The sequence below is a fragment of the Ochotona curzoniae genome, unplaced genomic scaffold (assembly GCF_017591425.1).
Source record: "Ochotona curzoniae isolate NIBS_2020 unplaced genomic scaffold, NIBS_Ocur_1.0 contig_3190, whole genome shotgun sequence".
NCBI lineage: Eukaryota > Metazoa > Chordata > Mammalia > Lagomorpha > Ochotonidae > Ochotona > Ochotona curzoniae.
This window is the reverse complement of record NW_024465751.1, coordinates 614,797-686,885: the sequence shown is the minus strand read 5'-3', so window position 1 is coordinate 686,885 and position 72,089 is coordinate 614,797. Positions and strand designations below refer to the sequence as shown.

General features: G+C 43.6%; 1 long non-coding RNA gene across 2 annotated transcripts; it reads right to left on the bottom strand.

Annotated features, from left to right (window-relative positions):
- Positions 1-29,313: 29,313 nt before the first annotated feature.
- On the bottom strand, positions 29,314-54,739 carry LOC121155845. 2 transcript variants are annotated; one of them, XR_005883748.1, is made up of 3 exons: positions 54,678-54,739; positions 33,402-33,544; positions 29,314-29,399 (listed from the first exon to the last, which is right to left on the bottom strand). It is a non-coding gene; the product is annotated as an uncharacterized LOC121155845 (long non-coding RNA). The 2 variants fall into 2 exon arrangements; XR_005883747.1 differs by lacking the exon at positions 54,678-54,739 and having other exon boundaries at positions 33,402-34,243.
- Positions 54,740-72,089: the final 17,350 nt, after the last annotated feature.

The following is a 72,089-nucleotide window of genomic DNA, read 5'->3' as shown; positions in this document are numbered from 1 at the left end:
AAAGGGAAAGAGGGAGGAGGAGGGAGGGGGAGATTGATCCAAATTACTCTGACATCAGGGGAAAACCTGCTCATGTTTTCTGGAAGAAGATGGGTTACAAGTTTCCTTTAGATTTCTAAACCTTGTTTCTTTCTGTGCTGAGGACCACACATATCACTGGGTATACGGAGGGATGCTTTAGGGCAGGTGTGGTGCTGTTAACATGCTAATCCTGGACCTGCAAGCTCTGATTCCACTCTGCTTACAGCCTAAGAAAGCAGCTAAAGATGGCCCAAAGCTTTGGGATCTGCACTCACATGGGGGGCCAGGAAGAAGTTCCTGGTTTGGGATTAGCTCAGCTCACTGTTGTGGCTATTTGGGGAGTGAACCAGCAGAGGAAAGACCTCTGTTTTTCTTTCTCTCAAAACAAACAAAAAACTGCATTTCAAATAAAAATAAATAAATCTTCAAAGAAAAAGTAAGGAGTGGTTTATTCACTTGCATGTGTCCCCCAGACCCACTGTGGACTCCTTCAGATGTGGAGTGGCGGCTGCAAGACTCAGTTAACTGCAGCAGGGCATAGGTGGAGACCCGAGTGCTAAGCACTTCCCGCCTTAGAAGGGTAAGTGGTCTCAAAATAAGGAACAAATGTGACACTAGAGAGGGACATCATCTCCCGTCCTTAGATGTGTCATCAGAAATCCTGGGTTTACTGAAAACCCCATTGCTATTAATTAGCTTTGTGACTTTGGATAAGTCACAAACCTAACTTGATTTTAATTTCTCCTTTGTAAAGTGAGGATGAAATAAGAGGTTGCAAATTTCTTTTGAACTCTTAAATAGCTATTCAGATGTAAATTATCACCTTTTAACAACATCAGTCAAGGTACTGGATGGATTGGTGAAAGGAGGGAGAGGGGGATGCAGGTTTGCTCATCTTCTCCAAAGGGGAATTAACAGAGCTAACTGAAAGGGAAGAAATTAACACCTTAGGGCATGTTCCCCTGCTTCATGTATTTACCTCAGCTAACTTGGGTTTCTTTAATAAGAAAGGCATAGCTACATACAGAAGTCTTGCAGTTGCTGATTCACACCCTACAGTGCCACAGGAAAAAGGGATCAGACCAAAGCTAGGAGTCAGAGCTCCTCCACAGTCTAAGTGGGGGCAGAGGCCCAAACACTTAGGCTGTCTTCCACTGCTTTCTTAGGCAGACCAGCAGCGAGCTGTATAGGAAGCAGAGGAGGCAGCTCCCAAATCAGCACCCACGTGGGGTGTGCAAGTGTTGCAGGGGGTGGCTTTACTCGCTATTAACACAACAGGTTTCTTACCACATGGTCACTGAACACAGTAACATACAGGAAACAGTCCAGGCACAAGGCAGATGCATCTGACTTTAAGCCTAGCTGTATTACCTGCTATGTGGGTGGGAAAGGAGCCCAATTTCACCAAGACTGTGTATTATCTGTAGAACAGAGATGGACTGGGGCCGGTGTGGTAACCTAGCAGCTGGGGTCCTCTCCTTGCACCCACCCAGATCCAATATGGGCGCCAGTTCTAATCCCGGTGGCTCCGCTTCCCATCCAGCTCCCTGCCTGTGGCCTGGGAAAGCAGTAGAAGATGGCCCAAGGCCTTGGGATCCTGCACCCATATGAGAGACCCGGAAGAAGCTTCTGGCTCCTGGTTTGGGATTGGCGCAGCTCTGGCCATTGCAGCTGCTTGGCAAGTGAACCAGCTGATGGAAGATCCTTCTCCTTTTCCTTCTCTCTCTAGATCTGACTTTCCAATAAAAATAAATAAATCTTAGAAAAAAATTAAAAACAAAAATCAGAGATGGACTTTCAGGGTAACTGTGAGTGTTCCCCGTGAATCTCATATCGAAACCACTCTCGGTGTTTTGCATACAGCAGATGTTCAACAAACCATTCCCTTCTTTCACAGAGGGCACTGCTATTCTTAGGAACTTCATTTTCCCAACTTTTTCAGTTCACCAACAATGGAATGGCACATGGGAAGGGAAAACTTAGGGAGCAAATAGGAAAGTTTTGCTGTGCAGTAATTCCCTGACAGCAGTAATGTGCCCATCAATCAGGCTGTAAGGAAAGGAAGTGAGAACAGCACACGAATGTAACCTTGAAAGCAGTGTGCTGTACGTCACACAGCACGGCTCTCAGGTCATCTCATCCCTCCACCTTGTGGAGGTGCAAATGTAAAACTCTCTTCCGCCTAAGAATTTGGTTTGATGTTTAAAAAGAAAGAAGGCAAAGCAGGGAACTGAAACAGGTACTGCTGGCCTTCCTGTCCACTTCCAGCCCCAGGAAAAACCACTGAGCAGCAGCCTTGGAAACCAGCTTCGGTCTATCTTCCCAGCTGAGTTGTCATTTGTAAGCCTTTAAAAATTAACTACTAAAATCATTTCCATTAGCCTTTTGTTTGACTTTCATGCAATCATTCTTTTGCTGCGTACCAAGCATGAAACCGCCAGCATTAGCCATAAATATGAGGCAGTAGGTAAGCAGGGAAGCTATGACTCATGCTGGCCTGTTCCCTGGGCCTAACCTGGTGATGACTGCATTCTTGGAAGGGTGTCAGGTATCCTCTGAATTCAGACAAATCCCAAAGCAGTCATCCACACGAGAATTCTCTTCTTTGCAAAATATTAAGTGGGACGTCTCATGTACTGGGTGTGTTTGCTTCTCCATCTGTCTGTGTGTATATCTACCCACTATTACTGATGACCGACCATATACCTGATGCTGGATTCAGAAAGTCAAGAATGTGTCCCGGGGCCTGATGCGATGGCTTAATGGCTGAATCCTCACCTTGCAAGCACCAGAATCCCATATGGGTGCCTGTTCATGTCCTGGCTGTTCCACTTCCCATCCAGCTCCCTACTTGTGGCCTGGGAAAGCACTGGAGGATGATCCAAAGCCTTGGGACCCTGCATTTGTGTGGAAGACTTAGAAGAAGCTCCTGGCTTCAGATCAGCTCAGCTCAAGCTGTTGCGGTGATTAAGGGAGTGAACCAGCAAATAAAAATGTTTCTATCTTTTCTTCTCTCTGTAAGTCTGATCTGCCTTTCCAATAAAAATAAAAATAAAAATAAAATGTATTCCCAAATCCCACAGTTACAGTGTAGAAATCAGCCAAACACGCAAAGTGTCCTAGTAAGTTTCATGGAGAAGACAGAGGAGTGTGATGAGTGCCCAGAAGTAAGGCTATCAGCAGAGATGTCTGGAAAGCGGCCTGAGACCCAGGACAGTTAAAGTGTCACGTCTGAGACAGAGTGACAAGAGAATGGCTTCCATCTGCCAGGATGGAGCTGCAGTGCTGAAAGGCACTGGGTGGTTAAACAGGGCACTTTGCGGAGCTAATTGGATGACCAACGGCTACAGCCTACTTTGGCTGATGTCAGAGATGAGTGTAAGAAAGTGAGGGCTGTTTTTTTTTTTAAGATTTAAAAATTTTTATTACAAAGTCAAATATACAGAGAGGAAGAGAGCCAGAGAGGAAGATCTTCCTTCCATCCGCTGATTCATTCCCCAAGGGACTGCAACAGCCAGTGCTGTGTCAATCCGTACCGAGGAGCCAGGAATCTCCTCCAGGTCTCCCACGTGGGTGCAGGGTCTCAAGGCCTTGGGCCATCCTTGAATGCTTTCCCAGGCCACAGGCAGGGAGCTGGATGGGAAGTGGAGCTGCTGGGATTAGAACTGTCACCCATATTGGATCTGGGTGGGTGCAAGGCAAGAACTTTCGCTGCTAGTCCACCGCGTCAGGCCTGAAAGTAAGTTTCAGTTGGAGGCCTTCAACTGTATTTTCAATGCTAGAAGGCTAGCTGAAGAGGCAGCTCAGGAGATGAATTCCCAGCACATGCCTTGGATGTTGGTGGTTTAAAGTTGGCAGACACTGATTGTATTTATTGATGGAGTGCAGTGTGCCATCAGTGTGTTTCTAAGATGCGTACTAATCCGATTGTGGTCACTGGCATAAATAGTACCTCAGGCATATTTCTTTGTGTTGGAAACAATTCAAAATCCTACTCACCAATCTGAAATATTTAGTTCACTGTTGTCCACTATATTTAATCCACGGTGTTATAGAATATTAGAGGTTTATCTCTTCTATCCAACTGCACACTGTGCCCGTTAATGAGGATTTCCTTTTAAAGAACAGGTTCACAAGTGTTTAAAAGCTACTGGCCTACTGGAGGATCAGGGTAGATGTGGGATGGACTAGGCTACGTCTCAACCCCTACTGAGCCATGTGTAAGCCATATGTGGGTATGGACGAGCCGTGGCTGGGCTGAAACATCCAACAGTAAGGACCAGTTTGGGTTGAAGGCCAGTCAGGAAAAGCCACTGTTCCTGCTAAGACAGGAGGTGAACTGAGTAGGGCTGGCTCATGGACCCACTGGTATGCGTAAGATCTGGCACTGGGAGAGGTTCTGATGGAGGAGCCTGGGCAACTCCTCTGGCAGGACACAGACCTGACAGGTAAGCACAAGAAACATGATAGGAAACAGTCCAGAACAGGCCATGGAAAGTCACCCACTGGCATATATCTGGCATGGATCAGGGAGAGACCAGGCTGAATCTGTTCACATCATCCGCTGGCAAATCCAGGCACTAGAACAGTGTGGGTCAAGCTGAGTCCAGTTGCAACAAAAACTAGTTCACAATACGGAATGCCAAAGTGAGGTTGCCTGTACCGGATGTAACCACAGCACCCAACCAGCAAGCGTGAGAACAAGGAAGGGAGAGGGCAGAGCCGGCAGGGGAATAAGGGAGGGTTCCTTTGCTGGACAGTTATTCCCCCTGGAGAGCGTGGGCTGGAATGGGGGCAGACCAGACTAAGCAGGGCTACAACACTTGTACGCCACATGTGGACTAGATCAGGGAAAAGCCAGGCTGGGCTGATTATTGCTACTGGTGCAAACAAAATTAGAGTGGGTGAGGGTTGTTTGGGCTTAGCCATAGCATCAGCTGGCAGAAGCTGTCACAGGGGGCTAGTTCTGTCAAGTCAAACTAGAGAACTACCTAGAGAGTGCATAATCTGGGAGTAGGAGAAGGCTGGGAGGGAGATAATGGGCTCCTCCCTCTTGGGGTGGAATGGGGTGTGGGACAGACTGGACTGCTGCTACACATAATGGCAAACCAGGGTAGGGGGCGGTCCTGGTGGGGGTTATCGTGGGTCACTCCAACTAGGCTACAGCCCCCACTGGTTTATGCGAGGGCCGAGAATATGCTGGGCAGAACCAGGCTGGACTGCAACACCCATTGGTTCCAGTGGAAGTCGGGAGTGAAAACAGAACCAACCCAGCAATTGCAACCACCAGCTGATCAGGGCCATGGACTGTGCCGGGCCCTGTACCTGCTAGTACATACAAGAATCTGGTCTGAGAACACCTCAGATAAAGTTTCTTTGATCTCCCCAATCAAAATGCTGGACTCAGAACCCTAACCAAGAAAAGAGAGAAGACAGAACAGGTCAACCAACCATCTCAGCTATATCTTGGCAGTGAAATACGGGGCAAACAGAGACTCTGTGATGGACTATGTCAATCAGTGGATTTTTCAAGGACCTCACAGTGCCTGGAGTGGCAAGATTGGCAGTGATTCATAACTGTTGAAATACCAAACCACTTGAGCAAGAACCTCAGAGCATGCCCTACATCCGGGACCTGGGGAGGGTGGGAAATTGGGTGGGCCTTCTCCCTTAATACCCCCCTTTTAAACATGAAGAAACAATATGGAAATAATAGTCTTACCCACTTTCCTATATTCCTTGAACCTTTTTACCCTAATTAACTATGTAAAGATTGTCCAAAATATATTTAAAAAAAAAAAATTACTGGCCTAGACAAGAGTCTGTGCCAGGCTGAGTAGTTGAACATAATCCTCAGATCAGTGTTTCACAAACTAAGAGAGACTGCCTTTTGTTGTTTTTTTAGCCTCATTCCCCACGGCACAGTGGGGCTCAAAACGAAGAGGATGGGGAACACGGAAAAACAGCAGCAACTCAGATCACGAAAACATCCCATGCTCTTGAGTAAAAAACTGCAAGAAACAAAATCTGGCCACTGAGTATAAAATGTTCCAAAATTGCAGGAGACATCTTGAGGATTCAGAAAATACACTCACTTGGCAGAATGGGCCATCATTTATAGGTTTCCCCCTTCTCCATGCTGGCTCAGGAGCTCCTGGTCAAGGGCCCTGAGGTCTCGTCCCGGGAACAGATGGCTGCAAGGGGCAGCAAGCCAGCGAGGCCGAATCGTCTGCCAAGAGGCACACACTGGGTCGGCCAGGCAGGCATCTGTAAATGGCAGCTACTGCTGTCAGCAACATCCCCCTTGACGTTCCGGCTGTCCACTGGGCTTCTGAGAGCGCACCTCTTGTTGGAGCAGTCTGAGTAACGGCTCTGTCCACGTGCAGGCGTTCATGCTCCTTACCATTCAATTCTTGGATCTGCTTTGCTTATACTTGAGGATACAGGCTCAAATACTATCTGGGGATCCGTTAGATTTTTCAGTTCTTCAATTCTTCCAAGTCCCCAGCTTTCACACAAGAAATTACAGTGACTTCTCAGGCAAATGTGGGGACAACAATGAACAGATGTAACGTTCGGCTTCCCTCCATGTCACGCAGCAAGTACCCAATAAATGCTGAACTTGAAAAAGGTACAAACTCAGTGTTACTCTTCACTCATTCCTCACTGAACCTGATATGAGCTACTTAAACAACTAAAAAACATTAGTTACTTTTTCCTTATTTATAGCCGACAGAGCTCACCTCTAGTCTCATGAAACTAGAGCTATTTTTTCCCTTCACAGCTATAATTAGCCTTCTTCAGTGTCATCACGGTCAGGGTAATGGTAATACTTTTTATAACACTCATTTACATAGCATTTTAGCATTTCTTTTCTTGGATGTTGTGTCAACTGATTTTCCTAGTAATTGCAGAACGTAGGGAACAAAAATATTATTGACTTTATATACCAGAGACCTGAATTCAGTTTAGGGTAGTTACTAGTATCTAATATAACGAGTATTCGGAGTACTTAATTTATAAAACCATTTTTCATATCTTTTCTTAGCTGATTATTACTTAAGATGTTAATATTAAAGTTAATATCTTTAAACTCTTCCAGATATCAGTGAACAATGAACTAGGGCTGATCTCATGACCGTTACAAAGAACGCCTGCAAATGAGAGAATCAGGTGTATTGTCTCTATCGTGGACCTGGGATGCACTTGATGACTGCGCTCCAGCCGAATGAACCTGAGTGTGCAAGGACTCACTACTGCACAACAGACAACTGTAGGACCCTGTATTTCTCCTTCCCTACTCATGCAATCCCTCAGTATTCTCAATTCACACATTTCCAACACTGAAAGAGAATGTACGTCTCTAAAACATACGGGAGTCTTTTTATCTTTATTTTATGATCCAAGAATCAACTTTTCAGTGCCCACAGTTTAAGATAACTAGTTGTTGGCAATACACGGGGGCCCCACAGGACTGACCTTAGGTTCCGAGTCTTCACGTATCTTATGCAACCCAAGGCCTCCAATGAACAAAGGTCCTTGCATCAGACAACATGCTTGGGGGTGATATTAGCAGCAGAATGGGGGACAATGCTTTTTTGGAAATACTCCAGCCCTTTCGTGTTCACCTCAAAACCATCCTCAATAACTGGGTTGGGCAATGGATTTGAACTTGGACACTAGAGCTAAGGTCATCAGGTGACTTTTCTTTCTTATTTCAAACACTGGTATAAGGAAAATCTTTGGGAGCCAGTGTTGTGGTTTAGTGGGTAAAGCTGTTGCCTGTGACATCAACACCTCATATGGGAACTGGTGGATTTCCCAGCTATTCTGTGTCTGATCCAGTTCCCTGCTAATGGACTAGGAAAAGCAGTGGAATGGTTTGGGACCTTGCCACTCACATGGGAGACTCAGATGAAACGCCAGAATCCTGCCTTTGGCAAGGCCCAGCGCTGGTTGTTAGGGGCCTCTGGGGAATGAACCAGGAGACAGAGTTCTCAAAAGAATAAACATGAGTGGTCAACACAGTCTAAGGAAAAATGCTCAGCATCTCTAGCCATCAGAGAAATGCAAATCACTCCAGTCAGGATGGCTAAAATCCATGACAGAGTAACAGATGCCAATGAGGATCCCGAGAAAGAGGAATAACTATACTTGGCTGATGGGAATGTAAGCCAGTGTAGTCACTGTGCAAACACAGAATGGTTTCTTTAAGAACCAGAAACAGATCTGACATGTGATCCAGCAATCCCACTCCTGGGGACGCCCAGAACATGAACACATTATATCAGATATACCTGCCTCACTGTGTTTACAGCAGCACTGCTTGTAACAGCCAAAATATGCAATCAGCCAGGATATCGTCAGATGAACCAATACAGAAAATGTTGTGCACATGTACACTGGAGTATTATTCAGCTGTGAAAAAGAATGAAATTCTGCCATTTACAGTATGATAGATACAACTGGAGGACATCATGTTGAATAAGCCGGACACAGAAAGATAAGCAAATGTTCCTCCTTGTAAGTAGGAGCTAATTTTCTAATTTATTTATAAATCACAAAAAAGAAAATACCTGTGTCAGTATTGCTGCAAACAGTTTGTCAAATTTTGTCATAAACACCAGTGGCTAAGAAAGGCATGCTGCTACAGTTTTGGTGATCTGTGCTTGAGAAGTGTATTAGCAGTGAACTGGCCATCTCCTCACTGTGATTACTGAGCACAGTGCTTGTTAATATCCCCTGCTGAACTGCAGTCTTAACTTGTACTCTTTATTTGGTGGAGCATTAGACCTTTGATTATAAAAAAGGAAGAATGGAAGAGAGGAATGCTATATTCTCAGAATTACACCTATGAACAAGAATCTGTTCTCTTTGTAGTAATATCACATCAACATAAAAAACAAAAATAGGAAATACATATTACATACTTTTGATGAAAAGTCTATAATGCTAATCATTAGAACCCCCAATGTATTTAGACATAGCGCTATAAAAATCTATTAAGGAAAACTAAATTTTATCTAGAAATCTCAACACAAAAATATTTTTAAATTTTATTTTTATTGAAAGGTAGACTTATAGAAAGATCTTTCATCTGCTGGTTCACCCTCAAATGTTGCAACAGCCAAAGTTGAGCTGATAGGTGCAGGGGCCTAAGACTTTGGGCTGTCTTCCACTGCTTTCCACAAGCAGAGAGCTGGATGGGAAGTGGAGCAGCAGGATGAGAACCAGTGCCCATGTGGGATGCAGGCACTTACAGCTGGTGTCTGGCTCCTGACTTCCAATTGGCTCAAGTGGGGCAGTGAACCAATGGATGACAGATCTGTCTCTCCTCCTCTTTAAATTTGTATTTGCAATTAAAACAAATCTTTAAAAACATTTTGTGTTAAGAGCTCTAGATAAATTTTGTTTCCCTACTAGGCTCACTAGCAGTGGGATGGACTGGAAATGCAGCAACCGGGACTTAAACCAGCAGCCATATGGGATGCCAGTGCCACAGGCAGCAGCTTTTCACTTAGACACCACAGCACTGTCCCCGCAAAACTTAATACCCTTATAGTGGAATCTGTTAAGAGCTACAATAGGTTTCATTTACAATAGAAACATCAATATTCTTCCTGTTTTCGGAAAAGGCAATTTGGATTCCTGTCTGCCTGTTCAATGTGCCTCCGAGTGTTGAGTACTGTGGTATTGTTGAATCCTAACCATGGTAGAGTTTCAGTGTCAATGACACTCGGGACTGCTTTCGTAAGCAACATGTGACTTCAGTGTTATGAAAGTGATGAGAAAAGGTCTGGACGCTTCTCCACACCTGCCAATCCTTAGCATTAGCTCTTACCTAGTTTCACGGATCTGCTGTTTGCCTGACCTCAAATGCGCCAGAACACTTTGATGTGGCCTTCAGTTCTGCTTCACGTATTGCCCTTCCCCTCCCCTTGATTACTGCTAGCACATACATTCTAAGTACCTTACAAGTCTGTTGCTTGACTTTTAATATTTAGTGTTTTTCACTGCACTTGTTTCTAAATTCAATACTGTCAGATTTATCAATGTTTTATTCATGGCTCATACTTCGTCACACTCAACAACTCTTTCCTTACATTAAATTTTCCTGTATCCTAAAATATTTAAGATCTTCCTCCCCACCTATGCCTTAAATCCACCAAATTTTTAGTATATGGTGTAAGAAGGATAGGTATTTATTTTTTTCCTGTAGGAATACACAATTACCCTAATCTACTTATTGAATAATTCATTTCCCCACTCACGCATATTTCTGCACTGCAGATTGGTATGTCTACCCTCATACTGGCACAGCTTGTCTCACCATCATGCTTTGCAATTCAACTCTCGAGTTACCTCTCTCCCATCAACTCTCCCTTAAACAATCATCATGATTGTCTTTCCAAATTAATGTTGGGTGTATTAAATTCCATGGACATTTCTATTGGTGGTATGATGGCAACTTCAGCAAATTTAGTTATACTGGGGGAACAATGTTCAATCTATTAATTTTCTGAATATCAATGTGGAACATTATGTAGCTTACCTTTGTAAAATTCTTGTATTTTTGTTGGACATTATCTCCCTTATAGTCACACAGTGAGTAATATTCATTTAAATATTTTGCTTTCAAATAGAATAAAAAAAATAAACATTTCTGATTCTTGCATGTTGGTCTTGTATTAAAAACCATCAGGGCCGAAACCTCCGCGGCTAGGCTGCAGAGGCCGCTGGACGGGACGGCTGCCTCATGCCCACTACATATGAGCCGCAGCTGCATCCATGCGGCGTGCGGCCACAGGACGCCCAGCACGCCATTAGGCACTAGGCTTTGCCTGCTGGCCGCCCGGCCAGGGAGCTCTGGGATTTTCGTTGTTAGATATGATGGTTAGATAGCTTCTAGCTGAATCTACATTGTTTCGGGGACGTAAATTAATCCTAAAGATTCCCAAGGACAGTAAATTTTCCTCAGATAAACCTGTGATTAATACTGTCCCAACCCATGTGTTTTGATCAATTTTAAAACCTTTTACACTTTCAAAACCTTGTGCTAATCAGAAATGGGGTGCAGAGCAAAGAAATCTTCCATAGCCTTAGAAAGTGTGAGGAAGACATATAGTGTAAGCTACCAGGAAAATGAAAGGTAACTCATTGGTAACAGATTCGAAACATTAGGCAAGAGTTAAACTACAAAGACATACAGGGGGAAGCAAGAGCGATCCTGACAACCTACTAACAGGAGGACACATGCACAGAGCAGGACCCCAGAGTGCAGCAGGAGGACAGGAAGAGGCCTGCATCCCACACCTGGAGACTCTAGGATCCCCACCAAGGATTATCAGCACAGGCACCAAGGACTGCATCCCAACTGCCAAAGAGACCATGGGGAACTGGAATGCTTTCGGAGCCCGCAAACTCAGAGGGCATCCCTCCCGACCTGGATCTACTACACGGGATGAAAGAAGCCCGAAATCTTCCTCGTGGGATCCAAGGACGTTGGAACAACAGCCAGGAACCCAGAGCGGTCCTCGGAATCAAAAGAACAGTAAACTCCTTCAGGACTAAGGAGAGCTTTCTCTTGTCCTTACTTAGTTCCAATGTTGGGTTTCCACCCTCTCTCCACAGCCCCCTCCAAACACACACACACACACACACACACACACACACACACACACACACACACACACACAAATTAGAATAAACAGAGAAAAACAAGGAAAGCTTGGTCAGCATGGACTCACACATACTTTGCTAGGCAGGACACAGAGCAAGTACTCCTCACCAAGGTACCAAAGATTTCTCTGCACACCCCTCCTATAACGGTTATGCACCTCAATTGTGGAAATGTCAATGTTGGGGCTTTTGATTGATTGGGTTTTTACTCTGTTGGCTCTACCTTCAGACCAGAGAAGGTCTCTCCAAAAAGCTTATCTGGGAAATAAGATGAGGGTCTCTACGCTTGGTATATGCTTGCAATGAAGGAATCTCAACTTAACTTGAACTGTGGTCATGCAACACGGTGGAGGAATCCACCATGGGGAGAGGGTTATGGGAGGAGTGGTGGGAATCCCAGTACCTATAAAACTGTGTCACATTAAAATAAATAAATAAATGAATAAATTTGAAAAGCAAAACAAACAAACCCATCAGGGCCTACCGCTGTAGCCTAGCCTAGTCCTCACCTTGCACATGCTAGGATCCCATATGGGCACTGTTATGTCCTGGCGGCCCTGTTTCCCATCCAGCTCCCTGCTTGTGGCCTGCAAAAGCAGCTGAGGACAGCCCTAAGCTTGGAACCCCGCACTTGCGTGAAGACCCAGAAGTAACTCCTGGCTGTTGGCTTTGGATCAGCTCAGCTCTGGTCACTGCGGCCACTTGGTAGTGAATCAGTGGACAGAAAATCTTCTGGTCTCTACTCCTCTCTGTACATCTGACTTTACAATAAAAATAAATGGATCTTAAACAAAAACACCAACTTAGCTTCTTTGTACTTTCCTTTGGATTTTAAAATATTATCATACCAATGAACTGTTTCCTTTCCCTTTCAGTTTTTGTAACTATTTATTTCTGCTACTGTTAATATTTGCAAAGAGCTCCAGCGCAAAATGTAACAGGTGCACAAAAACCATTTCTGCCATATTGCTAACTTTTAAGGAACATTTTCACAGATGTGTCATTCGTTTGTGAGAACTGTTTCTGATGAATTGTTAAATTTGGAAGTTCCTGCCTATTAATCTATTAGGATGTTTTAATTGCTAGTTAGTTAAAATCATCAATGTGACTGTTGCATGCCATCCCAACCCCCATTCATATTTACTGAGTGGTAATATGGCTTTTGCTTGTTTTTGTTAATATAGCAAACTACAGGAAGATTTCCTAGAGTAAGCCATCCTTTATTTCATGAATGAATCTTACTTAGCTGTAATGAATGTGGGAATCTGAAATGTGAAGAGACTTCTCAACCACATTCACACGTCTGCCCTACACATTTTTCTCCCATCACACTTACCAAGTTGAGCTCTCCTTTTACCCTGTTCCTAGAGCAATATAGAAAGTAGTTGTTCCTTGAACGGTTTGAGAGTCCACACTAAAAACCATATGGGTCTGCTAACTAGCTGGAGTAGATTTTAAAAAATTATTTGAGGGCCCGGCGTGGTGGCGCAAGTGGTTATAAAGTCCTCACCTTGCATGCCCGGGATCCCATATGGGCGCCAGTTCTATCCCGGCAGCCCTGCTTCCCTTCCAGCTCCCTGCCTGTGGCCCGGGAAAGCAGTTGATGACGGCCCAAAGCTTTGGGAACCTGCACCCGTGTGGGAGACCCGGAAGAGGCTCCTGGCTTCGGATTGGCATAGCATCGGCCATTGTGGTCATTTGGGGAGTGAATCATCGGATGGAAGATCTTCCTCTCTGTCTCTCCTCTCTGTATATCCACCTTTCCAATAAAAAAAATAATAAAAATAAATCTTTAAAAAAAAAAATATTTGAGGGGCCGGAATGGCACAGTGCTGGCACACAATAAGAGCACTGTTCGAGTCCTGGCTGCGCTACTTCCACTCCGGCACCCTGTTAATGACTTGAGAAAGGGGCAGGAAATGGGCTCAAGTCCTTGGGCCTCCGTGCCCACGTGGGAAACCTAGAAAGAGCTCCTAGCTCCCAGCTTCAGATCGGCCCAGCTCTGGCCATTTCACCCAACAGAATACATATATATACGCATTATCTCCTTCCAGTAGGAATTGGTTGAGATCAATCCTAATCGATCAAGGTGTGAACCTCTAGTCTTGCTTCTTAATCCTTCTTGTAATACTATGGTCAGTTTTTAATTCAGTTACTGCTTGCTTAATGTATCTCTTACCATGCATGTGTTTAACTTGTGTATACTTACATCGTATTTTTCAGCCTGTAATTTCTACTTTGACACAAGTAATGAATTTCACAATTCATGTGTTTGGATTTGTCTTGCGACTTTAAATTTGGCCCATTTCATGCTTCTCTTTTGCTCCTACCTACTTGTGTCTGCATTGTTACATATACAAGCTATTATTACTCTTCTGGTACGTCACTTACATTATAACATGCACCCTTGACTTTACAGCACAATAAAAGTAGTAATTTTACCACGAACATGAACCTCATTTACCTCCTTCTGGTCTGTTATTGTATGGCGCATTTTAACTCCAGATATTTTAAACCAAAATTTAACAGTATTCATTCATGAAATTATGTATTTACATTACTCAGTTATCTTTTTTTTGTTTTGCTTTTGCTAGAGTTCCTTTTGACATGTTTCTGTGAACAAAGTCTCACGTTGCTCTGAAAAGTTTCCGCTGTCACAGCTGGAGAGTAACTCTTGGCCTTTGCCCCTTCCTCTTACCTCGAGTGTGGGCACACGGCAGGAGCTGCATGGTGACAACCAACAAGAGCAAAGTCCCCTGCCAGCTGACCTTGTCGTCTCTGAACCAGACGCCCTACGCCCACACAGTAGAATCCTAACAGCGCACGCCACTGTCACCCTGGTTCCTCTTGGGGGAAGATGTCACTCCTGCTATGGATCTGATCAATTCTGTAAACAGCTTAACTTCCACAGAGGATGCTTATAATCCATGTTCAAGTATTCCAGCATACTGTGTGCTATGTAAATCATATGAAAGCGTCACTTAAGTCCTACTAGTATTCTGACAAAGAATGAGCAGCCCAATATTTTTTTAAAAAAGATTAATATTTATTGCAAAGTCTGATATACAGAGAGGAGAGACAGAGAGGAAGATCTTCCATCCAATGAGTCACTCCCCAAGTGGCCGCAATGGCCAGAGCTGAGCCAATCCAAAGCCAGGAGCCAGAGCTTCTTCAGGGTTTCCCATGTGGGTGCAGGGTCCCAAGGCTTGGAACCATCCTCAGCTGCTTTCCCAGGTCACAAGCAGGGAGCTGGATGGGAAGAGGGGCTACCAGAACATGAACTGGCACCCATACAAGATCTTGGCAGATGCAAGGCGAGGCTTTAGCCACTAGGCTACTGCGCCAGACCCACCAATGTTCTAATCACAGAACCTAAGTTCCCGTGAAAATCATCCTAGGTACTGTTTCCATCCTGATCAACAGTGCTTATCCTACACTGTCAGGAACCTTTATTGGTGAAACAAATGTTTTGCAACCAGAATGAACTGTGAATTTTACAAATGGGCCTCTAGAAAAAGTACTGCTTTTCTGATTGGCCAACAGTAATGCCCCTCATATTTGCAAGAACAGGCCAGGAAAACCCAGCTGCATCTGAATCCCTTACCCTTTAGCACAATGACCATGTCCAGCCAAACCATAGGTTTTGTTATGAATAACAGAATATTGCTTTTTGGATTAAGTTTTCAGGCAAGGCAGAATTTCAATGGTAATGGCAACTTTGTTGAGCCTGTAAAACTTGCTCTATGGCTAACAATACAACTTGCTACTGGACCCCAACCTCCATGGCTACATCAGCTTAGGTCAGTCCCCAAGTGCCTTTCCCTCTGATAGTCTCTCTAAATTCAGCTAGGCAGGTACATTTCATCTTCCATATACTTACTTTAATCTTGTCACTTTTAGTAATGCTTTTTAGCTTATTCTGTTGCCAAAAATGTTATTCAAATGTGTCTGCTACATACCCCAGTCAACTCCTTTCCCTGATGACATCAGAAACCTCAAGAAGATACTACTGTCTGACTCAATGTTTTATTAAAGGCAACCCTTGCACCTGGATGGATATTCTGATACGAACCCTAAGTTTCTAAGTTAAACATCATGGGTACTCTGACAGTAAAACTGAATTTCAGTTGTTTCTCAGGAAAATCATGCTTTCTACTCCAAGGCTTACATTCAGTGTGGTAGCTTCCTGCACTGTTACACAGAATTTGGCTTACCCCTTTTTTGTGACTGCAGCATCTTTGGAGTTTTGGCTTTGTGTAGGCCTCAGTCCCCTGCCCCTCCCTGTACTGTCAGGACAATCTCCTGCCTAGTAAAGAGTACGGAAGGGAGAAGTTACAAGTGGGGGATTTGAGAGGCTGCTGAAAAATATGGTAACTGGAAATTACTCTATACCAAATTTTCTTTTTTTTAAAGATTTATTTTTATTATTTTTTTATTGGAAAGGCGGATATACAGAGAGGAGAGACAGAGAGGAAGATCTTCCTTCCGATGATTCACTCCCCAAGTGAGCGCAACGGGCCGATACTATGCCGATCCGAAGCCAGGAGCCTCTTCCGGGTCTCCCACGCGGGTGCAGGGTCCCAAAGCTTTGGGCTGTCCTCGACTGCTTTCCCAGGCCACAGGCAGGGAGCTGGAAGGGAAGCGGGGCTGCCGGGATTAGAACCGGCGCCCATGTGGGATCCCGGGCGTGCAAGGCGAGGACCTTTAACCACTTGCGCCACCGCGCCGGGCCCTATACCAAATTTTCATAGGAAGGCAGGTTATGTGCCATAACCACCAAATTAAAAGCTAGTTTAAACCAATTTTATTTGTATCAAGAGTATGCTTATGCTTTCACCTTTCATAGGAAACTGCAACCAATGAATTCTTAGGTGGTTCCACTGCTGAGGTAGAGACATGCATTCTTACGCTCACAAATTATTATTCTTGGTCACGTTTGCCTTCTCCATTTGATCTGCTACCTTTCTCTAAAACAATAGCAAGATGGAAGTTTATCTGGTCAACATCTGACATTTTCGTTTTTGGTATTTTGTATCTAACCAAGGGTATCAACTAATTTATTTACGCAAGTATTCTGGCAGTAAGCAACTGTTTACACAACAAACTACGGGGAATAGTATTAATGAAGTTAACTTTCCAAGAAAGAGTCCACTACTTACCAGACACAGTGCTACAACTGCATTAATGCTATGCAATGTTAATCACAATTCATGATTTGGTAACAAACTTCAATTAGGGAGAAGGGATTATAGCTTAATAGACCCTAATAGTTACCACACAATTTCTAACTACAGCACTTTTATTCATATTTAGTAAATAGTTTTCTGGGTCTGGTAGTCATTCTAATATATATATTCTAATATATATATATATATATATTAGAAAGGCATGTTTACAGAGAAGAGAAAGATCTTCCATCTGCTGCTTCACTCCACAAGAGGCAGTAACGGCTGCAGCTGAGCTGACCCAAAGTCAGGAGCCAGGAGCTTCTTCCAAGTCTCCCATGCAGGTGCAGAGTCCCAAGGCTTTGAGCTGTCCTCTGCTGTCCCAGGTCACAAGCAGGGAGCTGGATGGGAAGTGGAGCAGTTGGATACAAGCGAACTGTTGTCCACATGAGATCCTGGTGCATGTAAGGTGAGGATTTAGCCACCAAGTAATTGCACTGTGCCCTCTACTATATTTTTATGAGCTAAAAATGGTAAAGAAAAATGAAAACTGATCTAGTCCCCAATTTAGAAAGTGATATTTTGCATATCCTTTTCAGATACGTGTATTATTTCTGAGTATGTGTAAAGTAGCAAACTATTCATAGACTCTGAGGCTAATTTAAAAAAAAAGTGGTGAGGGGATCTGTTTAATATTCACAGTATCTTGGAGGACACTGACATTTGCCTCCGCATTGGATTTTTCCATCAGGGATAACTGTCATTCAGAAGTTACTGACTTTTTCACTAATTACAATGGTAATTTTAAATGATATATATATTTTTTTTATTATTTTTTCATTGGAAAGGCTGATATACAGAGAGGAGAGACAGAGAGGAAGATCTTCTGTCCGATGATTCACTCCCCAAGTGAGCGCAACGGGCCGCTACTATGCCGATCCGAAGCCAGGAGCCTCTTCTGGGTCTCCCACGTGGGTGCAGGGTCCCAAAGCTTTGGGCTGTCCTCGACTGCTTTCCCGGGCCACAGGCAGGGAGCTGGAAGGGAAGCGGGGCTGCCGGGATTAGAACCGGCACCCATATGCGATCCTGGGCGTGCAAGGTGAGGACCTTTAACCACTTGCGCCACCGTGCCGGGCCCTACAATGGTAATTTTTAAAATTAATGGTTTGAGAACATGATCAGATATTTTTCACAGTATTTGTATTTGCTCCCAGGTTATATAGTCCATGGTAGCAGTGGGATGAATTCCAATTAAAAAGGTTTCTGCTCCTTCAGTACATATACATCATGTCAGAACTTGGGAAGATAACTCATCTCTACCTTCAGGTGGCTCATAATCTAGGACAGGAAGTACTCAGAGAGATAATAATGAATTCAGCAATAATGACAGGAACTTAACATTAGCAAGTACAAGATGTATACTTGTGGCACAAAGAGTATGAGCTTTATCTAGGAGATCTAAGACAAAGACTAGGAATCCAGGGGCTAGCACCGTGGCGCAGAACCAGAGCAGCTGTCTGCAACACTAGATGCTCCTGCATGGACAACAGTTCCTGTCCTGGCTTTTCCACTTCTGATCCAGTTGCCTGTTAGTGGCCTTGGAAAAGGAGGGAAGGATGGGCCAAGCTCGTGGGCACCTGTCACCCAGGTGGGAGAAGGAGGGAGCTCTTGGCTGTAGCCTGCTCAGCTGTAGACACTGCGGACATCTGGGGAATGAAATAGCAAATAAAAGATCTGTCTCCCTAACACTTTTAAACAAATAAATATTAAAAACAAAAAAATAAAGACTAGGCATCTGAACTAAGTTTGAGGAATGGGAAATCTCCTGAGTGTTTGGCACATTCAGGTAGTGATGCGTCCAGACTATGTAATCAAATCTTTATTTTGATTTAAGATAACTCCATTTAAAAAATTAATCTAGGTATTTTAACCTAGAATTCCCTCTGCTAAACATTGTGCTCTACTGACATACATAACAAAATAAATAACTGATGGGAGCACAGAGGAAGAGCTTAGGTGACTATGACACTCATTTACATATAAGGAATATGAGGTTGGAATGCTTAAGGAATCAGCACAAGGTCATAATACAGTGTTATCTCATATGTTCTATTTAGGGCCCACTGTATTCTTGCTGCTGTCTTAGAAAGGTCAGTCTCCTTGTTTTTGCCTTTAACTCCTTCAAATGATCCATTAGCATTGGGATAAAGTCACTAGCTAATATTTAAAACAACATATTTATTTACTATAAATTTCAGTGTTGTGTAAGCAATGGCATGAAGACATTCAGAAACAAACCAGACAAGTTCGTCAACTTTTATGATCACTGCTTTTTGCCTACTCACCTGTTCTACATAGAACTAAATACACAGCATTAATCCAAATGCCAGCGCCTCCAACACAACAGGCTTGCCTAATGGAACCTGCTGTGGTTACCCAGGGCACAACCTCTAACCCTACTTTGTCATCTACTTCTCTTGCTGTTGCAGAGCATCTGCATAGCCAATATTAAGGATGTTAGACACTTCTGTTTATCTTTTTTGATGGTAGTCCTTTTGGGATCTTCTACTTGCTTTGCTGGAGACACACTTAATTACTGTTTTCCACAAACCAAACAATACTTATTTATCTTGTTTGCTTAGTTTGAAGTTGAAGATCTAAATACTTCTGTGGGAAAAAAACTTAATCTCCTTAGGGTCATATAAAAACTATCATAATACATTCAGTTTATAGTACATTCTTTTTCTTAAAGATTCAATATGGATGACTTAAGATTGATTAAAATATGTGTTGTTATATGAATGGAGGGGGGCAATTAAGGGAGCACATGTGAGTTTCAGAGAAAAAGAAGTGGTAGAAAAGGAAACCCCTTGTCAGCAGCAACGCACAAAGCCCTGCGCATAGCTCTCCTCATTCTCTAAGCACATGACGTAATTGTTTTCTTTACCACAAAACTAATATGGGAAGTGGAACAACTTGTTCAAGGTCACACAGACACCAAGTGATAGAGCCAGATTAGACTGAGGTCTACAGAATTCCCAGAAGTATGACACTGTGCAATACATTTCTTCTTCATCTGTCTCCTGGCATAAAGCTTCTAAAACACTTGGAATCTCTGGATTCCGTCTTTCATGTGATGAGCAAATGGCCAAAGGCTGGAGGCCCCAGATGGCTTCAGGACAGAGGATGGTCAGCAGAAAGACCAAGGCGGGATGAGAGCTGGAACTTAGAGCCCCATTCCCCATGAGCGGAGAGGGAGCAAAACAGATGCTAAAGATTGAGGTAACTGCCAATGGCGGACATTGTCACCAATCCGTACTACACAATGAAGGCTCCGTAACATTCCCAAAGGGTTCAGATGAAACTTCCAGACAGTGGCTATACAGAGGCTCCTGGCCCGGGCTGGGCAGGTGCATAGCTGCAGCGCATGGAGGCTCCACACCCTTTCCTCTATGCATCTCTTCCATCCAGTTGTCAAGGTGATCGGACTATTTTTATATCCTTTATAATAAATGCCTAAAACGTAAGTCTTTCCACAAATTTGGGGAGCTGCTCTAGGAACCAAACCTGAAGAGGGATCATTGAAACCCTGACTTGCAGCTGGCAGGTTAGAAACACAGCCCACAACTGGTGCTGGCCAATGGGTCTGAATCTCCAGTGTTGGAATAGTACCAGAATTATACTGAAGGACAAGCTTGTGCCCACTGCAATCACTGCAGAAAAATTGACCATTGGTGAGAGAAATTCCTATGCAATTTTGTTAAAAAGAGATACGTTAAGTGTGTGAGAAAACGAAACAGCGTCTTTTCCTTATACTTTAATAATGTTTCTACCATTGCACTGAACTGCCTCCCCAGGCACTATTATACAGCAGACAATGAGAAAGGATCTCATTTTTATTTATTTTCAAAAGTTTTAAACACACACACACACACACACACACAGAGGGGGAAGGGTTGGGGAAGAAGGAGAGAAAGAAGGGTGGAGAGAGAGAGTAAGAAGGGGCAGGCCTAAGCTGAAAGCCTGCAGTCCCAAACCCAAACATGTCTCCTGGAGGGACAGCAGGGAAGTAAGTAATCAAGCCATGTCTGCTGCCTTACAGGGTGTACCTGTCAAGGAGCTGGAGTCAGAAACAGAGCTAGGACTGCCACCTGCAACTCTCACCCCAAGGGACACCATACATACTGACCGACATCCCATCAGAATCACTCAACTCAGCACCGTGGCACAGAGGGTAAAACCCCTGCTTGCAACAGCAGGTCCCATGTTCTGAGTGCTGGTGTGAGTCCTAGATACTCCACTTTCTGATCCAGCCTCCTGCTAACGTATGTGAGAAGGTAGCGTTAGATGGGTTCAAGTACTTAGGACCCTGTAATCCAGGACGGGTGGGAGAGCAGCATGGAGCTCCTTGGTGCCTGGCTTTAGGCCTGGCCATAGGGAACATGAATCAGTGGATGGAAAAATCTGCTTTCAAATAAACAAACAAACCTTTAAATAAAACAAAATGTGTTACTCAGAGGGCTAATAAAGAAACTGAAGAAAAACATCATTAAGTTTAACTCAAAGATGTTGACATGGAACATTTACAGTATCCAAAAAACTGAGTATTACACAGTGAATGGCCAAGAATTTAGAAAGCCGTCTGAACATGAAGACTTGACCATAATACCCAGTCCCCAAACAGTTTCTCATTCATATTTATATCTTTACTTTAAAGTAACCCAGTATTTCTGTTAACATTAACTAACTTACTTAAGAATTAAGTTATTCAGAAATATAAATTATTTACAACAAAGATTTTTGGGCCCAGCACCATAGGCAAGTGGCTAATGTCCTTGCCTTGCATGGGCAGGGATCTCATATGGGGTACTGGTTCTAATTCCGGCAGCCCAGTTTCCCATCCAGCTCCCTGCTTGTGGCCTGGGAAAGCAGTCAAGAACAGCCCAAAGTCTTGGCACCCTGCACCCAGGTGGAGACAAAGAAGAGGCTTTGAGCTCCTGGTTTCGGATCAGCTCAGTTTGGACATTGAGACTGCTTGGGGAGTAAACCCATGGTCAGAAGATCTGATTTTCCAATCTCTCTCTCACTCTCACACACACAAAGGTTTTCACAGATAATCTAGTAAAGGAGAAATACTTAGTGCGAGAAGGCTGGGGTTAACTAACAGCAGTCATCTACCTTAAGGCACTTTGTACACTTTCCAACCAAAGAAACCTTATGAAAATCTACTGCCCACCCCAGTGTATTTGAGCTCATCAAATTTGCATGGAGAATAAGTGACTAAAGTAATTTCTCAAGCTACTTTTAAAATATGAAACAGTTCAAATTCTGTTTTTAAATAATGTTAGACCACAGGACAAATACTAAATATAACTTCATGGTGCTCACAAAACTATTTTGAAACAAGCAATGAAAAGATCACAAGTTACAAATCAGTTATAACTGCACTGTGACAGTCCCCAGACAGCAGCTGGACAGCTGCTACTAAGTAGAAGCTGCTCATGCAACAATTTTACTCAGCCTAACAGGATTTTCATGCACTGTAAAAACACCCCCAAGTCTTTTTTCTTCCCCTTAAAATTAAAGAAAGTTAAGGCTTATGCCAAAAATAGTAAGCCTGATTTATATGTTTATATCTTGAATGCGAAATGCCGTTGGTTTTATTAATATGCAGTTAGCTCTGGAAAGAATTTAAAAAGCTTAAAAATAAAGAAAAATTTTTTCATCTACTTACGTTCCCTATCAACACAATTAATATTAACAAATGGCAAAAAAATAACAAATGGGAACAATGGAGACTTTTTATATTTATTCAGTTCTGTGACATTTGAAGCCAGTAAGCATATATATATTCCTTAGAAAAAGATGTTTCTTTACTCCAAAATAGTAGAATCCCATTGTTTTTAATTATATATTCACACTACTTTATTTTCTTTCTTTTCCTACACTGACCATGTCATATTTCCTAACTGACCATGTCTCGTGAACTGCGAGACTATGCCACTGCACCAGGCTGGGGACAAATAACAGGCAGGGCTACAAGGAAGTCGGGGTGGGAGAGCGCAGGGAAATACTAGAATTTTCATTTACATTTAACTATAGTATCATAGTCTAATTGACCAAATAAGTAAGGTTTATTGATCAAAGACCTTGTTAATCATGAAACCTTGAAAATATGTAACATAAAGAAATAAATGACTATTAAAAAGAAAAAAGCCATAAATGAAACACTAAAATTAGCAGTTTGACTCTCAGACCTTCTGGCAGCCCAAACCACATGTATATGCAAATCTTTTGTCATATTTTAGGACATGAAGGAAAAATTCTGTTTAATGCACAGAGCTTTAAAGGTTGACTTGGTGGGGAATTCCAAAATATACTTAATGTGAAAAATACATTTCATAAAACTACCTTTACAGTATATTCTTCCACAATGCATTTCAACATTATTCTTACACTATAAATTATAAGACAACTTGAGCATTTGACAAGATTCAGTGATGCAGAACTCAATGAGATCTGGTGTGTTTAGCATTCAGGTATGTAACAGAGTAACTTTTAATAACATTTATAAAAAATTGTTTTAGATTATTGAACAAATAAAATTGAGAGAATAGCACTCACCTTCAGAAAGCCTTCATATCCATGTCTTTTTTTCTACTTAATTATGAATTTCTGATAACATGCAGACTTCTTCCATGGAAGACAAATTCCAATGTGAACCCTAGTTTTGGATTCAGGCAGACAGCCGAGCTGACAGACACCTGCCAAGCTGTGGGAATAATGCGTACTACTACTTCTTTTTTTTTAATGTGTACTTATTACAGAATTTTAGCTCTTGTCTTACTTTCTACTTAAAGAGAATCCAAATGTGTCAGCAAAAAAACACTGATTTCATGGAATTGAAAAACCAAGAAATTAATTTGAAGTTCAGTATTTTAAATAAAGGTACAAATATGCAAGCATCATCTAGACCAAATACATATTTAGAACTTATCAGATATTACATTGATCTTTATTTAAAAACATGGTACAAGTATATTCTGGAATAAAAAAGGTGACATATTTTTAAAAATAATACTGCTAGCCATTATTTATTAAGAACTTAGTATGCACCAAGAATCACTCTGAACCTTTCACTCACATTAACTAATTCCTAGTACGTCAACTTAGGCTCAACAATCCTATCAGGCAGGTGCTATTATAATTCTTATTTAGCAGATCGAGGAAACTGGGACAAAGGCAGATTAATTACTTCCTCAAAGTAATAGGGCCACCACATGGCAGAATCAGCTATCAGCTCCAGAATGGAGTTTCAACTCTTTATTACTAAATTACAGTGAGATGAAAGATCCAAACCATTTCCATTAAACCAGAGTTGTCATCATCTTTATTACTGGAAAACAATGTATGCTTGCTTTAAGCTTTACAGCATCTTAACACATATATGAGCGTATATACAGTTACACAGCTTTGCAGTCATGACGACAGGCACTAATAGCCAGGTAGTGGTGAACCACTTCACAGTCACCATGTAAGTGAAAACCTATGACCATCAGATGAGAAGACCACAAACCTCCGAGCAAATTTACTCATGGAATGTAGACAGCCACAAATGTCTGATACAGAAGTCCGTGCTGGCGTGGTGGCCCAGTGGCTAACATCCTTGCCTTGCATGCGCCCGCATCCCATTCGGATGCTGTTTCATATCTCAATTGTTCCACTTCTCATCCAGTTCCCCACTGTGGCCTGGGGAAGCACGGGAGGATGGCCCAAAGCCTTGGGACCCTGCACCCGTGTTGAATACCTGGAAGAAGCTCTTGCCTCCTGGCTTCAGATCAGAGCTCAGCTCTAGCTGTTGAAGCTGCTTGGGGAGTGTGAACCAGTGGATGGACGATCTTTCTCTCTGTAAAACCTGACTTTTAAAAATAAAATCTTAAAAAAAGTCCACGTTTACTAACATATACTGTAATACCTATCAATCTGAAAGATCTACAAATATCAAACAAGAACACTCACTAGTTCCAAAATCCAGAGTCTGTTAGAAATAAAACAAAATAGAGACAATGACAGTAATTTAAATGCAAAGTAGCACATTAAGAAAAAAAAATTCCTCTACATATTATTCTTGCCAAATCCCTTATCAGTGTGTTAACTGGTTGCTGTTCCAAGTCAGCTAACGTAAACATCCACCTCCCAGCCAGTTCAAGCATTACAGCTGAGTGTAGGATGTTTACATAAACTGAAACTTGTTAAAGTAGGACTCATGGAATCCTTGACTAAGTTTATACTGGTCCTTGACTTGAAATTCAGAATCGTATTAAAGTATACATGATGAGTTTTCTTCTGAAAACCAGGAAGACAACACCCAGATGAATGAAGCAAGAGTCCAACTGGAAGGCTAACTTGCGGGAGGGTAAGATGCCGGCTGAGACCCGAGTCATGGCACAACACCTCGATTCAATGCCTTGCTGTGCTGCTGATCAATGGCCTGGCTAAAGTAACTGGATTCTTGCTGTCCACATAGGACACCCAGATTGTGTTCCTGGGTTCAGGCTTCAGTCTGGTCCAGTCCAGATTATGCATGTATCTGTGGAGTAACCCAGGGATGGGAACTGCTTCTTTTCTCATTCCCTGTCAGATTTTAAAAGTGTTATCAAGAGAAAAAAATGAAGAATTCTGGGAAAAACCACAAGTGACATTCTTTTCACTAAGGGAATTCACAGCTGGGGCTGGCACTTTGGTTTAGTGAGTTACTACATGGCCTGTGATGCTAGCATTCCATAAGGGTGCTAGTTTGAGTCCCGGCTGCTCCACTCCCAATCCAGCTCCCTCTAATGCACCTGGAAAAGCAGCAGAGGATGGCCCAGTCCTTGAACACCTGTCACCCATGGAGAGACCTGGCTGAAGCTCCTGGCTCTGGGCTTTGGCTGTCCAGTCCCGGCCACTGCGGACATTTTGGGAACGAAGTACTGGTTAGAAGGATTCTTTCTTCTCTCTGTAGCTCTGCTTTTCAAATACATAACTCTTTGGGGAGGCTGGGGAGGGCAGAATTCCTGTAGTTTTCCCTTCAAGGCAACTGAAGTTATCATCCATACTCAACTGTTGATCAAGAGCCCTGTTTGGGGTAGAAGACAAAGTCAACCACACACCTGGGAGGGGCTCAGTCGTCGCTTCTTCCTGCTGATCCTGATCACTGCGCCTCATGCAGAGTTCCCACGTCTGACCTCTTCCCACCTTCTACTATTTCCACTGTTAGAATTAAATATGACCATTGCAAATAAATTCTAAAGACTTTCAGCCTTCCTGGCATCCCAGGACCTGCAGGAACCACCTGAGCATCTTTCGTCTCCTGATTCCTCCTAAAACATTACTTCTTCAGATTAAATGCAAGTTTACTTTTTTTTTCTCCTGCAAGCACACTGTTTTTCTGTTTTAACTACTCTTGCTGCAACAATATCTTCACTTCAGTCACTAACCTGCCTAACGCCTAACAGGGGAAAGAATGTAAGATGAGCTGCACAGTTCTCAGAACAGGGACCTCCAGTAGCAGTCAGAGACGCAAACTAATGAACTTCTCAGGTTCCATGCCAGAGCTACCAATTCCAAAGTAATTGTGATGCATATTTGTGCTTGGAACCCAATCTTCACCAAATATGCTGATAAGCTGTGAATGTCGAACAAGCTACAGTAGGAAAAAGACAACAGTCAGTCATGTGTTGACCTACAGTTAACCAAGTGAGGGAAACTTGGGAGTGAAGGAATTAACCTTCAGACTGATATTTAAGCTTCAGAGCAATATTCAAAGAAGCAAAAAATCCTGAGTTATATAACAGGTAACAGCCCATTCACCCAATGAGGAAGTTATGAGTAAGAGGAAGTTATACTTAGAACATGTGCCATGGGGAAGCCGCCCTGGAATTTAAAGATGCTCAATCTACTTCCGGCTCACCCCAAGACTATGACTTCTAAGTGAGACCAACAAGGACTGGACCAATGGTGTATTTCTGTGACCATTTTCTAACCCAAAGTATTTATTCAAAGGCACCTACTGAGAACTGAACGTAAGACAATGTTAACAGTTGTTAGTTGAACAAAGTAACCTCTGAGCATTATCAAAGTATATAAGCAAAAAAAAACATTGCTATTTGCAGAATGGTGCCAAGTAACTCAAAATTTTACTTGTAATATTAATTGGATCAAAAATATTCTTAAATAATAAAAGACATTTGTGCTTTCGACATTTGTGCTTTAGGACATTTTGTCCTATTAATAAGACCATGTTTATTTTCCTGAAGTTAAAGGCCAAGGAAACAAGTTGTAACACATTTACTGGCATATATGGCTGGTCTAGTATTTTAGGCATTTATATTAAATAATCACCTGTAGAGACCAAGGGAAAAAAGTTGTGCTTAAACATACAGTAAAACAAAAGTACCAGGAATTAAAGACAACATGGTGCTTGATGCAACTCAACAGGGCCGAGTAATACAGAACAAATGTTACATAACACGGATTGCACTACTAATCCTGCGCTTCTAGGGATCACTGGAGTAGCTAGCTGGCAGAGTACAACAGCCTTATGTAGGACACCCACCCACCATTTAGCTTAGATTACATCTATCATATCTGTACAAATTATTCAATTGTGTCACCTGTATCTATCTTACTTAATTTTAAAGCTATATTTATACGTGTCAAAGTTTTTCACAGGTAATAAACAATGGCTCTATTACCCACTTGCTGCTATTTGAAACATGAGCCTTCTAAAATGCTACAGCAGACACTGACCAGGATGCATGGAAACGTGGGAGTTACAGCTAGAGGCTGCAAAGCCACTTCTCTCTGAAGTAACTCATTTCTCCCCCATAAAGTCTTATCAAGCACTACTCTAATGCTCTGGTGCACAAACCTCTAGATTAGCTACATTAGGACCCAAACTATCAACTGTTCCTCTGTAGGAAAGATGAGTGAATACACTATTGCAAAAAAGAACTACTGAAGTGCTATGCACACAGGTGCTATACTACGTGTTTAGGGCAGGAAAAATAATTACGAAAGGAAAATGTACCCAACACAACTCAGGAAGCATGGGATCTAGCCAGCATTCAAGCATATACAACTTAGGCAGAAACTAAATCTTTGGCTTTAATTATGTTCTGAATCTAACGCTGTATTATGTTTAGCTCTTTAGTAAGATTAATGATAGGGGGTCAGCAATGTGGCACATTTAGTTAAACCCATGTCTGCTATGGAGATACTGGTGCTGGTTTGAGTCCCAACTGCTCCACCTGGGAAACCAACGAAGGCAGTCCAAGTGCTCAGGCCCTTCTCTCACAGAGACCAGGATGGAGTTCCACACCCCTGGTCCAGCCCTGCAGTTTGCAAACATCTGAGTAGTGAACTGGAGGGTAGAAGAGCTATTTCTCTGTCATCTCCCATTCTCTCTGCAAATCTTCCAAACAGCAAAATAAATCTTTTTCAAAAAGTACTTAAGAAAGCAAATTGTTAACATTTACTAAAATAGCTGCTACAAAATTTTATATGATCATTTAGTCACACTGAATGCCACCCATGAGAAAGGTTATTCAGTTCTGTAGGAAAACATAAAATACAGTCTTGGTGCTTACAAAGCAGGCCTGCTCTGAAAAGAGCAGAGCCAAGCAGTAACCTGAGACACCCAGGACAACTAACCTATCGCAGATATGTCCACCAAAGTCACCAGCAAGGGCTGTAAACTATCTTACTGGTCCAAGATCTTGCAGGTTTTTGGAGAGGAATTCTGATTAGGAGGTGTGATATCAGTCAGGGCGAGAACACAAAGTGGAGGTGAGTTATAGCAAGGAGAAAAAGTTTACACATACCTCCACCACAAAGAAAACCAAAATTTCTAGCTTGTACATTGCTAGATAGGGACGGTAAATTTAGTCTTTAGAACTTCTATAATATTTATAAGGGAGAAAATCAGTCTCCCAAACAGTTAAGTTTAAACTCAAGCCTATCTGGAAAGATCGTGAGACGTAAAGTTCACCGACAGGGTATAAACAGGAATAAGAACCCATAATGTGTGCTGGGGAGATGCAGGGGTCTGGGAGGGGGTGACGGGTAGGGGAGAGGAAGGGGAGGAAGGGGAGGAACCAAGAGCCAGCAGCATGTTAAGTTGGGAAGCTCAGATGACATTCTGCCATTGAGCAACTCTCCATAGTAAACTCTATCAGAATAAATCCACTGTCAGGGAGAGAAGTGAATGAAAGAATCTCAACATTTCTGATGTGTTCCCACAAGTTTTGTAGCTTCCAACTCCACTCCTTAGATGTAATTATATCAATATGACGTCTATGAATAGCCGGTAGCTGCAAACATCTGACTGAAAGCTTAGCCGCTTCTTACAGCTTCCAGTCGGGGATGTTTACAGCAACAGACTTTCTGAACAACAACAACTTAACAGGAAGAACAGACACAAAATGTTGCCAGGCACCATCTTTAGCCAATGATTTATAGAGCTTCTGGGCTCAATGAGGACAGCTGCAACATCTGGGAACAAAAAATCGTAAATCAATGTTACAAACGGACAGGAGTCAATGGTCCACCAACTGATTTCTCCAAAATAATCTAATTACACAAGAAACTTCCATTGTAAATTCACCTTGCCAAAGGCATAACATTAAAGATAGTTCCTTCTTATCCTACAGGAAGGCACATCTTTGTGATACATATGGAAATTGAGTTTTCTCTCCTAAATCTAGAGTTTCAAGGTAACAAGGGCCAACATTAAGGCATGGCAGGTAAAGCTACTGCCTGAGTTGCTGGCATCTCTCTCTCTCGACTTTCAAAGAAATAATTGTGACTTTCAAAATAAGCCTTAAAAGCAACAGAATGACAAATCCAACGATCACAGTCACCACATATCTGAGCTTGCCCAGGATAGTTCTCATTTATGCCTGTTGCCCGGATAACAGGGGTGTCTTCACTCATCAGAACATCCTACTGTAGAGAATAATGGTGACAGTGGCTTCGGCAGCATTAGCCTTGTAAGAGTCTAGTATTTCCCCTGCTGTCATCAGCTAGTTTAGGTTAGAGACTCACAGCCTAAGGAAATGAGCAAAGGAAAGCGGATAATAGTAGGAACAAACTATGTGACCTCACCTTTGTGTATAAAATAAAACATTAACACATCTCTTACCACTTTGCTGAAAATTACAAAGATTAAGTGAATGAAGTATAAATCTGTGATTCCCTCAAAACCAAGATTGGCTTTCTCTAAAACATGTTAAATAATAATCTTTTAAAGATGATTTACTAAAACAATGGTTTATAATTAAGTTATAGTGATTCCTATATGCAAACAAAAGTAGACACACACTTTCCAGGAAAACTATTGGCAAAGTCTACAGACACAATTTTGAAAGGCTTCTAATATTTAAAAGATCATTTTACTTCCCACAATACAGAATAAAGGCTTGTAGTCACAGACACTGGCTCTAGGACATAAAGATTACATTCTGAACAACTTCTGCTTAAATGTTATAAATAGCTAACAGTTACAGAAATAATGCTGGAAATAATATAATATCTCTGTATATAAGATGACCTTCATTATTCTTGAAGACAAATACTTACAAATCAAACCTAGTAGATATTCACACACACAAAATGGGAATTTGCATATTTAAATTAGGAGGAGAGTTATTTCATGTTAAGTAGGTACATGATACTTGACCATTAAGCACAGTGCACATTAAGGTTCAATGAACGTTATTACAATTCTTTCATTTAAACAATTTCCTTCTCTGTTCTCAGTTCAGTCTTTTTAAATTCTGATCAAAATAAATTTTATCAGAGTCACTGTAGTTAACTCACACACACAACACAGAATCCTATCTTGAGGGCTATAAGGGAATTTGGTTAAGTGCTGTACCTTTGTAGAATGTATTCTTGAAGGTACAAAAATTAAATGTATAAAATCTGAACAATTAAGTATGTAAGAAAATCTTTCAGTTATAACTCTCATTATAATAAGCAACCTATATTTTCTATAATTACTTATGTTCTTTTATTCATAATAATATGTAGACAGAAGGTAAGTTTTAATGAGGGACAGCTGAGAACAAAGACTTATCATTTTTGGCATATTTTATAATTTTTATTTTTGCCACAAATGTGTCTGATATTTGCAATCCACTCTTCCTATCACTTCAGTTCTGCTCATACACTTCTATAAAAGTGGACAAACCATACATGCACACAATTCGCTCAGATGAGGACATTACTGAGCTACTGACTGCAACAGCACTAGCATGCATTATTTTTTCATTTTTTAAATTATATTTTGACAATCTTTACATAGTTAATTAGGGTAAAAAGGTTCAAGGGCTACAGGAAAGTGGGTGAGACTATTATTTTTTCCATATTGTTTCTTTCATGCTTAAAGGGGGGTATTAAGGGAGAAGGCCCACCCAATTTCCCATCCTCCCCAGGTCCCGGATGTAGGGTATAGCATGCATTATTGAAAGTGTTTATCTATTAAAGATATTTTATGAATATCCCTCTATAACGTAGGACATATCACTTCTGGTCATCAATTCATCCTACTCCAGAGTTCTTACCTTTCTAAGATATGACCAAGTATAATGAACACACTGTCTTCCAGATATTGACAAGTCTGAATGTACATTCCAAAATTCAAGTGTCGGAAACTTAATCCCTAATCAAACAGTTTTAAAATAGGGATTCGGCATAGGAGTTAGCACACTACTTGGGATACTTGCATATAATACTGTGTCATCACCTACTCCAAATCAGCTTCCCAGTCTGTAAGAGAACTCTACAACATGGAAGAAAGCTCTCAGAAAGCCTGTGATCAAATAAACTATACAAATATAAAATGAATCTTAGGGACCAGCACTGCAGCAGTTAGGCAATGCCAGCATCTACTATGGGTGTAGCTGGAGTCCCAGCTTTTCCACTTCCAACCCAGCTCTAATGTGCTTGGGAAAGCAGTGGAAGACAGCCCGAGTGTCTGGGTCCCTGCATCTACAGGGGGACCTGGAAGGAGGTCCCGGCTCCTGGTTTTTGCCTGGCCACTCACTGTGGCCATTTGGGGAGTGAATGGAAGATCTTTCTGTATCGCCTCCATCCCTCTCTTCTACCTCCTGATAGGAACTTCCAAGTCTAAAGACGATATGCGAGGCTGGAAAAAGCTTGTTAAGGAATCAGCCAATACTATCAGCAATAAAGAAGTTTTAAAGATGTCAAATAGGAAAATTAAAGCTCAAGTTAAGACAGATCAAACTCAAGTGACACAGTCAACGATCTGAAAGGCAGGGGAGAAGGGATGGATTCTGTCAAGGAGGAGAGGAAGATAAGGATTAGCTACTGGCTATAGGGCCGTTGCAACGTTCTATATCACAAAGGCCTGCTTCACGATGCTGACGACGATCACAAACAACAATGATGAAATTTATTTTAGGGCTAAACCATTAATGATTTTTATGCCTTTAAAGCAATTAAATGTTCACAACCCCCAAATATATTTTGCTATTTGTTTATTAATAGGTTTCCAGTATTTGTTCATGATATTCTTCCTTCTTAAAAACAGAGGAAGGACCCGGCGCAGTGGCCTAGCAGCTAAAGTCCTTGCCTTAAATGTACCAGGATCCCATATGGATGCTGGTTCTAATCCCGGGAACCCCATTTCCCTTCCAGCTCCCTGCTTGTTGCCTGGGAAAGCAGTTGAGGATGGCCCAAAGCCTTGGGACCCTGCACCCGTGTGGGATACTCAGAAGAAGCCCCTGGCCCCTGGTTTTGGATCAGCTCAACTCCAGCCATTATGGTCACGTGGGGAGAGAATCATTGGACAGAAGATCTTCCTCTCTGTCTCTCCTCCTCTCTGTATATTGGCTTTGCAATAAAAATAAATAAATCTTAAAAAAAAAAAAAAAAACAGCAGAGGGGAAGGGACTGGTGCTTTGCCTAACCCTAAGCTGCAGCTTGGGACACTCTTATGTCATCCTGGAGTGCCCTGGTTTGAATCCAAGCTCTGCTGATTCCAGCTTCCTGCTAATGCATAGCCAGGACACAGTGAGGAATGGCTCAAGTAGAGCTGGATCCTTGGAAGCCACGTGGGAGACCTAGTTGAGTTCCTAATTCCTGGCCTTGACCTCAACCAGTAGATGACAGAATCTCTGTGTGTCAGTCCTAATAAACAAAGTCAACCAATAAACTTTTTTAAAGCAGAAGGATGTATACAAATTTTACAAAAAGATCTTAGATTCTACTTCAGCTAAGTGTGTTGGAGAAGCTCTGACATCACGGAGGTGAATAATAACTGTCTGCTAATTAATGAAAGGAATACACTGGAACAGAAAAGTCTGAAATTAAAGTCCGAAAAATGCAGCAACTTATTTTTATGAGTATGAAATTATCAATTCCCTAAAAGGTTCACAAGATAGACAGTTTGACAATCAGTTATATTACTGAATGAATAAACCATAAGAGAATTGAGATTATCCAAATCACAGTTGAAATAAATCTCACCAACGTGAAAGGTCAACTGTACACGCCTGTGCAGTGTGGGAGAACAGAGGGCGCTCGGACAGCAGCAATCCTAGACAGGACTGGGTAGATGCTTTGGAATCCAAGGCCTCGATCAGGATGCTTTGGAGAAACTTGGATAATTCCTAGTAAAAATAAATAAATAAAAACTTCAACAATCAAAATACTACCATTCCGACTTCAGAAATAAACACCAATATTCCGCCACACATAGAATCTCAAGGGGAACAACATATTCCCAAGGATAGGCAGTGCAACATTTTAGAAATATCTACAAACACAGAAGCCAGGGTCTCCACAGTGATAAAGCAATCACGAGCCTCCTAAATACTACAACTCACAGCGTTCTGGACACCCTGGGACACTGATCCTTTCAAATACTTTCCTGAATTACCTTGGGATTTTCTGCATTACTGTTAGGAAGGTAGCATTAGATAATAAGAAAGAACTATAGCTTTATACTCTGACAAAAGTAGGCCAAATGTTTAATTTCCTGACTCTTGCAGAATGATCTTACTTTTCTGTGCTACGTCTCCATCTGTAAAATGACAATCTAAAATGCCCATCCTGGGGCCAGCATCATGGAGCAATAGGCTAAGCCACCACTTGCAATGCTGGCATCCCGTATCAGTACCAGTACTGACATCCCACGATCGTATCAGCATCAATACTGACATCCCACGGTCCATATCAGAGTACTGGCTTGAGTCCCAATTGCTCTGCATCTGATCCAACTTCCTTGTAATGCATATGGAAAGATGGTGGAAGATGGTTCAAATATTTGGGTCCCTGCCACCCTTCTGGGAAATCAGGATGGTGTTTCCAGCTTTGGCCACTTGGGGACTGACCCAGCGAATGGGAGTCTCTGTCTTTCCATCTCTCTCACCCTGTCTTAAAGCAAATTAAAAAAAAATCAAATAAATAATCAAATATCTGTAGGTTTACTAGAAGGACTGAAGGAGAAAATGTACTATCCATCAAATGTTGAACTCAGGGGCATTGTAGCTGAGTAGGTTAAACTACGTGCAACATGGGCATCCTACAGAGGGATCAGTTTGGGCCTAGATGCTCCACTTCCAATGTAGCTCATTGCTAGTGCACCTGGGAAACAGTGGAAGACTGGCCCAAGAGAATGGGCAGCAGTGCTGGGCACATTACAGCTGAAGGACAGAGTTCTAGGCAACTGGCTTTGGCCAACTACCCGCCTTGTGGTCATCTAAGCATAAACCAACAGATAGAAAATCAATCTATCTCTCTCTCTCTCTCTTGCTGCCTCACTCTGCCTTTCAAATAAACCTCAATGGCATTTTCCTCTTTTAACACAAAAGGAAAGTGGGAAAGAAAGAACTGTACTCAAAGTCACCCAGCAACTGATAACCAGAGCTATAAGCCCAGTAGCTGGCCCCAGGTTCCGCTCTCATATCTGTGCCGTGTAGTGGACTGACAAGGAGGTTAATTACCACAGACAGCAGACAGTTTTATGCTGACCATACAAGCTAAAATCATTCACTTTGGATAGCTTATCCATATTGTCATAGAAAATACAGTGTGGTTCTTCAAGCTTGTTTTTATCATACTTTGAGCTATTCATTCATTTGAGTTAAAAGTTCTCAGTGTGGCTTCTAAGAATCTAGCTCCCTTCTTCCTAAGGTCCAGGAGATAGCGGATGGATAGGAACAGTTTTATCCCTGTATGACCCAAGAGAATAATGCCAGAGCACCTGTCACATTAAACTGTGACAGAGGCTGCCAACAGTGCATGCAAATGGAGTTACTGGGAATCACCCAATGTTCTCTTACAATGTATACCAAATTCGCAGTTGTGATTCTACATACACACACACTCACTCACTCACTGTCTGTCTCTCTTAGAAAAAAAGGTATTTTTCTTTAAATAATGATAGGCTCAGAGGTATGGAAATGAGCCTTAGGAAAAAAAATACAAATATGAGCATTCTTTGTGTCAGAGACAGAAAATATCTTTCTTTTTAAATCAAACTTTGTAACACAGAGTCAAAACCAAGAATAAACACACCTGCCCAAGAGATAACGTTTGGTTTTTACAGAAAATTATAATCTCTTGAAAGAAAAAATCTCCCAGGGAAATCGCAACTTCTCCCCTAATTACAGCAGTGCGACTTTTTCTCACACATTTTTAGTGCCTTCTTTTAAAACTCAGATCACATTACAACATCAACAGTAAGCTCCACGTGATAGCATTCTTAGGAACAGCCACATTCCCAAAATAAAAGTTAAAAATCCATCTAAGTTAAAAGCAAGTTGAAAGGAACAGACAAAAAGATTGCTATTTCTGCTTTCTCTCAGATTTTTTTTAAAAAATTAAGCATTATTAATAAAACCTGCATCACTTGAAAGGGGGACTATTTCCACTCAATATCAAGTATTCCTTTAAAAAAAGAGTTTGTCTTAATTTTATTTGAAAGTGAAGGAAGGAAGGAAAGGAAGGAGAGAGAGGGAAGGAGAGAGGGAGGGAGGGAAAAAAGAGAGAGAGAAGGAAGAAAGGAGAGTGAGAGGGAGGGAAGGAGAGAGGGAGGGAGGGAAGGAAGGAGAGAGGGAGGAAACAAGGGGTCTTCAATCCCCTGGTACATTGCCCAAATGCCCGCAACAGTACCTGGGTCTCCTACATGGGTAGCAAGGACCCAAATAAATCAACCATTACTGTTGCCTCCCAAGGCATTAACAGAAAGCTGGAATTGGAATGAGCTGCTAGAGGATGCCAACGGACCCAAGTGGCATAAAATACACAGGTATGAAATAAAACGAGAAACAGAAGAATGCAGCAGACAGAAAGCAAGCTCGTGTCATTGTTCTTTCAACGCTTCCAGATGTAAGACCCTGCTACTCTAGGACTAGGAGCATAAAAGCATTCTAATGTTCATGTAATGCAACATTACATTACATGAAGAGAGATCTAAATTCTCTTCTATAAGATAAGGAATTTCTTTTATAAAAGAATGAACTAGGGGGTGGCACAGTAGTTCAATAGGCTAATCCTTCGCTTTTACCACCAGCATCTCACATGGGCGCCAGTTCTAGTTCTGGCTTCCCCATTTCCAATCCAGCTCCCTGCATATGGACTGGAAGAGCAGGGAAAATGGCTCAAATCTTTGGAAGATGCTTCCAACTCCAGGCTTCAAATTGGCTCAGCTCCAGCCTATGTGGCCACTTGGGGAGTGAAATGGCAGGTGGAAGATCTCTCTCTGTCTCTATAAATCTGTCTTTCAAACAAAAACAATTTTTTTCAGAACGAACTAACTCTTAAAATCAGTCTGCTCAATATTTTCACCATTTTCTAATGGAATACCGAAAACTTCTATGAGATCAATAATTATGGTTAAATCTGAAGCCAAGGTCTACTTTCTTCTGTCACGATAACCAACTACCAATGGACTTATAAAGGGAAAAGAAAACCATACGACACTATTTTTGTAAAAGCACAGGTGTGTTCAAATGTCAAAGACAGAACAGTGTTTGCTCCAGGTCCCCAAACTTGGCTTTGTTGAACTCCTGCTGGAAATACTCTATCAGGAAAGTGGTTAAACGTTTCTTGGCCAGCTAGAGATTTAAGACACTAAATTACACAGCTTGCTGATGTTGCCCAGTAAGGCTCGTATTTTCAAAAGTATATGGCAGCATTTTCATCTAAAACTTCAAATCTTTCTCCCCCCCAGTTTCCCTGTACACTCAGATTAAAATCCAGTTTCATTACTGTACTACAGAAGACCCAGCCCTGAGTCCCCGCCCAACCCCTATGCTAAACTGCTACCCTAAACTAGCTCATGCTGGCCTCGCTCAGTTCTTCCTGTTCGCTACACGTTCCCCATTCCGAAGGCTAGGCACTCTCTGGTCTATGCCACAACAAACTCAGCACAGATCTTCCCATGCCTGCTTCCCTAAAATCCTTCCGAAAGCTGGTGACTGGCACAGAGGCATAACCCATGGGACAACCAGATGGTGCTCTGGGCTCCTGCATTTGGCCTGGCCCAGGCCTGGTTGTTGTGACCATTTGGGGGGGGGGGTGTGAACAAAAAGAAGGAAGATTTCTGTCTCTGACTCTTTCAAATAAAAAAAGTTTTTTTTAAGTACTAGCTTTCTGATGTTGTAATCCTAACCTATTTTGATAGTTGGCTATTTTTCTTTCTCTTTTGGCGGGGCTTTATTTAATCACTTTGAATTCATTCTGTGTTGATAGAATTCTATGAATTTTTAAAAAAGATTTATTCATTTATTTAGTATTATTATTTATTGGAACATCAGATATACTGAGAGGTGGAGACACAGAAGAGATCTTCCATCTGTTGATTCCCTCCCCAAGGGGCCACAATGGTGGAAGCTGCGCCGATCCCAAGCCAGGAGCTTCCCCTGGGTCTCCCACGCGGGTGCAGGGTCCCAAGGCCCTGGGCCATCCTCGACTGCTTCCCAGGCCACAAGCAGGGAGCTGGATGGGAAGTGGGGACACGAACCAGCGCCCATATGGGATCCTGCCGTATGCAAGGCAAGACTTTAGCCACAAGGCTACTATGCTGGGCCCTCAAATACATCTTTTTTTTTTTTTTTTAAGAAGGTAATCACACAGAATAAAATCCTTTTAAAGTTTCTCCTTCAATGTCACCTCCTCAAGGAGTTGTTCTGTGACTGCCCCCTTTGAGATGGGTTCCCCATCTAACAATTATTTTTCACACGTTTGATTTTCCTTTTTGTCACTCTTCTTATCACAACCTGAAACCAGTTGATTCCTGTGTTTGTTTATTATCTGGGTCTCCTGTGACAACACGGAGCTCACAAGATCCCTGTGTGTGCAGAGCTGCCCGTTTCTCACTACTACAGTCCAGAATCTGGGGTAGTGCTTGGCACAAATAGCTGCTGAACATAAGTTAGGTATAGTGTCTGGCACATGGTGTTGAAAAGCTAACAGCTGTGCCCAGGGCCATGGCGTAGTAAACCAAGCTGCCTTCTGAGATGCTCGCACCCCGGACAGGACCACTCTGAGTTCTGGCTGCTCCACTTCCCTCCCAGGTTCCTGCTTATGCACTGAGAGAGCGGTGGAGAACGACCTACGAGCTTGGGACCCTGCAACCATTTTTTAAACAAATCTTTAAAACAGTAAAATAGTGATGGGAGCTACACCAATTTCATAGCACTATTCCAAGTCCTAAGTACAAAATACCGCACATGGCTTCACGGTGGATTCCTGAAATGGTTATTAGTCCAGTTTTCTGATAAGGAACTGAGACTTCGTTATTTGACTCGACCAAGAAAAGAGAAGAGCATATAGCATCTACAACATGAGCTGTGTGTCTTTTCTTAAACTTCCTGTATTTCCTTTCCTGTCTATCCTGACAACTGTCTGGGTTCTAAATTCTTACCTACATCTATGTTCTCTAAAATATTTAAGAATTATTGTCAATCCTGTGACATGAAAAAAAAAATGGCTCAAACAAGGTAGAAAAAAATTCTTAAAATTAAATGATCACTCTGTCAAGTTATTCCAACTGACACTGTCCTGTTTGAGCGCAGTAAAGACAAAGCTAAGTTGTAAAGGAAACTGAACGAGTATGCAGAAGTAGAAAACACACTATCTATACAGGCATTAAAATATGGAATATCAATGGATTATGATGGTTACTTTTGTCAACCTGGCTAGCAAAAGGTGCCCAAATTGTTCACACACTAGTGTAGATACTGCCGGACCAGTGGGTGGAAGATGTGTCTATTCTTCCCTCCATAGATCTGATCTGCCTTTCCAATAAAAAGAAATAAATCTCAAAAAATTCAGTAGATATGCTGAACAATTAAAGTCAGCTGACATTAAACGAGGAATCTACCTTCACCATAATACAGGCGGGCCTCAGGATTGTAGTAATAAAGCTAATGGTCTAAGAGTAAACATCTCAGCTTTTCCAGTGAAGGAAAACTGCTACCTCAGCACTCTGGCAGGACAGCAAACTGCCTGCCTGTGCTGTGGATTCTGGACTTGCAGCCACTGCATCACACGGACTAAAATCCAGTGCCTCTTTCTCATGCCATACAAACACGCAAGGAGCTGTAGACACACATTTCTAGTGCTCCATTTCTCCAGAGAAACCCAACTGACACACGCGTACCATCATATGTGACCCAAATAGAAGAAACTTGGCACCCTAAAATTTATGAAACACTGCTAAGACAAATAAGTCCTAAAAAAAGGTGTTATATCATGTTCACCAGTCAGAAGACTCACTATTTTTAAGGTGTCAATTCTTTCCAAACTGACTGATAGCTTCAATGTAATCCCAATCAAAAACTCAGTTTTGTTTAAAGAAATTAAGAATTCTAAAATTCGTAAGAAACTGAAAAGGACACAAAACAGTTAAAAAAAATTTGAAAAGGAAAAAAATAAAAGACTGGCATTCATCATCTCGACACTTTCAGGGGTCAGTACCGTGGTGCAACAGACTAAGCATCTGCCTGTGGCACCAGCACCCCATGTGGGTGCCAGTTTAGGTTCCACTGCCCCACTTCTGATCCAGCCCGTTGACAGCCAGGGAGGCAGCGGAGGATGGCTCAAGTCCTTGCACTAGCAGAGCTCTGGATACTGGTGGCCACTTGGTAAGTGAACCAGTGGGTGAAAGATCTCTTTTTCTCTCTGCAACTCTTTTAAGTTAAACAAAAACTTATAAAAACGCATTATGCAACAATGTCCCAAAACAGACTCATACATACTAGGACATATTAAAAAGTGCACAGAAAAATGCAAAGATGAGTTACCTTGGTGCAAAAAATTTTGAAGATCATGCATACCTCCCATTAAATTGTTAAGACTCTTCATATCCAAACTTATTTTTTAAAAATTGAAGTTACCTAAAAGGCAGAATGAGAGAAGGATTCTCCATATGCCAGCTCACTCCCCAGATAGCTACAATAGCCAGTGTTTGACTAGTCCAAAGTCAGGAGCCAGGACACCCATCTAGTGTCCCACACAGGTGGCAGGGACCCAAACAACCTGCTGCCTCCTACTCTTCCTAGGAACTGGCTAGGAAACTGGTACAGGTCTCCGTCCCAGGCGCCCCACCACACGGCACCCTAAGCAGTGTCTTCACACACTGCAGCTACACCTGCACCCAGGCTTACTGGTTCTCAGCAAAGACTCAACAGCAATTCAATAGGAAAAAGATAATTTTTCAACAAATGAGAGGTGGTACCACAATATCCATAAAGAAAGAAAAATTTGTGTACTTGAATTTTAATCTCATCCAAGACTGAACTCAAATTAGAACACTATAAAACCTAAAACTAAAAAAATTCTGAGAGAAAACAAATGTGATCATGGATTAGGCACATACATTGTAAACGCTGAAAGCATAAACCATAAAAGCAGCAGCTAATAAGTTATGTATTATTAAAAATGAAACCTCTGCTCTTCAAGGTACTAAACTAAAACTATGGAGAGACAAAACAGACTGAAAAAAAATATAACCATATCATAAATCCAAGGGAGGACTTGAAAAATCATTGCGTTTATGTGAAAGTCACATCAAGGTGGAGAGCAAGAGAGAATCCTCCATCCACTGGTTCACTCCCCACCCAGCCAGGGCCAGGCCAGGTCACAGCCGGTAGCTGTTAAATTCCACCCAGGTCTGCCCCACGCATGCAGGGCCCAAGGATTTGAGTCATCCTCCACTGTCCACCTCGGCACATTACCAGCGAGATGGATGGGAACCAGAGTGACTGAGACTTCAACCAGTGATGTAAGTGGTAACTTAATCCACTGTGCCACAATGCCAGCACTCTAATAAAGAACTTATATCTAGAACACATAAAAAAAAAAAAAAACACAGTAAGGCACCAATTTTGAAAAGAGAACAGAGGGGCCAGCAGTGCTTAGCAGTGCTTAGCAGGTAAAGATGCTATGTGTCATCACAGGCATTCCCATAGGGATGAACCTAACAAGGGTTTGAGTCACAGATGCTCCATTCCTGACCCAGCTCCCTGCTAATGGCCTGAGAAAGCAGCGGCGGACAGCCCGAGGGTTTGGGCCCTTGTCATTCATGTGGAAGATAAAGATGGAGTTCCAGGCTCCTGTCTTCATACTGGCTCAGTCCTGGCTACCGCAACCATTTGGAAAGTGGAACTAGCAGATGGTAACTCTTCCAAACAGAGTGGAGTAAAGTAGAGTAGAGTAGAATAGAATAGAAATGAAACAAGATTTGAAGAACACATTATAGAAGACAAAACTATGACAAAGATACATGTGAAATATTGCTAAACATTACCAGTCATTAGGGGAAAATTTAAAAACCTAATTAAAGTCCTTTATACAACTGGTCAGTATGGCAATAATTAAAATTATACAGCCTATCAAGTGCTAGTATATGTCTGGTGAGATTGCATGAGGTACAATCACTTTGGAAAATTTTAGTGGTTTTTAAGATGTTAAATATATACCTATCATATGATTCAGTCATTCAACTCCTTGTATGTATCTAGCGGAAATGAAAACCACATGTCTATACAAATATGTATACACGAATCTTCCTAAAACTCTACTTTTAAAGGTCAAAACCTAGCAACAGCCCATGTCCATTTATCAACATGTGGATGAATAAATAACTTTTAGCATATCCACACAATGGACTCCTACTCAGCAAAGAGTTAACTATTGATACATGCCACAACACACTTAAGTCTCAATATAACCATGGCAGTGAAAGAAGTCAGACAAAATGAGCGCATACCATACTGTAAGACACAAGCAAATGTAACGGAAGCAGCCTGAGGCTGCCCAGGGACGCCGAGAGAGGATCAAGGAGTCGGAGGGTTCGGGGGGCTGAGAGATTATGTTCAGAATCTCGACTATGTGACAGTTTCATGGATAAACATACATGGTCAAATTTATCAGGCTGAATATTTTTAAACATATGCAACATATCATGTAACAATTATGTCAGTAAAGTTATTTAAGGAAAGAAAGATTTGCCAGAAATATAAAGGAAAATAAAGGCTTAAAAATACATTCTTACTAAAAAGAAAAACAAAGGCTGTTCCTTGAGACAAGAGTGTTAACCGATAAGTAACGTCTCACTCCTGTCTGGAGTAAAGTCTTTAAACAGGAAGAATGATCTTTAAAAGTAAAGGTTAACAGTGGGAAAGAAAGAAAGAAAAACCTATGATAGAAAAGTGGCAGCAAAAGAAAGGCTTAACATCTACATTTGCATACAGATCAAGACTATCCCAAGATTCTTACTAATCTACAATTTTGATTATTTTCCAAGGAATCACAAAGCAATGAATTGAAAATTGTCAGACATCCACGCCGCTACCTCCACCTCAAATCTCTCTCTCCTTTTTGAAGATTTATTTGTTTTTATTGCAAAGTCAGATATATTGAGAGGAGGAGAGAGAGAGAGAGGAAGATCTTTCGTCCGATGATTCACTACCCAAGTGACCGCAAAGGCCAGAGCTGCACTGATCTAAAGCCAGGAGCCAGGAGCCTCTTCCAGGTCTCCCACACGGGTGCAGGGTCCCAAGGCTTTGGGCCATCCTCGACTGCTTTCCCAGGTCACAAGCAGGGAGCTAGAAGGGAAGTGGGGCCACCAGGATTAGGACCGGCATCCATATGGGATCTGGGTGGGTTCAAGGCGAGGACTTAGCTGCTAGGCTATCACACCAGGCCCCCAAATCTCACATTCAACTTGCTCCTTGTAGTCCATCCTGATGATACTGTCCCATCTTTTCCTTGGGCTCCTGTACTACCCCTCTTTTCCATCTTGTTGCTCTCCAAGGTTCTTCTTCTACTTTCAGCCTCACTCCATAAGAATACAATCTCTGGAAGTTAGGGTTCCCTGACAGTTGATGAAGGCTGGGGACCAGAACAATGCCTCCTATTTACATAAGAGTCTACATATAACTATTTGAAAAATTTCAAAACTCCCCCAAATACTTAGCTTTACAGTGAAAAATAGATTCCAATCTATACCTTATCTGTAAAACCATATACAACATGAGGTCCTTAATACAGTCGGGAAATGGAAATGGCCACAGACAACATTCAAAATCTAGAACCTCACAGAATTTTTTTCAGACAGCTTACCTAAGAAATGTTGATTAATGCATTCGTGAAAGCTTCCTAATAACTGCTCTGTGCAACTTTATCCTCATCAACATCTGTTTCTCCTTGTGTGTTTTTTTTTTTTAAGATTTATTTATTTACTTGAAAGGCAGAATTAGAGAGAGACCGACAGATCCCCAGGAGAGAGGAGCTGCAGCCCGCGCCCTCTTGCACTGCCTTCCCAGGCGAGTCAGCAGGGAGCTGGGTCGGAAGCGGAGCAGCTGAGCCTGAAGCCCGTCTGGCACACTGGTATCACAAGCAGGAGACCTCACGCCTGCTCCGCCCTTAATCACTTGTTTTCAAAAAGTGGTTTGAATGAAGACATAGAAAGCATCCTTAGAATTCAGGAGATTGTGACACTGAGTAGGGACATCGTAGATGCACGTTTACTATCACACTGACTGATTCAAGCTGGAGGTCACGGGAGATCCTTAACTTCAAGGATTCTTTCACATTCTCCTCTTCCTCAACTGCCAATAACCCATGGGAACTTAAGGCCGCCACCGGGATGGGGAGCACCTTGAGGATAACGTCTTATTTATCTTTTTATACCACATATGCAAATTCATGTGTCAGTATCACTGTGTAATAATATGTGATGGTAAGAAAAAAAAAAACCCAGGCACTTGGCTGCACCTTACTCTCACTGCTATGTCTACCATCGATCAGATTAAGTCCTGTTTCATAGTTCTAGCTTAGGCATCCTGATTCCCTGAAAGAGGGATAAGGCCATTTAGTGAACCACAAAATGGAAAACATCTGCTCCAACATGGGATATGCTTCTCTAACGTTTTACTGGCTAGAAGATGCCCAGTGGCTAAACGTGATGAAAACACAGTAGGAAATCCAAGCCTACTACACAAAGAACCTGAGAGAGGAAAGCAAGGCTTCGGAAGGGCAGGCCTACCACAGCTCCTTCCATAAAAATGCTCAGTATTTGATAAGTACTTATAACTCCGTATACACCATGTATATATAAGTGAGCATATGTCAGGTCGGAAGGAGCAGAACAGACTATCACATTTTTTATCACTCGCCTACTAACACTACGCACAATGCTTGCCATGTGGAAATGAACACACTACAGGCGTCCTAAATGCTAAAGTGAGCATGGGGTCTGGAATCAAAAATCTTGCAACAAAGCACTCTGTCAACTCATGATCGACCGGAAACAACTTCTTCCTTCCGATTCCCAAAATACTGTTGTGAAGGTTAAGATGTAAAGCACCACGAATACTGTGCATTTTATATAAATGTGAGTTGATACATGCGGAGAGCCAAATCGGATGAAATCTAAAAAAAGATAAATTCACTTAAATCTTTATAATAATGCAATACATAATATCCTGCTTTTACTTTCAAAGCCTCAACTGTCATGTAAAGAAAGAGAAAGATTAGACTCGAAGCAGTTCACTAAAAAGAGACAGGTTTTAGTTGATCAAGGGTAATGTGGCTACCAAAAAAAGTAACGCCAACTTGAGGCTGCTTCAACAGCAGTGTCCAGATAACAGGTGCGTTGTACTCAGCAATGGTCGGATCACACGTGAAGCGGTCAGCTAAGGCCTGGCCACTGTGTCTCGAGAGAAGCACTGACAAACAGAGTTAGTGATGGATTTAGAGACACAGATGGCGAGGGGTCTATGTGCCACACCATGCACATGTGGGCTGAAAATTAGGGCTTTCCCCCCCTCTTTGCTTGGCAAAACAAGATTCAAACAGGCTACAACAGTCATTGCCAAATATAAGAAAAGTGTCATGTAGATACCCCAGATTGCCAAGTATCAGGAAACAAATTCAGCTCAATGAGAAGCTATTTTTAAAAGGTTTATTTATTGGAAAGGAAGAGTTGGAGGGCACAGAGAGACAAAGCAAAGAGAGGGAGATATCAGTCACCCATATGCCAATTCATTCCCCAAACAGCCCCAATAGCCAGCCAGGCCAGGCTGAAGCCAGGAGCCAGGAGCCTCGTCCTCGTCTGCCATGTGCGTGCAGAGGTCCAAGCCCCTGTGCTACCCCTCCACTGCACTCCCAGGTGTATGATCAGGGAGCCGGATCAGCAGTAGAGTAGCAGGGTCTCAAACTGGCACCATATAGGATGCCAGCATTGCAGACAACAGTCTAACCCATGACACCACAACTGCTACAGGAACCAAGAAGATGGAGACGAAAAACACAGGTGGGAGATGTTCCTGGAAAGACTAAACTGAGTCTGAGCGTTACAAATCTAATTCAGTCTTCTAAACAAACAACTGTAAGGCATTAGAAAATGCTCAAACCAAGTTGTTCCTTCTGATTAAACAACACAGAGCAAGAACTGAGACAAAAGTCAAAGAAGTTGTTTGGCCCACCATGGAAAGACATGCTGATGACAAAGGGAAATGAGGTTTAAGTTAGGCACATACGACACTGTGAGGTGTTCACAGAAGAAAATGGCAGGTTAAAACTGAATTTATTCTAGAAGACTTTTTTTCCTAAAATGATCCAACTCCTAACACTTGCAGGGGATGCACAAAGAACACCGTAGACGTCCCTGCTATGGTAGCTGGGAAAAACTGTGCTATTAACTGGTATCCCAATTTCAAGACAATGCCACTATACTGATCAACTTGTATAAGCATTCACCTTTCCCATGGCAGGCTGCCAGACAGCATGCTGCTGTCACGAGCAATCCACTGGACCAGGCACTTCACTTAGCGCTTCAGGTCCCCAAATTCCCTATCAGAATAACTGGGCTTGACTCCAGCTGACTCAACTCTCCTAAAGGTAGCTTCCTATCACCACAGGGCCTGGGAGACAGCAGGTGACGTGCTGCCCACGTAGGAAATCCGGAATGCAGATAGCTCCTGGCTTTGGCTCCAGCCTAGCCCTGGCTCTGGCTGCATTATGGCTGTTTCAAGCATTTGAAAACAAACCAGGAGGTGCGAACTGCTTCTGTCTCTCAAGCGGTGATAATAACGAATGATTCCTTCCTAATGGCTCACTCTGCTTCTTCACACCATTTGAAAGACAGCATTTTTGCAGCCTCCTTCCCACTGGGGCCCGAGCTGTCAAATGCAGGCATCCTGCTAAGTCCAGTGCATCAACACAGCAGTGACTACAGGAAGGACAACCCACATGGTTACCAGTTTAAGAACGAGAACACAACTGTCTCCCCAATCCTTTACCTGGAGGATACACGTTCCAACAGCCCCTGTGGGTGTGTCAATTCACCAACAGTCCCGGATCCTATAACCCTGTCTCCTCCTATACTTACTTCTAAGTTCTGGCTGATGACTCCTTGCAAACTCAGGCATCCCCAGGGGTTCGTATCCTGGCTGCTCCACTTGCTATCCAGTTCCCTGCTTGTGGCTTGGGAAAGCAGTTGAGGACGGCCCAAAGTCCTTGGAATCCAGCACCCACATGGGAGACCCAGAAGAGGCTCCTGGCTCCTGGCTTTGGATCCGCTCAGCTCTGGCTGTTATGGGCACTCATGGAGTGAACCAATAGATGGAAGATCTTTCTGTCTCCCCTTCTCTCTGTAAATCTGCCCTTTCAATACAGATACATGTTGTAAAATAAATAAATAAAGCAATTATCTTTAAAAGATGGAAACGATAAAGCCCCTTGTGGCAACCCAACTACTGCCCCAAATGCATGCCACATCTGACACTCTTCAAGTCGTTCACAAGCACTGGCTTGCACGCCTTAACATGAACTAACTCACGGACACTCTCCACAACAACAGTGTTAGGCAGTAAGAATGACAAGGAGGTACAGCAGGATGAGAAACTTGCCCTCTGGTATTGTGGCAGAGTGGGTAAAGCTGCCATCTGTGACACCCATTGCCCATTTGGATACTGGTTCCTAACCCAGCTGTTTCCAACCAAACTCCCTGCTGACATCCTGGGAAAGCAGAAGACAGCCCGCGGGCTAGATGTCCGCACCCACACGGGAGCCGCAGACAAGGCTCCTGGTTTCTACCTGGTGTAGGCCTGGCAGCTCTAGCCACTGGGGGAGTGAACCAGTGAATGGAAGATGTCCCTGCTCATCTCTCTCCTACTTTCAAATAAATAAATAAACCTGTCCGAGCCACAGACAAGAGAGTGCCGTGGATTCAGGCACAACAGCCCAAGGGCACACTCTCTAATCCCTATGGGTAGATGCTGCTCTGCTCAAATTATGAGCCTTGGCATTCAAATAATATATAAAGAAACATTTCACAGGCAGCTAAGACTATATAGAATTATTATTAAAATGTTTTCACAATCAGGTTTTAGCATTAGATGACTGAGTTTAAGGCAAGATTTAAGCTACTGGTAACCTAGTCTACTCCTTCCATATAATATATCTTCTGGCTTTATTATACTTCATGAGTGCAATGTGGTACCATTTGTATACTTAGCATAATGCCTGACACAATTGCTTAAGATCTTCATACAGACTGTACCTGAAACGTCTCATTCACGATTGTGCACTCTAGTTATTTTACTTTTCAAAATGCTAAAGGCAATCATTCAAGAGACAATGTGAATACTGAAAAGACCCCAAGGAGCATGAAGTAGGACAGATACAAGTAAACCAGAAGGTCTCCACTCCCCGGGAGGCAACAGTTACAGAACAGCGCAGTGTTTGCCCAGTGTGACCAAGATTCCTAGGAAATGCAGTGCCACTTAGCTGACCTGAGAACGCCAGCAGTGCCCGGTGCAAATGCTCAGGTGTAAAAGGCACATTTTTCTTCAGGAGAACAGTAAGCAATTTGAGAAGGATTGGACGAGGACTTTACAAGGAAAGGAAGCAAAGATGATCAGAGCTGGAAGAATGAAGCTGGAGCGTAACAGTCACAATACTAACGACAAGAAGCATGCGAGGATTTAAGAAGGGAGTGATAAGATCAAATACACTGACAGTGGCCACAATTTTTACACAGAAGCCCCCTGCTCGCACATGAAATCTCATGCTCATTTACAGTACAACAGCACCGGTTGACACTGGGACGAAACTGACCCACAGGGACACTGGCTCCAAGTCACTGCTTTAAAAATGCAATGCAGCCACACAACAGCTCACCCACTACTCTTTGCCTTTCCTCACGTAATTCTAACTTCTCATGTGCAAGAATTCATCCAAGCGCTTTTTCATCAATTACAGAAATACACAGAACTAAGCATACAACTCGGTTTTCAAGGTGAATAATAAAAATGTGCAATATTCTTAATGCTATCAGCTTTAAAAAATGACTTACAATTGTATGTGAGCTACCACCTTTTCTAACCTAAAAGCCGATCCCTGGTTGAACAAAGACTAACACATTCACAACCCCAGACTAGTCAAGACTAGAACAGCGCTGGAAGACACAGAATATGATTTTAGTTACTACTGATTTCCTCTCAATACTGGTAAGTTTCATGTTCTTAACAATGTTCTTGTATTTAAAAATCTTTTCCACCTATTGTCGGAGCACCTGTTCTTCCATCTTCTACAATTTAGAACTCTAAATGCAACCACTAAAACTGACCACCAGTGTCAAAGTTGCTTCGGATCGTCTTACCAAAATGTTACACACTTTTCTACCATGTACTCCCCAAATCGTCTTTCTCTTGATTCTCCCCCTAAGAATTTTTAAAAGTGTTACCTACTTACTAAGTTACAGGTTGAAAACAAATGTTCAACGTTGAACATATATTGAGATCTACAGAACAATTTTACAGCTATTATTTCCTTTATCAGATAAAACATGAGAAAACAACCCTAGACAAATTCTATCACACATTAAAAGTTGCCTCATAGCACATGGCTAAAGGCCAACTACTTACAATTTTTGAAAACAAACAAACAAAAAAAAAAAGAGAGAAAAAAGAACAGAATATAAATGAAGCCCTTCAATATATTGTTTTATCAATATGTACAATATACTTAACGAATACTTTAAAACTGATATCCAAAACATCAGTGTAATGTCATTATAAAAAGAGTAGCATTTGCATACGATGCTGAATTAGTCTAACATCTAGCATTCCATCGCACAGTCCTGGGCACACTCCAGACTTGAAGTGTCTCAAGCACAGCTAAAGAGTCTGCCATAAATTGCTTTGGGATAAAGATAACCCTCCACACTATAGTAAAAATAAATTACACCACAGGCTCCAACTAAATCGGTTATTTTGGGCAAACAGCCTAGTAAATTACTCATTTTCCACTTCTTTCAAACATAAAAGTTTGGGAACTACCATATAATCATCAAGAACAAAATGATTTTTTTCTTTTAAAGAAGATTGTTTATAACTGAAATAAAGACATACTTGATAGTGTCACATAAACACATAATTTGAAAAAACTTTCAAGTGTAGAAAAAGATTCAAAACTATCAATTCCAACATTCACTTCACTATGTATTCAAATGAAAGCTTTCAGAGTAAAACTTTCTATTTTCTGTTCACTTAGGGGAAATTTTTTAGGTCCTTTTGAAAAACATTCTTATATTTTTTTTCCAGAGAAACATGTATTCTGTTGGCTTTAACATCACATAATGCTAACTTACAGCAAATGCTAACAATGGAAAATTACTTTATACAAACTGCTTAATTATCCTCACAGAAATCCAAAAGTATTTTTAAATTATTGTAAGGTGCATTTATATTTGCCCATAGTTTGCAACACCCCGACTTAGGATAGACCACAACTACGTTTAATAACTGCACTTGAGTATCCCAGAGGGAACAGCTGGGAGAAAACCAAGACACCAGCTTCTAGAAGTGATTTTCTATTGATGCTACAGATAAGATGACCTGACATTTCATACTGAGCTTAGCAGTGTGTAGAAATACAAACATGTCATGGTGAAAGAAGCCCTTTCCTGGAGAAGGAAAAAAACCAAACTTACAAGGTTACTCAGGACTAAAATTCTTTAGCCTTATTTTAAAAAGTTGCTTACATTTCCATAAACTGTTAAGAGTCACCCCCAGTAGACACAGCGTGTGCTAGCGCATGCTCGCGCTGTATGCACAGCGCTGGGTGCTCACTGCGCAGACTCTCACAGTACCTGCCTGGAGGCCTGTCCTGCATCCCGGCCCCACGGATGCCGGACCTGGCAGGGAGCGTCCAGTCCCCTCACCCATTCCACCCATTCTGACCCCCAACTTCAGCCTACGACCCGCTGGGCTGATGGGAAGCTCTTTATTTTTCTCTAAAATAAATAAAATAATTTTTAAAAGAGAAATCTAGCTAGTATTATTTTAAAATCCTAGCTTACATAAAGTATAAAGCTATTTACTGCATTTGCAGAAAAGAACTCTAGGCACAGAAAAATTGACGTTTTAAAAGTGACAGAGAATTAAACAATGCAATTAAGAACTTCCAATTAAACCACTGAGTACCACCTCTATTCTCACATACCTTCTCATGTTAAAAACTAGTGTGTTTATTTTCATGTATCTTTGCAAAAATTTGAATTGAGTGCCCTTATTAATCATAAATCTAAAATATTGTACTTTAAAAAAAGGAAAAACCTCAATGTGCTCTGAAATTAGCAATCGTTGAGACAATCCCTCGGTACTTAAAATTAAAATACCTTTTAATAGCATGTCTTTATCTTCATTGTTACTGATCTGCTCAATTAAGGAACAAGGAACCTATACTAAGAAAACAAATAAATAAATAACTAGGCATCGGGCCCAGCACGGTAGCCTAGTGGCTACAGTCCTCACCTTGCATCATTCTCTCAATTTCTGTTACATTCAATTATGCTAAAAGAAATAAAATTCTGCCCAATGTGCTGAAGCTCGGTTCTCAACCCAAATTCAGCATTAACTTCTTGCTTTCTATCTAAAGCACAACAACAATTATCAAGCACGCTTGAGTCCATTGAATGCAGCTACGTGGCCTGTCTACTCTCCCAGGATCTCATCTCCAACAGGAGGGGTGTGGCTACTTTATGCACACGAGGCTGTTAAACTACACAAACACGAAAAGTATAAACGAAACTTTGGCAATCATTTTTTAAGGATTTCTTTTTATTTGAAAAGTGGATTTTACAGAGAGGGTAGAGGAGAGAAAGAAAAGGTCTTCCATGCACTGGTTCAATCCTCAAATGGCCACAACCGCCAGAACTGAGTTGATCCTAAGCCAGGAGTCTTTTCTGGGTCCCCCACGTGGGTGCAGGGTCCCAAGGCTTTGGGCCGTCCTCCACTGCTCTCCCAGGCCACAGGCAGGGAGCTGGACTGGAAGTGGAGCAGCCAGGACATGACCGAGTGCCCTCGTGGGACCCCAGAGCCACGGGGAGGAGCACCGTGCTGGGAGTGCCCTCGTGGGACCCCAGTGCCACAGGGAGGAGCACCGCGCTGGCCTCCAGTAACACTCTCTCCAGGTAAGTTTGCATCCACTTCGTCCCTAACTCCTTGTTCCCACAGAGTCTGAGCCAACATCTGCAGTTCTGTTATATTTTAACTCAGGCTCCTTTTCTTACATAACCAACTAAGCTCCAAGAACTTCACCAACATTCTCCTGGGACACAATGTGTGTGCTGGGGACAGTGATGCCCGACTCCTGTGAACACTGAAGGAGCACACAGTTAGTCTTTTTTTTTTTTAGTCAAAATAGCATTTGTTACAAGTGACCCAAATAGATTACAACTTACGAAAATTAAGCCTTTAATTCTGAAGAATAATTTGCACCTAGAGAAACCATCCCTCCAGGTTAACGGTTTTCCCAGCGTGCATCTGGATGCGGCAGAGGTCGGGCTGTCAGCACCTGCTGGCCTGCTGCAGGACCACTGACCCAGCAAGAACATCTGACCACAAGCTGCTTTTCAAACCTCAGCCACCAAAGTGTCCCGGACGGGGTTCCCAACAAAGCTGACCATAAAATTTAACCCAGTGGTGAAAAACATCTCAGTTATATTTCAGTGTATTCCTTAAATGGTAGGTCATAAATCAGAAGACAATTTTTCCATTCATGTTAAAAACATCAAGAGATGGCATATGAGTGGAACAACACTGAGTTTAATTTTGTCCCCACTTCTAGGAAAGGGGCAATTAAGGAAACATACTGATAATCCTTAGCTATGAGGAAAAAAAGTCTGTTCCTAACTTATATAACGCCAACTAATTTCACACAAATCAAACCCTATTTCCTAAGAACCATGTCAAGGGATTAACCATATGAAGTTGTCTTAATTCTTTTTGTACACTTCTCAGGAACTAACTTTAACTAGGAACTAACTTGTCTATTATCTTACACTTTTAAATACCAGATTTCTTACAGTGGTGCACAGCTGCTTTCCTAAGCCAAAAAATTCACCCCAGCTTTATTGTTCTTCTTCCGGTTCCCTTCAAGCACACTCCAAAAATGTCACCCACCCCCCGCCAAAAAAAGTTGTTTGTTTGTAGTACAATTTACAAGCAGCAGCAGCAGAACTGAAAAGCAAGTGATCAGATCCGTGGATCTCCATGAACACATGACCTCCAGGATGGTCCCAAGGTCAGCCACGCCTCCAAGAGGGGGGCCGGCTGCAGAAGTGCCCATCTGCCCAACTCCACTACAGCAAAGATTTATGGATATGTTACAGGAAATAATGTGTTTAAGTTGTAAAAATTGAGTACCCCATTACAGGACAGTATACAAACATATGCCAGTAAATGGATGACTAAAGCAAGATTTAAAGAGGCCGTAGGGCACAGGACCAGGTACAAAAGGAGCCGCACAGAAAGACGGAACACTACCCCAACCCCTCCCCCCTTGCACCTAGTACCGAAAACCTGCAGAACCCTGGCTGCACGCCACGAGGGCTCAAAGTGAGGGCTCTCGGTTGAGAGAACTTTCTGAAAATGACAAAGTTCCATAATCAAAGGAAAACGAGCCCGTCAGAAATGCTCGGGGTGAGGAGCGGCAAACGCAGCCCCAGTTAGTACTCTCCGCCTCGACCGCCCGCTTCCAGCTTTCCTCGGCTGCCACAATCCCGGCAACCTTGCACAAACCACACAAAGTTTTCTCGGATGAGATTGAAATTTCAAAACACATAACCCACTCGGTATAATCTGTTTATGCTAGACTTCTGCTCACAAGGTCCCTACCAATTGGAAACCATTGTATTGGAAATTTCCAAGCAGCGGGAGGGAGGGGGCGGGAGTGTGCATCACAGGTCAGCGCCGGCGCCCCGGCCATTTCAAAGTGATGTCGCCAACAGCTGCCGGCGCGCAATTCACGCTAGCGCCAGGCAAATCGGCAGCGTCCACGCACACGGCGCTTAGAGTGGAAAATCAGAAAGGGAAAAAAGATGGGCAAAAGTGCCGGTCTGCCCCGTCTCCCGAGCTACTTCAAGGGGCGCTCCCAACTGCTGGCTGGCACCGGGTCAACGCGGTTCCTTAACTCTGATCGCCCCCCAAGCTTCCTACAGAAAGATGACTGCGCGGGCCACCTCCTTCCTACGCGGCCCGAACTCCTCACACCAACGTGACCTTGTTTCGGGGCTTAGAGCGTGTGGTGTTTATTATTTTAAAGTCCACAGGGCAATTTAATTCAGCTGTGACCTGCGTGAAAGATTAACCTATTTCCTGCATTCACAGGGAAAGCTCTCAGGACAATTCAAGCAGTTCGCTCCCTCCTAAGTAACTTTTTTTTTCCCCTTTTGCTCCAAATCGCGCAGTCCTAAAATAACCAGAAGCAGCAAACAGCAACATTGGCATGGCAACGCGCGCGCAGCATGCCCCGGCGTTGCCCACGGGCGGATCTGGCCGTCCCGGGTCCCCGTCCAGCCCGGTCCCGCCGGCCCCTCTCCCTTCCGGCCGGTCCAGCCGGGCTTCGCCCGAGTTTGGCGCTGAAATCCGCCCCTCGGGCCCGGCCGCGCGCCTCCTCCCGAGGGCCGGAGGTTCTCTCCCAACTGCCCGAAGCTTCCCCGCGGGCCCCCACGCCGGCGCCCCTCGCTCTGCAGCCCCCCGAGAGGGGCCCACCTGCCTCCCGGCGCCTCGTCCCCACGCGCGCGCGCGCGGGGCCCGCCAACTCCGGCGGGGCGGCCGCTCTCCCCGGCCCCGCGCCCACCCCCAGGGGCGGGGACCCCGGCCCCGCTCCCGCCGCGGACCCCAGGACGCCCCCCAGAGGCCGCGTCCCCCGCGCCTGTCAGCGGCCCGGAAGGGGGTCGGGCCGAGCGCCCGCCGCCCCCCGCTCCCGCGCCGCACTCACCTGGCCGCTGGCCGCCGCGGGAGGCCGGGCCGGGGGGCGGCCGGCGTCTGGACACCAGGCCCCCGGCCGGCCGCGGCCCCCACCCTCCCGAGCCCCGCGTCCCCACGGCGCGCGCCTGGAGCGGCTGGGGGAGGGGGTCGCGGGGACGCGCGGGCGCCGGGCTGAGGGGCGCGCGGGGGGCGGGGGGCGCGGCGAGAGCACGGGCGCGACGGCGGCGGCCGCGTCCGACATGGCGCGGCGGCTCCCTCCGCTCTCCCGGCTCCCTCGCCTTTAGTGTGACCTTTCCCTCCAGTGTGTCTGAGGGAGAGCGGCCGTGCGCGCGCGTGTGCCTGTCTCTGTGTGTGAATGTGCGCGCGCGCCCGTGGGGAAGGGGCCGGGTTCGCTCCCCGACGCCTGACGTCACTGCCATGGCAACGGCAACCCCCGCCCTTCGCTTCCCGTTTGCTTCCCCCGCCCGCCGTGCACGCTCCGGGGACTCACGTGCTCACTCACACGCACGCACGCACGCACGCACGCTCGGAGAGCGCGCGCGCCCAGAGCACTGCGGGTGTTGGGCGGTAACCTGAGCCTCCTACCCCCTCCCCTCTCCTCCGGGCCTCCCCGAATTCGGCCAATCCTGTGAGGAGGAACGGTGGGCGGGGCGGGCGCGGCTGCCAGAGCGGCGTGAAAAATCTCCCAAGGCCGCATGAAATCGGTACCTGAGCATGCGCGGTGGCTTCGGCGGCGCGTTGGCTGTGAGCTTGGGGAGGCGGCCGGATACTTCGGGGAAGGCTCCTAAGAGGTCCCATTTTAGGAGAGGTTAGCCCGTCTCAAAACTGCGACTGTGTCGTTTTAAGAATCAGGCAGCCTGGGACTGGGATTGGGCCCCTCCTGTGTGACCTTGGGCATGTTGCTGCGAACACTGGCCATCCCGCTTAAAATGGAGTTAGTTAAACCTACCACGTTGGCTGTTAGGATGAAGAGAGAAGGCGGAAAATGCCTCACCTAGAGGTTGCTAGACGCTACATAGCCGTCATGGGAGCCCGGGGCTCGTGGAAAAGGTAAACGACCCTGAAGCTCCGGAGTCGCGAACCCCGACTGCAAGTGTAGTCTTTCTTAGGGAGAGAAAAAGTACGGAAAACCCCCTTTGCAGTGCCTCGGCTGTGACCCGAGGGTCACTTGTTTGTCCCCCAAGGGTTAGAGCTACAGACGCAGACTGGACAGTGTCCTTTGGAGGGCAGTTACTTCGCCTCTGGATTTGTGCCCAGCCGAGCGGAATGGTGCTTCCCGTAGTGACCTTGGGGCGCCTCAATGTCTTCTCAAGTTCGGAGAAGTCTGGAAACACGGGGAAGCAGCTTCAGTTCCTGCACCATCTCTAGCTGGTTAAGGAGAGATGAGCCCAGTTAGCCATTCTTTGCCGACTGTCCACCTAGTGGGCAGGCACTTTCAGGATTCAGGCACAGCGCTGATCTCATCTGCTCAAACGGGCTCCACGCCCTTTCCTGTAATTTAGCTCTTAATCACTGCCTGCCTCCCAGTATTTGTTGAATGTGGTAGTTCTAGCCAACTCCAGACTTTTTAAAGCTGTCCACTTTTAAAAAAGTGTGTGTTTTTTACCTCCAGGTTGAACCTGAGCTTGGTAACGAATACCAGGCAATTTTCAGATGTGCCCTGTGGTTTCTCAATTTCTCACTGGGAATTACTTGACCCTTCCACGTTCTTGTCTAAATGCATTGTCTTCCAAAGTTTTCTTGCTGGAAATAACATAACTGGAATGACTTAGTGCCTCTTCCAGAGCATCTGCTGTGTGCCCCACTTTGCGCAATCTTATTGGTAGGCTTTGGATCTGATATTATCTCCTACTGGAAGTTTCTCTGAATATCCTTGCATGGCTATAATAGATGGCTTATTTTTTTCGTTGCTCTTTAAGCATCTATATTCATTTGGCAGGCAGATTTTACAGAGAGAAGGACAGAGGAAAAGATCTCCCATCTCCTGGTTCACTCTTCAGATGGCTGCAAGGGCTAAGATGAACTGAGCTGAAACTGGGAGCTGGGAGTTTTTCCTCTGTCTCCCATGTGTGTGCAAGGGCCAAGGACTCCAGGCAGCCTCTGCTGCTTTCCTATAACAGCTGGACCAGAAGCAGAGCTCTCTGGACAAGAACTGGCACCCTAACAGGATGCCAGCATTGAGGCCAGCAACCCAACCTGTTACACAATGCCAACCCCTTGTTATCTATTACTCTAAGATTTGATTTAATTACCTTCCCCATCAGATTCTTCGATGATTAGGAACCAAGTCTGGTTGTACTTTGCACTTCCGGCTTCCTCAGTACTACCCCCCCCCACCCCAACTAGCTTTTGCTACAGTGTTCTTAGAGGCACTCTTTACCTTGTTTATATATCAGAGCTTCAAATTTTATGGGAAGCTAAGCATTCCCAATAAATCTTAGGCTACTCCGAATTGCGCCAGAAATTACATGGTCCCATTCACACAGTGAAAAGTTTGGCAGTGCACAAAATGCTCCTTGGGCAGTGAGAAGGCCAGGGACAGAAAGCTGCCTCCATAGACCCAGGAAGAAGAAACCTTTAGATGTTAAACTTGAGATAATAAGCAAATTGCTCCAAAGTGTACCAGTGACACTGTTCCTAAAAAAGTGGGAAAGTATGCAAAAATATCTTTTTTAAAGCAGATTTATCAGGTCCAGCACAGTAGTGTAGTGGCTGAAGTCCTTACCTTGCATGTACCAGGATCCCATATGGGTGCTGGTTCATGTCCCAGTATCCCCATTTCCCATCCTGCTCCCTGCTTGTGGCCTGGGAAATCAATCAAGGACAGCCCAAAGCCTTGGGACCCTGTACTCATGTGATAGACTCCAAAGAAAGGCTCCTGGCTCTGCATCGGCTCAACTTTGGCCATTGTGGCCACTTGGGGAACGAACCAGCGGGGGGAAGATCTTTCTGTCTCTACTTCTCTGTAAATCTGACTTTCAAATAAAAAATAAATCAATCTTACAAAAAGAAACGATTTATTAATGTGAAAGGAAGAGTTACTGAGAGAAAGGCTTATTCCGGCATGGCTGCAGTGGCTGGTGCTAGGTGAAGCTAAAGCCAGGAGCTTCATCCAGGTCTCCCCTGCAGGTGCAGGGATCCACAGACCTGGGCCATGGTCTGTTGCACATTCGCAGGAAGCTAGATTACAGGCAGAACAACCTAAACTCAAACTGTTACCCACATGGAATACCAGCATTGCAGCCAGTAGCCCCACCTGTTAGACCACCATGCCATCTCCAAACAGAAATCTTGAAATCAATGTTTAATTACTCCAAACTGGTAGCATTTGTCTAATTCTGGTACAATAAATCATTCTGGTTACTAATGCTGGGACTGCTTTCTTAAGAGCTGTTAGCAAATTGAGTCTTCTCGTTTGCTATCAAGCTAGTGGCACTGCGAAACACAGGCAGCATAACCCTGGTGTGAGTCTCAGTTTATCCCTATTTCTAGCTTGTCAGTGCCTTCCTCTTAAACAAGAGTGACAGCCACTCTGTCCCCCACCGTCCTGGCCCTGCTAGTGTGAGCTTCCTAACCTGGCTGTCTTGCCTCAATTTGGATCCATGCAGTGCAAAATAACTCACATTCCAAAGAGCCCTGGAAACTGAAAGGAAACTAAACATGTTTCCAAACAGCTAGAAAGTCTTCATGATAGCGGCTGGGTGTGGTGGCACAGTGAGCTAAATCAGTACATGCAATGCTAGCATCTGATGCCCTCCAGTTCAGGTCCCAGCTGCTCCGCCTAGCTTCTAGCTTCCTGCTAATGTGCTTGGAAAAATAGCGGAAAATGGTCTGGATATTTGAACACCTGCCACCCAAGTGAGAGAGCTGGATGAAGTTCATGGCTGCTGCCGTAGACCTTGGCCTCGCCCTAGGCTTTGTAGTCATTTCGGGAGGAACCAGTGGATGGACAATTCTGTCTTTCCCTCTCTCTATAGCTCTGCCTTTCAAATATGTGTATATTTTAATAATATGTTATTTATATATATATTTTTTTTACAAGAAGTCTAATGACTTCTTGCTCATCAAGAAAACAGACAAGATTTATCAATAGCTTTTTATGTTCTCTCTTCAACCACTTTGTTCAAATATATCTGCCACTACTTTTACATGAGATATTTTCTTCTACTGATGGGTGTTATATAAAACTTGCAACTCTTTGTATAAAACCTGTTGTTTGTTCATGCAGGTCCACCAGTGTAGAACGCCCTGGGCCCTCCACCAGGGCAATGTCACAGACTGCAGTTCTTCTTACTCTTCTTTGTGTTGTCTGTATTTACCCTTTTTTATCTTGTTAAAAAAAGATATTTATTTATTTATTTGAAAGGCAAAGCTACAGAGAGAGACGTAGAGAGATCTTCCATCTGCTGGTTCCGTCCCCCACATGGCTGCAGTCAGCAGGACTGGGTCGGGCTGAAGCCAGGAACTTCCTGAGGGAATGGAAATGCAGGAGTTCAAGTTCTTGGACCGCCTTCTGTTGTTGCTTTCCTAGGTGTTTTAAGCAAGGAGCTGAAATTGGAGGTGGATAGCTGGAGCTTGAACTAGTGTCCATATGGGATTCTGGGGTCAAAGGTAGGCCTAATATGCTCTGCCATAGCACCTTCTTTGTTTTCTTCTCTATTAGAAAGGGAACTGCTTAAGGCCAGGAGTTTCAGCCTTTTGCTATTCATGCTTGTGACTTAAACACTGCCTGAGCTGCTGATAAATAATGGTCACTTAGTACCTGTTTATTGAGTGAATGCACATATTGCAAGCTGTGTAAAGGAAAATAACTTGTATTCCTATCATTCCTCACAGAGCAGCACTCACAAAGCATCATGCAGGCAGAGTAGGTGCTTAAAAGGACAACAAAGAAATAAGATTAGCAATGTGATGTCACACACCTGCCACCAGGGACAAGGCAGCACTTTCCACCAGTTAACTAGTTCCCAATCACAGTCCAGATTGCTGTCCCCATTCAGCAAAGAAATCAGAACTTGAGGAGCGGAAGTGACTGGACCAAGGCCACTCAAGCTAAAATTTAATTACAAGTTCCTTGATTTGGAAATAGACTATCGGATAAGATATTCTCCTGCCGCTGCTGTGATGGGGTATGTTCAGTGATAGCCAGCCCCCTTTGACAGTGGGCAAATGGAATGTGGCTGTGTCCCCCACCCTCTGTCCTGAAGCTGGATGGAGTGTTAATTCCATCCTTAGGGAGGAGCCCTCAGCCACTCCCCCTACCGCCTAGGGGTTCGCTCCTGCCCACCTATTATCTCAGAGGGGGCGGTCTTGCATTGTTGTGTAACCACTCCCCTCTCAAGCCCCTTTAAAGATTCATGATAAGGAGGGGCTTGCTGTCTTGGACGGGTGCTTCCTTGTTGCTCTGGCACCCTGACTCTTGGCCGTCCCAGGGCAGGTATCCCCTGAGCATGGGCCCTCTGTGTACTGCTTAGGTGGGACAATGAAGACAGCAATGTTATTTCTGGTTTGTGTGCTCTTGGGAGTTCCAGGAGAGATGAGGCCTAGCAGTAGTGGAAATGCGGGCAGAGAAGCCAGGGAAAGGTGAATGTTTGCAGCTTTAAGTGTGTCCAGGTTGTTTGTTGCATGTCTCTTAGGATAGCTTATATTGTTGGGGAAGCTGGGATGATATAGGTCTCCAGCTTAATGGATGGGCTTGAGGGTAATTACCATTTGTGCCTCTTGGGGTTATGTTTGGTTGGATTATATTGATTGGATTGCCATATGGACTTGTGATTTGCCATTTCCAGTGGGCCCTGTTATCCCAAGCTTGGTTAATAAAGACTCCTTAATAAACCTTAGACATGTCTGGTGTGACGGTAAGCACTCCCCCTTGTCCCCCTGCCGCCTGCCTGTTCTGAGAAGGCAGCACTCCCCCGCGCCAACGTGACGCAGCGTGATTGCATCACACACAATTAACGTGTACAAGTCAGGCTCACCAAGGTGGGCAGGGTCATACTCCCCTTTTATAAGGATTGTTTCTCCATGATTGAAATCAAATCGCTAAGTTTTTAAACCATAAATGAGTATTTAAGGGAAATATGTTTAAAATTGGCCTTTTGGATCTAAAGGACACAGCTAAGGCTTTCTCTAGCTGCTAAAAAATGAAAAGATGGAAAGTTACAGAATCTTTTGGTATTTAAAAGGCAATTCTCAAAGGTCGGATTTGAAAAAAAAAATCCTCTGTGTATGAGTTTCTTTAAGTATCTCATTAGGAAAAGAGAAAGAACATTTAGTTCCTTTGTGAAGGGACTCTCCAGTTACAGGCTTAGTGGAGAGGCCGCTGGGTGAGGCAAAGTGACAAGCACTCTTGTAACTAGAGGACACTCTGGGAGAAAGTCAACAGCATTCACAGAGCGTGAGTGCATGGGAGAAGAGTGGGAAAGAAGCCGGAGGTGAGGAGAAGCACCAGTCGGTGGGCTGCTCCAGCTCTCCCGGTCCTAGCGAGGAGCACGTGGTTCAGATCCACCCTCCCTGCCGTCAGCTCCGACCACCCTGTTTGGCAGCTCTCTGTATGGGGGAGCTGGACTCTGAATGTCAGTGCTATCCCCTGGGGCTGTGTAGACCTCAGCCTCCCTAAACACACGTCACAACCCTGAGTGACGATTGGAAGGCAAGTCTCCACTTACCTTGACAGTTTAAAGGTATCCTGACCATACTTTTGATAATACAAATATTTATGGGCTGCCTATCAATTGTCATTTCTAAGATTTAGTTTTATGGGTCAAAGTTATATCTAAAGATTTGCACTTATTTCTACATGCTTATTAGGTACTACAACCCTCCCATTTCTCTGTCATAAAAAATAATATGAAGTGACTGTTCAGTTTCAGGAATGATTAGGACGCCACAGTGAACTACTGTGATTGCTTCAAAAAGGAAAGAAAGCTTATGGTTTTCTTCAGTTAAAATCATTTTATAATGTGAAGATACTTTCCAAATCCTTTTTATTTCACACTGACCTACTAGAGCCTGGAGATGGCATTTGTTTCATTCATTTTGAACAACTCAGCATAGCAAGATGCCCCAATGAAGATAAAGCTTTTATGTAAGTTTTTTTCCTCCTGGCTCTGTCCAGAGAGATGCCAGAAGGTAAAGTTGGCTTCTGCAGGGCTCTGCTGGGAGCACGGGAGAGATGAGGACCAACAGACCCCATCTCGGGCTCATTCCATAGACACAACTGCCCTCCACCCTGAATGAAATGTGTGGTTTGGATTGCATCATGAGCAAGGCCTCACTGAACAGTTGTTGTTTAAAGATTTATTTAATTTTATTGGAAAGTTAGATATACAGAGAGGAGGAGAGAGAGAGAGGAAGATCTTCCGTCCAATGATTCACTACTCAAGTGACTACAATGGCTGGTGCTGCGTTGTTCCAAAGCAAGGAGCCTGGAATCTCTTCTGGGTCTCCCACAGGGTTGCAGGGTCTCGAGGCTTTGGGCCATCCTCGACTGCTTTCTCAGGCCACAAGCAAGGAGCTGGATGGGAAGCGGGGCCACTGGGATTGGGGATGGTGCCCATATGGGATCCTGGTGTGTGCAAGGTGAGTACTTTAGCTGCTAGGCTATTGCGCCGGACCCATGTTTTGTTATTGTTGTTATAGCAGCAAGTTTTGCTCAGTGAATGAACTGGAAAAATAAGTGATATGGTCATATTTGCATCCCGCATTTGTGAATCTACCCAAAACCAGTAAGGTTAACTCTTAATTTTGAAACACTGAGTGAAGTGAGTATCTTCATCTAGTCATCTTCATGGCTTTGCTTCTGAGTCTTTGATGGCATCTCCTGTGTGTGCTGGTTCAAGTCCAGGCTGCTCCACTTCCAGTTCAGTTCCCTGCTAATGGCCTGGGAAACAGAGGAGGATTGTCTGAGGCTTGGGCCCTGGTATCCCAGCTTGAGAACAGCCCAGAACTGACCACTGTAGGCGTTTGGGGAGTGAACCAGTGGGTGGATGCTTCTCCTTCTCTGCCTCTCCCTTTCACTCTGTTATCTCCGTTTTCAAGTTAAAATGGAAAAGTCTTAAAAAAAACTATCCAAGACAAATCAATATATAGAAGAATCAATCTCTCTCTCTCTCACACACACACACACACACACACCACACACACACATACAAAACCATGCTCACGGGCCCGGCGCTGTGGCGCAAGTGGTTAAAGGTCCTCACCTTGCACGCCCGGGATCCCATATGGGTGCCGGTTCTAATCCCGGTAGCCCCGCTTCCCTTCCAGCTCCCTGCCTGTGGCCTGGGAAAGCAGTCGAGGACGGCCCAAAGCTTTGGGAACCTGCACCCGTGTGGGAGACCTGGAAGAGGCTCCTGGCTTCGGATTGGCATAGCATCAGCCATTATGGTCATTTGGGGAGTGAATCATCGGATGGAAGATCTTCCTCTCTGTCTCTCCTCTCTGTATATCCGCCTTTCCAATGAAAAAATAATAAAAATAAATCTGTAAAAAAAAAAAACATGCTCACACATGGGTACACACAAATACACAGAGGAGCCTAGTAGGAGGCAGGGTCCTGGGCAATGTTTGGTAATAATTTTCACTATTTGATGATATTGTAATATCATCATCAGCGTTTTCCTTATTACTTTTGACATCAAGAATCTGACTCCTCATAGCAGCTCAGAAGAATGACTGGTTTGTTCCCAGGAAAGTGGATGACTGGGCTCTGCTTTGTGAGTAGCCTTCACTGTCTGCCTGCACGGGTCTCCTTGACCCCACAACGCAGCTGGTGCCGTGCCAGGTACCTGTGCTTGAGTGTGCCCCGGCTCCCACCAGCGCGCCCACAATGACCAAGGCTTCTGAGACAGTGCTTCCTCCTGATACTCCACAGCAGAATCAACAGGAAACACTGCATCGTGCAGCTTTTTTGAGAGAACTGTCCATTCTCCCAGAAGGTGGCATGCAGAGCCCAACCTCTGTGGGCCAAGATTGTGCCCTGAGCCAAAGTATTTACTGTTTCCATTGGCTTGACAGGTTGAGCCAAGCTAGAGGCCAATTGACAGAATGCGCTGGTAACTACAGAGGTGAGTCTTGTTAAATTACAATAGCATCCCTGCTTCCGGGGGAGCTGCAGAAGCCATTCCTGTCAGATGGAGTCAAAATCAACAGCCAGATTACTCCTGCCAAGTGCTCAGAGGCTGTTAAATAAAACCTTGAACTCTTTTAAATTGTAACTCAAAACTTCTAGCCCATGCCCCAGTAATACGCATGATAGTCCTAATCAGTGCCCTGGGTGGTGGGTGGTAGTGATTACCCTGTGGGCACCATGGGCAGCGTACTTTGCCAAGCATTTAATGTAGGTGAGGCATTTAAACTTCCCAACTGTTTTATAAGGTGGGGTTATTATCCCATCCTGTAGTCAGGGAGATGCAAATTGCCAGCATGTAGATATCCTGCCCAGGGTCACCCTGAGATGAAGTCAGTGTCCTTAAAGGGTGTTGTTGAAAAAAGCAAGAAAACGTAAGATTTACATATGTAAGAGCCAGTTCGAACCCCAGAGACAGTTTAAGCAGGTGTTTTTTAATTGGAAAATTATAAACATATACAAAAATAGAGAGGCCTGTTGCAGCAGCCTCTTATCCGCAGTTGTTTGGAATTAAAGGGGCTTGAATGATTTCTACCTTATTTTTTTTGGAGGAAAGCCAATTTCTTAATAAGAATTTCTTCCAAGGAGGAACCTGGGGCTGAATCTTATTTATGGAGGCAAAACATAATTTTTATTTCAAGCTCATATTCTTGCTCCCCACTTGAATTTGCCAATTAAGACAGGAAAAGCAAATAATGAGAAGACTTAATTTTGAGTTGTCCAGGTCTCTCCCTCCGACTGCAGATCTTGGTTTAGGAGTGAGCTGTGTCATTGTCTCCTCCACTTGCTATCACATCAGGGCTGCTAGAGTCCTTTGTATTGTGGAACAGGTGTAAGTCAACTCATGTTGGGCAGCTGATGGTGACTTAAAATGGAATTGATTCTGTGCTGCCTGCACGCTGTTCCTGCTAGCTCCAAGAGGTCAGGTGCACTGGTGATGTCACAGCAATCGCTTGAAGTTGGCCCTGGCTGGATTACTTATACTAAGGCAATGGGCAATGCTAAATCAGAGTAGTTGTTAAATATTTATTGGATCACCTCTGAGCATAATATGTAATTTACTTTAAAAGACTGTTCCCCAGGTGACCTTCTCTCTGTAACAGAAATGTATCTCTTACCTATTGAAGTCCATCCTGACCGTGTATCTTGCCTGGGTCATTGGGATGTGGCCACAAGTGCCATTTTCAAACATAGGAACATGTGTCTCTTTTTTTTCTGCCACGAGTTGACATGTCCCAGATAGTATGTGCTTCTTCAGTCTGAATCCTAAAGTAAAGAGGACATACGGAAAGTCACAGCCAACCTGTGTGGGACGAGGGACCAATCACGATTTGGACCCCTTTGTCCAAAAGAAAGTAGAGCATTTGATCCTTGCAAATATTTGATTTTGAATCACTTGACAGCGTTTGTTTGGACTGTGTTAAGCAATTTTTTTTCATTGATGGGTTTAAAACATTGTCCAAAGGGAGAAAGAGTAGTGTGCTAATTCTTAGAACAAAAATAGACGTTCCTTTCCAAAATGTTTATTTGAAAAAATACAATTAAAAAAAGCCACCACAAACTGCCTTTTTATTTAAATAATGTGGCATGTAGCAGTTTGGTGTTCACTCTCCCCTTTGCCGGCCAGCTCTGTCTGCCCAGGCCCCAGTGATCGTAGGGGAAGCAGCGAGCGGAGCGAAACAAGTGGGAAATCTGGCTCCCAGAAACAGTCTCATTAAAGAAGCTGGACGAGATCAATTAATGTAGGAAGAATCACCTTCATAGAAGGCTGCAGGAACCAGACGCACACACTCAGGTAGGACAGTTTGTAGAGGCCTGAGACTGGAGGTGAGGGGTCACAGGCAATACTGAGAGCCCTTGGAAGAACACCAAAGAGCTGCCCCCCCCCCCGCCCCCGGCTGACTGCGCACGGACCCCCAGGTCAAGGCTCAGGACCAGAGCATGGTCTCCATGATGTGGTGGTGCAGTTCATTCCACTCTCAGGAACCCAGGCACAGAGGTTGTGACAGGGCTCCACGGAGGCTGGCATGGGCTCCACTGCCCTTCTGTCAACATTCAGAAACTTAATCAGAGATTGCACCGAGATGACAGAGAGTATGCAAATAGCCTGGGACTTCATGTAAGCCAGGGGGAACAAGAGAGGCCTTGTGGGGGTGCTGGCATCCTCTGTCTAACACAGGCGCAGCCATCCACTGAGCCAGGACGTGTGCTGAAACCACCAGGTGCAGCCTGACTTCTACAGGAAGAGCATCCCCAGCGGCAAAGGGCCTGGCTATGGGCATATAGCTCCAGCCTGAATCACCCCTGCAGCCCCCAGCGCATCATGGTACCTGCTAGTGAGGGAGGTTGCTCTGGAGGGAAGGTGCCCCTGGCCCTGTTAACCTTTATTTTGTGACCCCAGGAGATCCTAGGGTGCCACTGCCTCATCTCCACCCCTTCTCCAAGGTGCCTTGCTTAGGAACTTGACCGCACACCTTTAGTACATACTCAGAACTTCATCCCGCGTGGTGAGTTGCACCTGCCATTGTTTTGGTTCCAATGATAATGGAGACAGAGTCATTGCTGCATACACCTGCATAAAATGAGAAGTTGGGGGGAAAAAAGCGGGGGAGGGTTGAGGTGTGCATTTCCTGGGCTAAATTGGTTGCTGCAGCAATTGAGAGTTAGAACAGAGATTCTGCCATCATAGAGGACCTGACTGATGTGGCATTGACTCTGGACAAAGATAAGTTACCAAACGATGGAAGAGTGGCAGCTCGTGCTATCTGGCGGTGAAGCTGTCACTCGTAATCACTGGGAAGACCTGTACTGAGTGAGCTATGGCTTCAGGCGAAGAAGCCAGGAAACAGTGTTATCTGCATGCCTAAGTTGCTATGGGCTGCACATAATGAGCTGCTGCAAGGCAGAGTGTGGCTTAAAGAATAATTGTCCATTTTGAAGAGATCAAAGAGAGCAAAAAGGCCCCCAAAATTTGAGGTTGAGAGAATATAATTGATTCTGATTTCTAAATCGTGCAACACAAAACCGGGAAGGTCTTTAAGTGAAAAGGCTGATTAAAATTCAGCCTTGAGGCAAGGACCAATCGAAGGTGTGATTCCTCTATCAGAAGTTCTGAATTAATTAAGGTGGCACGGATTGAGTCTTTCTGTTGGACAAAATGGCTCAGGGAAAAGAGATTGTAAGTGTGGCTCTCCCATAGGAGCTAGATAAAATCAAGTTACTTGGGATTAGGGAAAAAGTCACAGATACAAAAGAACTTCGGTTGCAGTAACAGTGCAGGTCACGGACCCAGGAGGCTGCTAGGAATCAGGCAGATAACAAATGTGGGAAAGTTATACAGCCACAAGAGGGATAGCTCAGAGGGAAACAGATTTTAACTATTTGAGAGTTCAAATGATTTACTGGGAAGAAAACTGTGTAGCACAGCCACCATCCTGAGCTTGGGTGGCTGACAGCTTTCTTTATCCACTGGGCCTGATAAGGATGGGTGGCACCAGTAGATCTGTGTCTGACCGGGAACTGATCTGGGGTGCACCAGCAGAAGGCATCACACACCTACCTCTGATGTGCAGCTCTCTTTCCCTCTCAGCTGCAGTGGTCCTTGGCCTAAAACATACTTACTCCCTTCTGTCTTCCAGTCCAGAGCCAAAAATCACCTAGGGTTTCCTCTCCCAAGGGATTGAGAACTGGAAGTTGTAGGGCAGCCCTGACCTGGCCACTGTCCTTTTCACCACCTCTCCATCTTATGTCCTCACCTCATTCTTCAGCCTCCAAAGATGACAGATGGTCTGCAACCAGTGAGTACGTGGAGATGGGCAGGAGCAATGGTAGAGCGTCTCTACGTTCTACAAAGTGTTGTGTTGATTTTGGACTAGGAGGTGCCTTCCACCTGCTCCCAAGCACCCTCTAATCTCCTCTGGAAGGAGACTGCCAGCTCTGCTGACATGTGTTCAGCAAGGCTTGTGGTGGTGGGAGGAAAGTGAGAAAAGGCGGGAAGAGCAACTGGTTCTCTTTGTAGCCAGTTCTCGGAGCTTGGAATGGAGAGTACTAGGCCCCTGTCATTCTCAAGTGCAGACCTGAAGGGGAGACAGTAATTTCTGCTTAGTATGTGACATCCTGTCACTGAGACGTACAGTTATCTTCAATTTCACGTGGTGATCCCTGAGTAATACCAGTCCGGGAATAAGGTGCACCACAGGGAGAACTGAGCACTGGAGGAAGTTTCTGGAAGCTGCCCTCCTCCCGTCTTCGATGACATCAGAGGACCCTCCTGCTAGGTTCTCCCAACAGGGCTGTTCCTTCCCACCCCCGCCCCATCCCCGACTAAATGGTGAGCACTTTGTTGGATAGCACTCTGTTTTCTTCATCTTTTTATTCCCAGCAGGTGGGACAATGTCTACTCCACAGTAGGTATCTGGTAAATGCGCTACAAAGATCTTTAGAGATTTTGGAGAACAAAAAGAAAATTAGGGAAAAAAATGGAGATGAGTTGGGTAATATTCCAATAAGTGGTATCTGTAAACCAAACTTAGTTTCAAATAACTAGGGATCATAAGCATATGAGGGTGTGAGTTGGTGGGGACTGTGTTGTGGTGCAGCTGTGTAAGCTACCTCTTGGGATGCCCACATGGCCCGTTGGAGCACTGGGGCAGGTCCTGGCCTCACTGCTTCCTATCCTGCTTCCTGCTAATGCGCCTGGAAAGGCAGCAGATGACAGCCCAAATATTTGAGTTCCTGCCCGTCCACGTGGGAGTTGCAAATGGAATTCCTGGCGGCTCTTGTCTGTTCTAGGCCAGACCCTGCTGCTGTGACATATGTTTAGTGAATCAGCGGGTGGAAGAGCTCACTTCTTGTCTCTCTGCTTTTGAATGCATAAATGCTTTAGAGAGTTTCAGAGGAAAATGGGACTTAAAGCAAATTTTATTTTTGTGGAAAAAATCTGAAATTGATGTAAAGTATTTTCATTATATACATTTCTAGGAATTTTTGGAAAACTTTATCTTCATGAATTCAAAAATTTCCCTGCATAAAACTTAACTCATCCCTCCATTTTCCATGAACTTGTTGAAGTGTGCTTGTATTTTTTGGTTAAAAATCTTCGCATTGCTGAAATAGCCGTTTTTGTTTTTTTTTTACTATATACACCAAGGAATTGAGACAACGAGGGACAGAATTTAATAATTTACTCTGATTCTTTCAACTTCAAAACAATGTAATTTCTGGTTGAAAAACTTTAAGGCTCTTTTTTTGAACATTAAAAAAATTATTAGTTAAAAATAATTTCAAGTTCTAAGTTTTGTTATTAAAAAACTTTGGTCAACTTTGTTTTCCGATTTTGACTAATAAACCAAGGAGAAACCCATCACTAAAATGGTAGTCCCATGGGGGACCATGGTTCCAATAGCTTCTCACAAAATGTGAAGTTCTGTTATATAAACAAGGTAAAGTGAGTCTCTAAGAACGCTACAGAAAAAGCAAATAGCCCATTCTGTAGCTAGTTGAGTGTCGGGGTAGTACTGAGGAAGCCGGAAGTGCAGAGTACAACCAGACTTGGCTCCTAATCATCGAAGAATCTGATGGGGACTGTGGTGCTTAGCGAAAGGAATGTGAACCTGATCAAAATCCCAACATTCTTTTCAGATGTAGAAAAGAGCTTCATGAAATAATAGCCATTAAAAAAGAATGAAATTCTACCATTTGCAACAAGATGGTCTGAACTAGAGGCCATTACGCTCAGTGAAATAAGCTATTCCCAAAGGACAACTATTTTTTTCTGATATAAGGAAACCTTCATGCAAAATACAAGATAGATATATATACAAGTAAGCATATATTTACATATATTTACACGGTTAACTGTATGATTGAGATTTGCATACAAGTAAGAGAAGTTACGTTGCAGAATGCATCTCTACTCCTGAATAAAAGGAGAGCTCCTACTGAAACTGCTAAGTATGCCTTGATCATAGGACACTAGACTATCTACCACTGTCTATACCTAAACTGGCATGATACACTAAATAGCATCATTGGATTGTTGGATTTGTGACTGTTGTTGAAGAACTATACTATTGTAATAACATGGAGGAAAGCAGGGGCGAACAGGGAGGGCGTCAATCCCTATGCCTATGGAACCATATCATGAAAAATAGTAATACAAAAATTTTAAAAAAAGAACAGACAATAACAAAAATTTAGGATTTCAATCTTTTCAAATTTCATGAAGTGTTAAAAGTATGGGCTCTTATGCTGAGATTGCTCAGCTGTGCAGATTGGGATTTCTGCAGCCATCTTATCTACCACGTGCAGCAGGAAATGAAGAAAACCTAAGATAGTCAGTCCAGTGACTCCCAGGTCTAAAGTACATGGGGCCAAGTTAAGACCAACGGATCCAAATGATCGGGAGAGGATATTCCTGATGCCTTCCTGGTTTATCGAGTCCTACCTAAATTCTTACACCCAGGTTTCCTTATTTTCTGTTATTCATGAAATTAATTCATCCTTCCTTTCTTGTTTGGGCTTTTACTATTTTATTTGTGATCCAATCACCTGCAAATAAAAGCATTCTCTACGATAAACTGTATCACAGAGTTATTGGCAGATAAAGTGCGATTGTGTACATAAAGCATTTCTTGGCACATAGGAAATGTTCCATAAATAGACATTTTTGAAAGATCTGTTCTAGCCCAAGAATAGTTCTTAAAACTAACGTAGGCGAAGAGAAGAAAAGAAATAGCCAGGATGTCTCAGCTTCCAAGTTCAAGGCTCACAATTTCAGCAAAGAGGAATAACTCAGGATTGATCCAGGGTGACATGATGTATATAACCTAGCTCGTGGAATCAGAGATTTCTGTTTGAAATCCAGCTCTGCTTTTAGACCAGTTCATTGATGTACAAACTGTACAATCCTGGACCTTGTGCTGATTAGGATAAATAAATAATAAAGCCCGTAGCACCTTTCTTGGCACCTAGATGCTTGGTAAGTAATAGATATCTCCTTCCTCCCAAAGCACCTGCTACCATCAGCACTGCAGTCTGGGCCCTCCTTGCAGAACATAATTTCACTTGTCCAAGGAAAGCATGCAGGTGACCGTAAGTACCCTGCCCTGGGATGCATCTGAGAGTCTGGTAATGCTGAGGAAGAGATATAGAGATACTGCTCCATGTGAAAAGCATTTTATAAGACTTTCTGTGATTTTCTCACTATTTTGATAGGATTCAATCAGGTGAGAGAAGTTGATTTGCTTAGGGGATCACAACAACTAGTAGCAGAGTCCTCGTGTCCTTCATCCCAGCGAGCGCTGCTGTGGAGACCCCCATTCCCGGATGTAACGGTAAGCCCTGAGTGATCTGACCAAATACGTTACCTGAAGATGGTTGCTTGCCTAAGTGATGCAGTGTTATTGAACGGGGGCTGGCATTGTGGTGCACTGGGTAAGGTGTCTGTCTACAACACCAGCGTCCTGTACCAAAGAACCTGTTTGCATCCTGGCTGTTCCACTTCTGAACCCACTCCCTGCTTAATGCACTTGAGAAAGCAGTGGAAGAAGGCCCAAATATGTAACTCCCTACCATCCATGGGGAGACCTTGGCTTTAGTTTGGTCCAGCTGCAGCTATTGCAACCGTTTGGGGAGTGAGCAAGTAGATGGAAGATTACTCTCTGCTACTCTTTTAAAAAGTGAAGGGATGTCTATTGCAGAATAGCACATGCTCAGGGTGAAGAGTTCTCTTTGCCAGTATGAGAAAGAAGCACAAAGATTTAAACCATTGGCTGCTGTCTTGTAACTTGGAGGGGAAGCAGCCTCAGATGAGGCCAGATGCTTAAGATGATAAGCACATGAAGATGCTTAAGATGATAAGCTCAAGAAACAATGTGCTTTATGATAACATCTTGGAGATGACGATTATTTGGCCCAGAGATCCCTCCCTGCTTTCAGACTTAGGAGTATGTGGGATGGTGGATTTTCTCATTTTTCTAAAACCAGTTTCAACAACTGGTCAGTAACAAGCAGGCCGCAACAGAGGAGAGTCTGGCAGAGCTGCTGGGGACTGTAGCCCTGAACTCTAACCACCTGGCTTTGTATCCTGGTTCCACCATGTGCCAGATAGTGCCCTTGGGGAACTTCTGCTTGTGCAGCTCACCAATAATGATCACGACAGAGTTCTTGAGAAAATCAATTTGCCTGACTCTGCACAGCACATAGTAAGTCTTGGTAAAATCCTACTCCTGGTTAAACCTAAACTTGAAAACCCTCTCAATCTGCAGGCTACTTCTGAAATGAATGCCCTAT